The 72,089-nt window shown below is 32.6% G+C and overlaps 1 protein-coding gene, 1 non-coding gene and 1 pseudogene across 2 annotated transcripts; all 3 read left to right on the top strand.

The window, feature by feature from the left end:
* Nucleotides 1-18,155: 18,155 nt before the first annotated feature.
* Nucleotides 18,156-22,381, top strand: LOC130974728 (exopolygalacturonase-like). The gene is made up of 5 exons (XM_057899583.1): nt 18,156-18,368; nt 20,051-20,374; nt 21,210-21,499; nt 21,832-22,060; nt 22,157-22,381. Exons 1-5 carry the CDS (start codon nt 18,156-18,158, stop codon nt 22,379-22,381), a joined length of 1,281 nt encoding a protein of 426 aa, XP_057755566.1.
* A 7,693-nt stretch (nt 22,382-30,074) lies between these two features.
* Nucleotides 30,075-50,655, top strand: LOC130974727 (uncharacterized; annotated as a pseudogene).
* LOC130977790 (small nucleolar RNA R71) lies at nt 39,042-39,149 on the top strand. The gene has a single exon (XR_009085466.1). It is a non-coding gene; the product is annotated as a small nucleolar RNA R71 (small nucleolar RNA).
* Nucleotides 50,656-72,089: the final 21,434 nt, after the last annotated feature.

Raw genomic sequence — 72,089 nt, 5'->3', positions numbered from 1 at the left:
TGAAACAAATTCATTGAAAGTTTCTAACAAATCATTGTATTCAATATAAGTAGTCTATCAAACGAAATATCTAAACAAAATGCTAAAATAAATCTAATTAGCAAAATAAGTCTAATTAACAATATAATTAACTTAGGAAGAAAGAAAAAAAATCAATTAAACAACTTTAGTATTTCCATCAAATCAAAGTAAAGGATAGTCTTTTTTATCATTTCTGCCCTTATGGTATACTAGTGGCTATTTTCTTGTATAAATCCCAGAATCTTAAAGCATAATCAATTCACTACACACAACAAAAGTTATGTAAGTTTAATTTAAATTTTAATATATACAGCTCACCTCCCATTCTATATAAATATATATATATAAAGCATTCACTAAGAGTATATGGTGCATGTACGATTCAATTAGTTATTGTTAATTAATTTTTCTACATGTGTCTTGATCGTTCATTTTTAACTTCTTGTCCAAACCAACTCATCTACTCTCCCCAGAAACCGAACCGAAAGGGGAAGAAAACATTGTCTATATTAATCATTAGTCATCATCTATATATATATCTTAGATAGAATGACTTTGGAATATATTCATCATTCCATTTGATAATTAACTAAGCTTCAGAACCTAATTAATCTTAGGTATATTGAGTGTGTATGCCTAGAGAAAATAATTTTCTTCTATGTGGAGGGCGGGTCCGATCCAATATTAAAGTCTAGGGGGCAGCAATTCTATTGAATTTTGGCCAGCATGTAACCAACAGAGAAATATGAGCCATTAGATAAAATCTCACACCAATCTCACACCATCAAATTATCATTGATGGCTAGTTAATGGCTAATAATCACAAAAGTTACTGTCCCCGCTCTTCCTACAAATCTGAATGCTTTCCAAACTAAACTAAAGCAATTAATTAGCTAAATGTATGTAATTAATTAAGTACGTATCACATCAATAAATTCCAATTGTTTTTTGTTTGAGTTTTCAAAATAGTAAAAATATATTTTTTATAAATTATATAATAAAAAATATTTTAAAAAAAAGAAATTTGTGTACCAAATTTTTCTATATCCTCGATTTTTATATATCTTAATAGATATAATAGATTAAGTAAACCAAAAGAAAAAAAGTGCATATCTTTTGCTTTATGCCTTCGTGAATTCTCATCAAAAGTCACGTTATACAAATTATATAAGCTAAAGACACTGTATCAAAAATATCAATCTCTTAATCAATACATATATAACTCAATTATATTAGCCATATCATGCATTTAAGAATATTTTATCCTGTGACCATTTATATATATATATATATATATATATATATATGGTTACGCCGAATACGAATATGCATCTATCATGTACCTCAAATCTAATAGATATTAATTATAATGTTAGGTACAAAACCATATTACTGAGTGTATATATATAAATGAGACTCAAGCAGTTGCTACTTAATTTCAACCAAGAAACCGCAAAACCAAAATATTGATTTGCTTAATATTATTTAGTGTGTGACACAAAAATTTCCATGGCACATCATCATCAACAAGATCTTGTTCAAATAGGGTTAGAAGGGTTTGATATCATAGACACATACTATCCCCCAAATAAGGTTAGAAGGTCCTCCCCGAACGGTAGATTCATGGCTACCTCGACACGGCAGAGGCCGCCGGCGGGGCGTTGGCTGGTTCAGGCCACTCATGAACATATACACCATCACAACAAGGAAGAGCGAGTGATTAATAGCAAAGATGCAGCTTCTAAATATGGTGGAATTATGGTTGTGAATTATCCCAATAATAAGACTAAATCAAAGAGCTTTTGGGGTAAGATCTTCAACCTTTGAAGATAATAAGTGCAAAAGAAGAGCTATTTATTTTGATAATATAAGTTTAGAATAATCTATGAGCTTTTGTGTTTAGAGTTAAAATACCTCATTATTGAGGTCTATATATTAAGATATATATGTATCTAATTAGAATCTACTTAACATCAAAATATATAGGTGATGGAGTGATATCAATAATAGTGTTTGTACTGCTAAAATGCATACTTATGTATAACAGTTATCTATACTATATACTGTGTTTTGTGGCTAAATTACGTGCATATGTACTTTAATATTTCCCCCCTTCTGTTTGTGGCTTTATTCACTTGGTAAGTGTGCCCAAGGGTGCAGCTCTCCTAACAGAATGCTGAATCAGCAATAACTGAAACAGAAATTAGAGTCTAACTAACTAACGGAATGGTTAATTAACTAGCTATAGTGCTCTAATATGGATCAATATTTTATTTGTGTAAGGTTTAGTATATAATTGTATATAGTGCATGGGTTTCGTGCGAAAACTGTTCCTACTTCCTACAGTAGCTTCTATGTTATAATGTAGTGCGAGCACCGCACGTTAAAAATAATAATGCTTGAGATAGAATAAAAAATCAGTTTAAATAATTTAAAATTATTTTATTTAATATATTAATTATTATTAGAATAATTATATAATTTTAGATATAATAAATATATAATTATAAATATTATATTATATAAAATAACTTTAAATATTGTCTTTTTAGTATTATTGCAATAAAAGCTAGTGTGCGCTATATAAATTCTAGCTATTGGTAAAGCAACTATCAAAAGCTTTTCATTAAATCAAAATACCATTAATTAAAATACTTATTGGACAGACCTTTATAACTAAACTCATGAACATAAAACTACACAATTTTACGTGTGTACGTGTTATTTGGGCAATTAGAATCAAATAGATCTGTAAAACATTTAAGCAATATTATCATCTAAATTTAATTAAATAGATTCAATACTAACAAAAACTACTATCATTAAAAAGAGCATGATTATACGTGCACATATCATTCTTTCAACCAAGTCATTTACATTGACAAAGCTTTACGTTATTATCGTTGTTGTTGTCTTCTTCTTCTTCGTGTTCCTCCTCTAGCTCCTCCTCCTCCTCCTCCTCATCCTCCTTTGTGTATTTTTTTCCTATCGTTATTCTTTTGTTGTTGTTGTTATATATTGCTGTCATTGCAGTAGAACGTGAGGAAAAAGAGTTTTGGATTGAGTAGGACAACGAGTCTAAATACAACTTAATTCACTCAAAAATGAATTGAAATCACATAATTGATTGCGACACAATTAACTCAAAAATGAACCAAAATTACATAACAATAATGAACCGAAATTATATAATAATTGCGACGCAATTAACTCAGAAAGAAAGAGAAGCAGGGAACAATGGTAAAGAATCTGCAGAGCTCAGAAAATGTGTTAAATTTGAGTAAATCAAGAAGAATTTTGAAAAAATAAAATAAGAAGGAGAAGATGAAGATGAAAATGAAGAAGAAGAAGCATTAGAAAATGAGGAGGAAGAGAAGAAAGATTTTTGAATTGTGCACGACGAGTCTAAATGTAGCTTAATTCACTCATAAATGAATCGAAATTATATAACAATATACAATTAACTCAGAAATAAACCAAAATTACATAATGATTGCGACACAATTAACTTAGAAAGAAAGAGAAGTAGAGAACAATGGTAAAGAATCTGCAGAACTCAGAAATTGTGTTAAATTTGAGTAAATTATGAAGAATTTTAAAAAAATAAAATAAGAACGAGAAGATGAAGAAGAAGAAGAAAAAGATGAAAAAAAAGAAGAAGCAGCAGAAGATGAGGAGAAAGAGGAGGAAGAGTTTTGAATTGTGCAAGACAACGAGCCCAAATGCACCTTAATTCGCTCAAAATGAACTGAAATTATGTAATAATTGCGACAAAATTAACTCAGAAATGAACCAAAATTACATAATAGATTGCGACACAATTAACTCAGAAATGAACCAAAATTTACCATAATGATTGTGACATATAAACTCAATTCGAAAACAAGCACACAAACAAGATTGAATCATGAATAAAAACACATCCAAAATCAATTTTGGATCAGACAACGTCAATAATATGTTTCTTCGTCTTTTTTGTTTGATATTTTCTTCTCTTTTTCTTGGTTTTATTCCTTTCAAGAGAGTAAATCAAAAAGAATTTTGAGAAAATAAAATAAGAAAGTGAAGGTGAAGATGAAGAAGAAAAAGATGATGAAGAAGAAGAAGAAGAAGAAGTAGTAGAAGAAGATGAGGAGAAAGAGAAGAAAGAGTTTTGAATTGTGAAGGACAATGAGTCCAAATGCACCTCAATTTACTCAAAAATGAACTAAAATTATATAATGATTGTGACATAATTAACTCAGAAATGAATCGAAATTACATAACAATTGCGACATAATTAACTCAATTTGAAAACAATCACACAAACAAGACTGAATCATGAACAAAAACACATCGAAAATCAATTTTGGATCAGGCAACATCATCAACATGGCAAAAATTCAACAATAACAATAACAATATTGACGATAACAATAATGACGATATGTATAAGAAGAAGAAAATGATAACAATAACGATGATGATGATGATGATGATGATGATGATGATGATGATGATGATGATGAAAAGGGAGGAGAAAGAGAAATTCAAATGAGAAAAGAAGGAGGATGAGGTGGTGGTGGTGTTGGTGATGACAACAAAAAAAGAAAACGAAGAAAAGAAGTGCGTGACTCTAAATCACTTGGATGTTGAAATTGCTTAGATGTGAAAAATAATTCAGAATCAAAAAGTGCTGTGAGAGGAGAAATAAGCGAAGAAAAGAAACGCGTGAATCACTTAGATGTTGAAATTGCTTGGATGTGGAGAATAATTCAAAATCAAAACCATCTCTAATAATTTTTTACTCTCCTTAATATCTTGATTCTTCACCAGTATACTTTTCAATTTTAGGTGATAAATACATGTATGTTTACACATTATTTATTATTATTATTATTATAACGAAAATTATAGAAAACTAACATTTTTAGTTGAAAAAACGAATCATTAATATTAACTCAAATACTGGCCACGGATGTAATGTAATAGAATTATGGAAGAGTAGATGGCAAAATAATGGTCATCAAAATTTTTATGACTTGGGCGAGGTACATACTGAGGCCCAAAGGGTAAAGCCCAAGGAAATATTTAGGTTTTTTATATCAAACTTTAAAACATTTCCACAATCCTAGTCCGAAAAAAATTTATTTTTCCACAATCAAGCCACAAAAATATTAACCAAATCAAAACGGGTTTCGACTAAATAGTAAAATGAACTCGTCCATCGAATAACCAATTCACTTATAAACCAAGAAAAAGAAAACCAATTCACTTATATTAATACCCCAAAAAATGATATATATTAGTAGAAACTTTTATGTAAACCATCACCCGGCAAAAAACAATTTTTTTTTTAATGTAAAGACCTCCTAAGATTGGAGTGTCTCTCTGTAGTACAATACCTCTTTTTTTTTTTTTTTTGAGAGCCGCTGTATACTCAATGCATATGAAGTCATTTAGATTTGTGACCAAATTCTAAATAATGTTTAAGTTAGTCCTCACGACCAAAAAAAGTTGATTTAATAATATAAAAGTACAATATTGATTAACATTAATAAAAAAGTACTAATCATCCAATATTTTTTAATGTTAAAGTATTAATTTGATTTAATAGAAATTTCATATAGCTAATACTTATCTGTTTAAAAAAATATATAAAAGGCCAATCACACTCATGACCCAATAAGAGGGAGGATTGAACTCATTCCATTAGATATTATTGAACTTTTTTGACAATCCATAAATAATAAGAAAAAATTGTTTGGACTTCAATCAAATTTTAAGTGCAAAAATTATTGCTTTTCGATCAAGTTTCAAGTAGATTGAAATTAACTTTAAAAACAATTACAGTTCTGCACTCTCTCATTAAACTTATAATTGTCCAACGTGTCTATGGGACTATGTCTTTAACAAAAAGGCTAACAAAGAAAATTTCACGTACTCTCTCATTGAAATTGTAATTGTCCAAGGTGTCTACGGGATAGATCTTCAACAAAAAGCCTAATAAAAAAAATTCAACAAGGGGAACTTAGTAAGTTATTAGATATAAAAATTATAATTTCTTAATTATTAAATTTTTTATAAATAAGAGTTTTAAAATTAGTATAAAAAATTAAAATTGTTTGACAAAGCATTTTAAACATCCTAATAACATATAAATAAATTTATAGAAAAAAACTAAATATTTCTTTTCCGCTTTCTTTCAATTTTATTTACGTCTTTCACCTTTTCTTATATTATAACCCTTTAAATTTCAAAATTTTATGAAGTTTATTATTTATTTATATTTTAATTTCTTCTTCTTCTTTTTTTAGTCATTTTTAATTTTCTATTGATATATTCTTTCACTTAACAATTCATAACGTTGATGATAGTCATCAAAATAAACAGATATACTTAAAAGGTGAAGATGAAACAGGTATTTTAGCCAAAACGATATGGTTACTCAAGAACATAATCTTAAGAAATGAGTTTGTGTAAATATTTTTTCTTTTGATAATTGTGTGGCTCAAGACATTCTAGTAAATTATAGAAAATGAAATCACCCATTTATCATATATATTTCTCCTATTAACACACAGTACCACTTGATGATGAGGAATATATAGCTGTAAAGAAATAAATAAAGTAAATAGGGACAGATTCCCCAATGGAAAGTAACTGAATCTCACACACACATATATATATATATATATATATATATATATATATATATATATATATATATATATTCTTCATCTTTATCATCTGATTCCTTTCAACACTTTGGAAATAAAAAGAGAATAACCCAAAAGAAAAAAAAAAAAAAGAAAAATACAATGATGAAACTAGTTAGAGACTAAGGAGAAAGAACCTGAATAAATACAAACCGGTCAACAGTTTTTGGTGGGTAAGGATAAGTAGTCAACAGTTAGTTTTTTTAAATGTTCACAGAAAATATCTTATTCTTAATTATGAGGAATGAAGAGATAGATATATATGATATGATATTATGATTGATGGGTAGGCATAAAATTAAAGTTAGAGATAAAAAGATTATTCTACCACATGAAAGTGCAAAGTTATTAAAAATTTTGGTGACTCACGCATTCTACATGGCATGATTGTTATTGTGAAGTTGTGAACCTCCAATGAACTTTGTGGCCGGTCATGGCACTAAATTTGTAACTTTATTTTATTTTTGCATATCCTTTCAAATGTATATTTTGATCCTAATTAATTAAAGTAGTTTAATTCCATTTTATGCTGACACTAGTTTCAATAATGGTGGAAACTCAGGTGAAAATTTAGTCAAATCAGTCAAATCATCTAACAGCTTTCAGGTAGCAACTTCACGTGAAGTCGACTTCATCTGAGTTTTCACTTGAAACAATATACTGCCACACTTGGTTTAATTCCAATTATTTCGATTCGGATTCTAATTTTGATTATATGATTTACATTATTAATCTCTAGGTTTATCTCATTAATCTTCAGAAGTAATGTGTCGAATTGGCATATTAAATTATCATAGTGAACTAACTAAATATTGGACTCACGTATTTAATTCAATAATTAATAATTAAATTAGTTACTATTATAATTAGTTAATCAGTTAGTAATTTTTAGAATTAGTTAAAGCTATTCTCTTGTATATAAGCATGTATTTTTTTATACTTTTAATATTTATTCTCAATTGAATTTTTTTTTTCATCACCAAAATCTCTAAACTAATTATAAACAACACTATTTTGTAAGGAAATAAATGACATTGCAATGAAAAGTGTGGTCTCGGTTTGGCATTGCATGTATCTATGAGGTTTTTTTTTATTAGATAGTAATGACAGTTAGGGCTTAAGGTTATTTCTTCGGTGCTTTATGAGTAGATGATAATGTGGGTTGATTGATTAAATGGATGTGTTGTTAACATTGCTTATTTGTGGTTGTATATGTTGTTGAGATTTTTTCTTTTTTTTCCAATTTTACATGTTTAGATAGCATTTGTCCAGTTATATATATCAATATATTAACTTGTCACGAATGATAAATTAACAGAAAGTACATTAAAGATTAATGTAAATCATAAATTAAAATTTAATAATACAGATAGATCAGATTAATTGAAATTTTAAAGTTCATCTTAAAATGTGTAAACAATAGAGCTCATTCACCAGTAATAGAAGAGATAGAATGATACACTACATAACTCACTAATGTACATATACAGAGATAGTTATGCTACAACTGATATTGAAGTACTGAATAACTTAACTAGAGTTAGATGTTAATCTGAGTTTGTTAGCTATAGTTAGAAGCTAGTTATATTTTTAGTTGTGTATATAAATACCACTGTACAGCTGAATTGGGTGTGATTCATCATTAATTCCATTCTTTCATTTCTGATTCTGCATGTTCTAAGTACTCGCTCTCAACTCTTCTCACTCACCTTCACAAACTCTGCACTCAGAGTATGAGTTTTCACATGGTGCGGTGAGCGTAGAGAGTGTGAGGATCGAAAATTTCAGAACTTCTCAACTGTGCAAGAATCGTGAGAGTTGGCTCTCTAATGTGAAGGTTCATCAATAGCAACCATGGCATAGGAAGAAGTGATGGATCCAAGTTCGAACCATTATTTTACAGCTAGCAATTTTCAGAATTTTGCTCAGATAATGAAACAATTTTGCGCATTTCAAGCACGGATGAACAAATCAAACATGAATTTGATTCAAGATCCTTCATGCCATTTCTTCTTACATGCAAGCAAGAATTCAGGTATATCTCTGGCACCATCTCTTCTTACTACCTATAACTACTATACTTGGGGACGATCTGTTTGGCTTTCACTCGAGTCCAAGAATAAAATCAAATTTGTTTATGGAACCCTACCTAGACCTAATGAGACTGATCCAACCTTTGTTGGAAAAAAAAAACAACACAATTGTCCTGTCTTGATTGCATACTTCAATTAGTCCTGAGATATTATAAAGTGTGTTGTGGTGCAATGATGCATGTGAATTGTGGAAAGACCTTAGGCATAGGTTCTATGAAGGGGATTTATTCAGAACTAGAGAATTAGAGGAAGAAATGTTTAAATTGCGGCAAGGGGAGCTTACAATTACAGCTTATTTCACCAAAATCAAAGTGATTTGGGAGGAATTAGATGAGTTTAGTCATATTCCAGTATGTTCTTGTGGAGAGACTTGTTCTTGTGGTGTTGTTGTGATGAGGAGGTACAAACTTGAATCCTATGGTGTTAAGCTCCTCCGAGAACTCAATGATCAATATGCCATTGTGCGATCTCAAGTAATGCTGATGAAGCCTCTCCCTGACATCAATACAATCTATTCCTTGCTTCTCCAGCAAGAATGTCAGATGCATTATAGTGACTCTGACCCGAGAACGCTGATCAATGCAGTGAAAATGACTACATAGAAAGGGATGGCGGAACAAACTCGAATTATCAAGGGAGATGGCGCTCAGGCTGTGGCAGAGGCAGAGGAGCCTCAAAAATCTGTTCTTATTGTGACAAGTACGGACACACGGTGGATACCTGCTATGCTGAACATGTGGATATCCCCTAAATATGCAACGCAATATAGTCAATGATGTTAGTGTGAATAGCTCAATTGTTAAAGGAAATGTAGAACTCAGCAACACTACCACTCCTAAGGGTGAGAATGGAATCAATATTGATGGTTTATTTTCAGACAAACAAAAGGAGGCCTTAATAGCTCTTTTTCAACATGACCAACAACCTGCTCATAGTGGAAACTTGGCATCACCTGTATTTGCTCCATCCACAAGTATATTCTAAATACTCTCAACTACGAATTATAAACTAAAAACCCATGATTGGATCTTAGACTTAGGTGCTACTGTGCATGTGTCTTCTTCACTGACACTTTTTCAATCATATCATCACATTAATCCAGCAACAATTAAGATGTCAAATGGTTCAAAGACTATTGCAACCATCTATTGAACAGTCTTCTTTTTAGTTAATTTGTATTTGACAAATGTGCTTTATGTTCCTACCTTCTCTTTCAATCTGATTTTTGTTTCCCGTGCCACTAAATCCTTGCTTTGTATTTTTTCATTTGGTAAAAATGCATGTAAAATTCAGGAACTCCTTTTCTCGAGGATGATTGGAGCTGCTAAACAGTTAGGAGGTTTACAACATGACATCAACTCAAGTCTACAACATTCAGACTATACATGAATCTCAGCACAACACAAACAGCATCACACATTTCATTGGAGACAATAGCATTTGGCATCAAAGATTAGGGCACTTAGCTTTAGATAGGCTTAGTTCTATTAAAAAGAAATATCCCTTTCTGATTTGTCCTGATGCTGGTGTGCCTTGTGACTCTTGTCACTTTACCAAACAAAAGAAAATTCCATTTGGCACTAGCATCACTCAATCAGAGAGAAAATTTTCTCTCATTCATGTAGACATTTAGGGCCTATTAACATTCCTTCAATTGTCGGTCACAAGTATTTTTTTTACTATTGTTGAGGACAAAACAAAATTTACTTGGTTGTACTTCATACAAAATAAATCTGAGACATCCTCTTATTTGAAACAATTTGTTCAATTCATAAAAATGCAATTCAATTGTGGTATACAATGCATAAGATCAGACAATGGCAAGAAATTTATCTTAGGTGATTTCTTTAAAAAAGAAGGCATTATTCACCATACCTCTTGTGTTGAAACACCTCAACAAAACAATGTGGTGGAACGTAACCACCAAGAAATTCTAAATATGACAAGAGCATTGTTTTTTCACGTGAATTACCTAAAACTTTTTGGCATTATGCAGTTGCATATGCTGTACACATTATGAACCGGTACCAAGCTCCGTTCTTAATGATTGCAGTTCATATGAAAAACTCTTCAATAAACTGCCTTACATTAGTCATTTTAGAATTCTTGGGTGCTTAGCATATGCCTCCACTTTAGTTGCCCATCGAAAGAAACTAGATAAGCGAGCTCAAAAATGTATTTTTTTTGGGTTTAAGAACTGGTACCAAGGGCTATATACTTATGGATGTTCAAACCAGAGAGGTTTTAATCACAAGACATGTCCAATTCTATGAGCATTGCTTTCCCTTTTATAACACTGAACCTTCACCATCATCCAATAAAAAGGTTGATTTTACTATAAACAACACTGCTTTTTTGTACTTCATGGATGATGTTGATGATTCCACTCAGCTTCCCTCTGATGGCATAATGCATACTTCTTCACATTTTCATACTCATTCATATTTTTTCTCTAATTCAACTCATGCATCCTTAGGCAGGACTAATACCATTATCTCACCTGCATCTCATAATTTTAGTATCCTATGTACTTCTCCTATAGTACCATATGCACCTATATACAGTACATACACTAGCACCGCATGCATTAAGAAGATTCACTAGGGATAAACACAAACCTTCTTATCTCTACGACTGTTATTATTTTCAAACTTCTTCTAATTCTGCTCCTGCACCCTCACCTAAATACCCTCTTTTCAATTATTTAGACTATGCATCTTTATCACTTGAGCACAAAGCATTTTCTATAGCACTCACTAACACTATAGAACCTACAAGCTATGAGCAAGATGTTCTTGATGACTGTTGGAAACAAGCTATTAAAGCTGAACTTGATGCTTTAAATGAAAATAAGACATGGATTCTGACCAAACTACCCAAGGAAAAGAAGGCCATTATGTGCAAGTGGGTGTTCAAAGTGAAGCTCAAGCAAGATGGTTCCATCAAAAGGTATAAGGCTCATTTAGTGGCCAAGGATTTCACCCAAACTCTTGGTTTTGATTATTTTGACACATTTAGCCCGATGATAAAGATGACTAGATTTCGTTTGTTACTTGTCATTGTTGCCTCTAAAAATTGGTGTGTGCACCAATTGGATGTGAACACGGCATTTCTCCATGGCGATTTGCCAGAAGAAGCCTTTATGAAGCCTCTACTGGGCCTGGCTGCACCTCCAGGGATGGTGTGTAGACCCCAAAAATTTCTCTATTGGTTAAAACAAGTGAGTCGTCAATGGGATACCAAACTTTGCTTTGTTCTGTCAGAATTAGGTTATTTGCAATCCAAGGCTGATCCGTATTTGTTCACAAGGATGTCCCATCAAGGCTTCACTTGTATTCTCATCTATGTTGATGACTTGGTGGTAGTTGGAGACTGTTTGGCAGATATTCAACATATAAAGAAAACTCCTTGATGACCGATTCAAAATTAAGGGCTTGGGTAATCTTAAATTCTTCTTGGGTATGGAGATAGCTACAAACACTCAAGGTTTTGCTCATTATCAATGCATGTATACTTTGGAGCTCTTGAAGGAGTTTCATCTCGAATATACCAAACCCACATCAACTCCGATTGATTACACAGTGAAACTTTCAAGAACTACTGGTTCGAAGTTGGAGGACTTTACTGCCTATCAAAGAATAATTGGAAGACTCATTTACCTCACCAACACTAGGCTAGATATTATCTTTGCGGTAAGCAAACTCAGTCAATATCTTGACTGTGCTACTGATTCTCATTTCAAGGCAGCCTTGCATATCCTTCGTTATCTCAAGCAATCACCCGCCAATGCTGTTCTCTTCCCTCCTTCTTCAGATCTTTCTCTCACAACATTTACAGATTCAGATTGAGGCAGCTGTCCAGACTCAAGGCGTTCTGTTTCTAGTTTTTGTTTCTTCTTTGGAAAGTCCCTAATTTCTTGGAAGAGCAAAAAATAAACCACTGTTGCTAGATCCGCTGCTGAGGTTGATCGAGTATCGCACCGTAGCCTTGGCCACATGTGAAGGTCTTTGGCTCTCTTATGCGCTCATTGACTTCAAACTTCCATTGTCTAAGTCCATTTGTATGTTTTGTGACAATAAATTGGCTTTACATATTGCTACAAAATCCGTCTTCTATGAACGTACCAAACATATAGAAATTGACTGCTATGTTGTGCGTGACCAAGCTCAATGTGGGATGATCAAACTTCTTCCCGTTACTTCAGCTAATCAATTAGTCAACAGCTTTACCAAAGCGCTGGCTCCTGGACCCTTTAGCACCTTTCACCCCAAGCTAGGAACGTTGAATTTTCATGCTCCTAGCCTGTGGGAGGATGTGAATAATGGAGCTCATTCACCAACAATAGAGGAGATAGAGTGATGCACTACATAACTCAGTGATGTACATATATAGAGGCAGTTATGTTGCAACAGTTATTTAAGTACTGAATAACTTAACTAGAGTTAGATGTTAATCTAAATTTGTTAGTTATAGTTAGAAGTTAGTTATATTTTTAATTGTATATATAAACACCATTGTATAGCTGAATTTGATGTGATTCATCATTAATTTCATTCTCTCATTTCTGATTCTTCATGTTCTAAGTATTCTCTCTCAACTCTTCTCACTCACCTTCACAAATTCTGCACTCAAAGAAGAGAATGAGTTTTCACAAAATGTGATGCAAATTTTGTGCATTATAAAGTAGAGTAACAAAATTTTTTGCTTTACTAACAGCCTTATTACATTTTTAAGTCTTAAAAGCATTTTTCCTTATTATAAGATCTCAATGTTTATATAATTATAGTATATAAAAAGGTGAATTTAAATATACCTAAAAATATAGTGGCTATGATGGTTCATGGTATGCAAGTATTTTTAAAATTAAAATCATATTTTATTTTTTGTATTTTGTAACACATTTTTAGTGACACTTTAAAAAGACTTGCTAAATAATAAAAAAAAGTGTTACTTTAATTTTAGCAATATCTTTAAAAATACTGTAATCACAGTAGCATAAACATATTAAAATAACCCATCGAAAAACTATACTATCAAATTCATGTGTATTAGTTTTGGTACATGTAACAATACATAAATGACTAAATAAATGAGCCAAACTTATTATGCTTTTAAAACATAGGATTTATAACACAAGTAATTAAGTATACATATGCGCCGTAATAGTAAGTAAGAAATAAAGGCATGAAGAAGATTTCAATATATCACGAGTATGAATAACTTTGAACATGGAACTTTGAAAAAGTCATGAAGAAGATGAAACCTTCAAAGAATATCCTATGTTTACTATTATTATGCCATCCATATATATTCTACCCTAAATCATCATGTTTAACTTAGCTATTGAAGCCTATCTACTTCAGAATTCCGTCACAAATTCATGTGTGTGTTCTTATCAAATTTATTTGGATAGGCACATAACACACACCACCAATAACGTGAACACATAGATATACACACACTTTTATTCTAAATTACCTTATTGCATTCGATACTATACCAGAAAATATCCCCTGGCCTTATCCTGAGAAATTGTGGAGCCCAATTTGTTCTCCTTTTTCTAAAAGAAAGAATTAATTAAAGAGAACAATTCCTTTGTAGGAAGATCAAATCATCAAAGATTACAACCTTGTAAATCAAGCTTGGTCTACCACAACACTTGCGTGTTTTTGTGAATTATATATGATCAGATGAACCTAAGATAATAAGGTCTTCTTCCATCAACACATTTGATTATATTCCCATAACCATTGAACTCAAACATTAAGTAATTGTTTTCCATCTTTATAGAATGTAATTAGTATTAGATCCTCGAATTGATGATGAATATAATTGAGATTATTGCTATATGAATTGAGATTTCACAAGTATACAAGGGACACAAGTGATTCAATTTCCCAATTGATACACTAAAATCGCGGTCACAAAAATGTTATGTGCAAGTAAAATATATCAGTCATTAATTAGTCATCATTAATTATTATTTATATATAAATATATGTATTATTTAATTATTTTTCAGTATATTAAGTATTAACAAATAGTAATAAGTATTTGAATATTACTAAGTAAAACTAATAATACAAGAATACAAGATGATAAAAGTATAACAGACTCCAAAATTTGAATGGCGATTGCAAATGTGGGTAGATATTGCAAACTATAACTATTTGAGATATGACATTTTACATGCAGCAAATTAAAACATAACAAACACACTATAAGACAAAACGTGACGACAAATTGATGAAGAACATAACCAACATCAACAAATAATAGTAATAAGGAAAATGCTAGGGATTATTAGTACTACTTTTACTAAAAAAATTAATTAATCTTAATCATAATAATTAAAATTTTGACCGATTTAATTATTGATAAATTTTTGCTAGGTTAGACAATTTATATTTTACATATTAATTTATTCTTCTAATTTTATATAAAATCTCAATGTTTTCTATTTTAACATTAACTTAAATATAAAATAAATATAGAAAATGTTAATCATATGTAATAGGTAATTGTTATAGTACCTAAAAGTATTTATCTAATTTATCAAAAAAAAAATAAAAATTAATATTTATTTTTAAAAATATAAAAATAAATAATTATTAAATATTTAAAAATTACCATAAAAAATAAATTAAACAAAAATTACACCAAATTATAAATAGCATAAAATTCATCTATGTAATAATACTCGGCATATATAAGACAGTAGTCCATCACAAATCATTTCTGTTGCTGGAGTAGCCACGTCAGCTCTATTTGCCGACCTTATTCAGTGCTCTAACAATTATTTCTAAAAGATTCGGTCCCACACAAAGATGAACATTAATAATGAGATCAGGTCATACCTTATGTGGACCTATATATATCCCTTTTGCATTCAATTTTTCTACCAAGTAAACAAAAAACAACACACACAAAAGAAAAAGAAAAAGGCAATATTATTCCTCAATCATTTTGAGAAATAATACTAATGGCACCCCATGCAGAACTTGCAAAGATTGGTTATGAAATAGAGAAACTCTTTGGAAGGCAGAAGAGTTTTGGAAGCAGCAACAACAACAACCTTAATACTTCTCCATCAGCAACTCATCAAAATCTATGCCAATACAAATTCTACCCAGCATACGGAAGCAAAGTTGTGCACATGCATGTTGAAGACATCACGTGCAATGAAGCTGCTTCAAGATTTATTGCTGATAATAGAACAGAACTTCACAGGAAAGGTTTGGTTGGCCAGTAACACATTAAATATATTTTAACAACATACAAGTTTTTCGGCCGATCTGCTGTAGAACTAGTCCTTTTTGTTTTCTCTTTTGTTTTTTAAAATTTAGCCTGAAGTTTTAGAAGCCTAGTAGTTCATGAATCATGTAGCTAGCTTATATATATGTATGTGACTAGAAATGTTCATGTGCTATATATGTGTATATGAATCGGTTGTAGCTCAAAGTCAAAGGTCAAAACACAAGAAAAAGTGTGTTCTGCTTTCTTCTGTAGCTCTTCTTCAAGGGGTTCAAGGTTCATCATGTTATTAGGCTTCTCTTATTTAGTTCCCTTAAAGCTATATATGTACAGAGCAAACATGTTACTATCTATCAACCAGTTTTGCTCTCATTATCATATTACTGGCTATATGCCTCTTTTATGTCGTTTTTTGCTTCTTTGGCATAGGAAAAACAGTTTTGAAATCATTGATTAACTGTGCTATGAACTAGTTAATTTTGTTTGTCAGAACATGTTAGGGCTTGAGGTAAGCTACTAATTCTTATATATTTTTTGAACATATCATTCTAACACATGTTTTAGAAATATATGAAATTTATAATCTTTAGAAATTTTGTAAAGAGGAATGGTACAGAGAGTTGTCGAAATTTATTGTTTTTGGTCATCAGTTAACTATTAGTGTTTAAAAGTATGAGATAAAGTATGTTATTGAATTATTAGATTAAAGAAACTATACTAAAGAAATTGATGATCAAAAAATAAATAATAAATTTTGAGGATTTCTTAGTATATTTTTCTTCTGTAAAAACATAAAGAAAAAGCTTAAATGAGTGTTATTTGTGTTTCTAGAGCACTTTGTGCTTGTTTTCTATATATTTAATTAATTGATTTACCCAGGCAATCATATATATAGAGAAAAAAGTGTAGCTGCTAGAAATTACAAAATAGATAAACAAATTTTATATAGTAGATCAAATTCCAGAATTTAATTATTTTTTAATTAAAATATAAAATGGTTTTGTTACGTAAATAATGATTTCTCTAAATAATGTGAACAATCTGATATATAATGGATTCAATAAAGTAAAAAAATACTCCATCTCCAAATTATCTTCTAAACCTTAACATTAGATTAATCATCTGCACATCCAATGAATTAAGCATCCGGCTATTGTTAACTGTGAATGTGAATGAGTAAATCGAATAAAAAAAATAACCATTCAATTAAAAATGATCAACATAATCATCTACATACCTATTAAATTGAACATCCCACATATCTATTATTCACATTATTTAATATTCTCGTTGTCTACCTATATTTTTCCAACGTAAAACTCATGTTATAAATTCAATAATGATTTTTTTTCTGATCAATGGGTTGTGAATTTGAATATATAAAGATAAAGAATATGAGAATCAAAGAGACGGATAAAATATGGAAAGGAAAAGTCTAAGGGGCCAACAGTTTTATTGAATTTTGGCCAGCATGTAACCAGCAGAAAAAAGTGAGCCATTGGATGAAATCTCACACCATCAAATCATCATTGATGGCTAGTTGATAGCTAACAATCACAAAAATTGCTGCCCCTAACATTGCTCATATGGAAATATTCTTTGTTAGTTTGAGTGGCCGCTGAAAGCATATTTTAAGGGATTGTGGTGGCAGCATAAGCATATATATATTTTCCCACGCAAACAGTGAATGAATGGACTAAAGTTATATTTTATTTTAGTGTGGGGTTCTATAAGAATCTAATATGTATAGTTAGAGAAAATATATAGCCAACTTTGGAACGGAAATCCAGAATTCAATCTAGGAGCTCAATGCCCATGAAGCACAAAATTTTTATTTAGATTAACCAATTTAAGAAGAAAATCTAACATTCCCCGTTGATATAGATGCTACAAAATAGAAATAAAATAGTAACCATATATTCTCTGTGAAATACTGAGGCAAAAGAAAAAGGGATAAATTTTTTTCACATTTTCTTCTCCTATAGCCTCCCTTGGAGGCCTCTATCTGGAAAATCTAAAAAAAAATTAAAAAATTCATTTTTTTAAAAAACATCTTTAGAATTAGTTGTGATTAGTGAATTGAGGCACAATGGTGATTGCAAAGAGAGTTGGTGTTGGTGTTATTTTGTGGTTGGCAGTGGCTTGTTTTGTGGTAGAAGGTGATGAAAGAGTAAGGCCAATTGCTGGGCCTGATATCTATGAGGGTCGCAATGTAGCTAAGGATGTTCTTGCTCCTGGTGAGATTATTAATAATGTCATGAGCTTTGGTGCCAAACCTGATGGGAAGTTTGATTGCACTCAGGTATATATATGTTTTTTTTGTTATAATATTTGACCATTTTGCTGAAAATTTCTTCAATATAATGAAAATAAGCATATGTTTTAAGCATGTGGTAATAGATTATAAAAGTGTAACGTTTAGGAATTTGTGTTAAATAGCACACAGCATTATTTCCAACGTCTTGTTAAACGCAACAAGAATGTCGCATAATTCGCATTTTACAACAAACAAAATTTTATAGAACATGATAGGAAATATGTAGTGTTCCAATTCATAAAAGTGAATACAAAATAAAGAGTAAAACACACTATTCACACGGAATCTAAAGCTAGGAATAGGAGTGTCACTAAAAAAATATAGATACTAGAATAACAATTCATGAGGCTAACTTTTTTATCAACACACTACTGTATTTTTAATTAGGGTTATACTCATATTTATCCACTTTTTTGGCACGAAAAAATATTAGCGTAATTTTAATATACTGAAAGTTTACGATATTAAATTTATAAATTTAAATAACTTTTTAAATATTTAACTTTAATAATGTACTAAAATTTAAAACGATTATTCAATTAAATTTATGTTTTAAATAAATTTTTAGATAACAAATTTGAAAATTAGTTGTATTTAATGATATAATAATACATGATTACATATTTTCGTAAAACTATTTTGTATTATTATATTTTTTATTTTTTATTGTATTTTTCAACCTAAAAGACTAAAGATTAGTCCATTATAAATTTAAGAATAGATAAAATTTGAACTTATATATTTAATTAAGTGAACGAACGAGTTAATTATTAGATCAATCCAATTTAAATGACACATATAAATTAATATATTTTACACATACAAAAATCTTTAAAAAATCATTTTCCAAACCATATCATAATTTTCATGTATATGTACTATTATTTGCCCTATCTATACATGTATGGCTGCATGCCTTAAAGATTCTATCCTAAAAATCTCAATATAATTTCTGACGCATTTGACAAAATAATTTTGGAATAACACATGCTATAGGAACAGGTGGCATCCTATTTTAGAGGTACCAATTCCACTTTTTTGCATTGAAACTCCACTAAATTTCCAGCAAGTGTCATATATTCCACTAATAGCATTAGTACGTGATGTGACGTAAAGAAATTAGAATAAATTAGTTTAATAATAGTTATTAATTTACCTATTAATCTATTTTTTACAAATTAAATATGAATAATAATAATAATAATAATAATAAATTGATATTTGCTAAGATAGTAAATATATTTTACTAAAATAAAAAAATCATAAATTTAATTCTTAAACAAAAAAAATTTATATAATATTTTGATAATATTATATAATCAAATTATTTTAATAACTAAATTCAATTAAATTATTCTAATATTTATTAGTATAATAAAAATTAACTAAAAATAAAAAAAATATATAAAAAATTAATTAAATAAAATTACAAAAAAAATATTTCTTTTTAGCAATTATATTTTATATTTTTATTACATATAAAATAAAAAAATCATATATAATTATCTTAATTTATTAATTAATAATTATTAAATAATTTAATTAAATTATTATTTGACGATTTTTATCCATCAATTTTACTTACGTAAAAACAATACAACTACATGAAAAATAAATCCATGACGATTGCATGCACATTTGATAAAGATTGTATTGTAATAATGAAGGCGTTCATGGACGCATGGAGAGCAACATGCAAGTCGAAAGTGCAAGCAAGGGTTCTGGTCCCTCTAGGAAGGTTCGTGGTTTCGGCAATGTACTTCGCCGGGCCGTGCACGACTCCGGGGCCCGTCACGGTCCAAGTTGAAGGCACCGTGGTTGCAACAACGGACATCAGCGAGTATGTTGACGGCGAATGGCTCATGTTCCAAGACCTCTCCGGTATCAAACTCATTGGTGGTGGCACCTTTGATGGACAAGGAAAAGATTCATGGTCCCAAACTGAGAATTGTGAAACCGACTCCGATAGCGCCTGTGTTAGAGCTCCTAGTGTAAGTTCATCAATCCACTTATCTTAATCCTTACTACTTTTTTTTTTAAATATATAAAAAAATAAATATGTTATTTGTACACTAAAATTAATTACTAAAATCAGCCACCAATGTATTTATGTATAAATACACTTATAGTTTAATTTATTTTCAATATATATATTTATATTTCAATATATATTTTATACTAGTGACGAACTTTAGTAGCTGATTTTGGTATGCACTTAGCATAATTTTAAAAAAATAACTAATCCTCGATATCTGTATATGTTATACCAACATATGATTTAATTTAAAATAATAATATAAATTATTTTATTTAATTTAATATCTATAATTATCTATATATATATATAATATTTATAATTATATATTTATTATATTTAAAATTACTTGTTTATTTTAACAACAATTAAAAAATATAAAGTAAAAAACAAATACATTAAAAAAAAAAAGCAAAAGAAAAACAAGCTATAGCTCCCTATGGTTCCTAAACAATCTTCATTTAAAGTGCTGACATTAACATGAAAAATATGCTTATATATATTTTAAAGGTTGACTAATGCTAAATTATAAGGACAAGTAATATTTTTTATAGAGGAGTGTTAGGGACTAGTAACTTTTGTGATTTGTAGTCATTAAGTAGCCATCAATGATGTTTTTAATGATGTGAGATTTCATCCAATGATATGGGATTACTCATTTTTGTTTTACTGGTTATATGCTGACCAGAATTTAATAAAGTTGTCGACCCCTAAATTTTTCTTTTTTATATATTTTTAGCATTGGGCAATAATTAATGTTTGAGGTTTTATGCATGTGTTTGGCGATGCAGAGCATTTTCTTCAGCAGGGTGAACAATGGAATCATACAGAACATAAAAACCTTGAACCCCAAAGGCTTTCACATATTTGTCACAAACTGTGCCAACATTAGACTTAGGTTGCTTAAGCTCACAGCACCAGGTACCAGCCCCAATACTGATGGAATCCACATTAGCCACTCCATCAATGTCAAAATATCAAAATCCAACATTGAAACCGGTGATGATTGTGTCTCTATGATTCAAGGGGTCAACAATGTTACCATTAAGAGACTAAAGTGTGGCCCTGGACATGGTATTAGGTAATAACATAACTACTTATTATTCATTCTGTTTATTCAAAAGTGTCATGATACTGTTTTTCACAAAAGTTTAAACTTCTAAAAGTCTAAAGTTTAATCTTTATTATTTTTTAAAAGAAAAAAAAAACATAATACAAATAAAAAAAAGAAAAAAAATTATGCAAAAATTTATGTAAATTCAAAAAAATTTTGTATAAGCATACATTTTAGAGATATAATCATTCATTCATGTATTTCCTTCTATGTGCTTAAATATTTGAAAAAAGTGATTTCATAACAAAAAAATTATATAAATTTTTGTATCGATTGAATAACAATATAAAATATGACAGTATTGGTAGTCTTGGAAAATATCAAGATGAGCTAGAGGTGAGAGGAATTAGGGTGGAGAATTGCACATTGGTTGGCACAACCAATGGCCTAAGAATAAAGTCATGGCCAGAGAAGTATTCAGGTTTAGCAACAGATATAAGCTATAGTGATATTACCATGGAAAATGTTAAAAACCCTATCATCATTGATCAAGAATATCAATGTTCTCCAGGCATCTGCAAAAAGAAGGTTCGCTACTTGTTTCTTTATTATTATACATTTCCTTTCTCTCTTTTATGATTAATTGATCCAAGTAATTAGCTCATATTATACATTTCCATGCAGCCATCACTTGTAAAGATAGCAAATGTTGGTTTTATAAATGTAAAAGGAACAACAATTTCACCAATTGCAGTGGATTTAAGGTGTAGTAAGCAATTCCCATGCGAAAATGTTCAACTTCACAACATAGACCTCAAGCTTCTTGGACCTATCCTTCCTTCTGGCGCAAGATGTGCCAACGTTAAACCTATCTATGGAGGCATTCAAATGCCACCAGCATGTCCATAGAACAAAATCATGAACCAATTAGACTCAACTTCTTCGTTAATTGTATATAAATTAAATTAAATTGTACAGAAAGGCAGAAATTAAATTGTACATAAATTAAATTAAGTGAACTAAATTTTTTTTTAGTTTTGAAAGCCTTTAGTATATGGCATATGCATCTTAATTAGGAGTACATCTTAAAGTTATGTCAGTATATACGTACTTCTAAACACGGAATTAAATAGAAATTGTAGTTAATATCGTTCTAAATTATGTCCCATTTTTGTTGTTTTGGGCTTGATATATACAGGTTAATGTCAATTGTTTCCAATAATGTATTTTAATTTTTTTGGTACTTAAGATTCATTTCTGGTTATTATTTAGTCTTTGAAATTGTTTTTCAGGGTTACTATGATTTTATATCTACATCTATAGTTGAATTAAGTCTATTAGTGCCAAATGGCAGTGGCTAAATTATATTTAGTCTTTAATCATGACTGATGTAGTTTGTTCTTCACGATTCTTGCCTCACTACTAATCGAGATTGTTTGGGGTTGTTTGTATGTATTGTCTTTTATGTCACTGAATGTTAATCCATACTAATCAAGAGTGCTATTCATGATAATTCTTGGTTCTTGGCATCTTGAAGTATAAATCAATGGCACCATATGCAATTGAGTGTGCTTTAGTAGCCCTTCCATGGATCATGCGTGCACGATCCAATCCTAGGCCAATTAAGTTTAATCCTCACTTAAAAGACTAAATAATTAAAAAAGATATAAAAAAATATTAAATAAAATTCATGAGTGGGTAATAACTGAAAAACTATTTTTAGATTTCTTTTTTATTTTTTATTTTTTTTGCCATTACCATTTTGAAATTTCAATATTTCTTTTGTCAAATTATACCTTTACACCCTATCACACACCCACTCTCACTACTAGAAAACTTGTTATTACAGATGGAAATTTTCGACAGATTTTATTCGACAAAAATACAGATGGAATTTCAGAAGGATTTTTTGTCGAAAAACAAAAAAAATGGATTAGCATAAATTATAGACGGAAAAGAGAATCCGTCGATAATTCCATCGGAAAAAATAATTTTTTTCCGTGGGAAATGGTTACAGACGGAAAATCCGTCTATAATTAATGAAGAATTACCATGTGTTCATAACACGCAGCGGAAGAAAAGAAAGTAATCCTAAAGATCTATTTTGTGCTTAAATTTTATTCCAATAATGTAATATATAGTATATCAGATCTAAATACCTGAGTACGCTAGTAAAAATCTTTTTCTCCTTCGATGATACGAAGGAGCTATGCGTATCTACACCGAGACCAACATTTGCTATCAACTCCTTGATCAATGGACATCTGATCTAACTTGAGAAACCTCTTGCAACTCTTTACACGCCATAAAATTCTTCTCCAAGAATCAGGCTCACATACGTTTATGTATGTAGAGGTGAAGGAATAAAACCCTTGTGTTTTATTCTCATCTCCGTCACATTCCTCTACTCTTGGCATACATATATATAGTATGAGATTTATTATTGATTTTAAATTTGTTTCTCTATTCAAATTTAAATCATATCTTGAAATTCCAAATCCGAATCCTTCAAATTTTATGAACCATATCATAACAATTTAAAACATAATCGATTTGGATCTCATCCAAATTTATAATTCAAATTTAGAAATAGAATAATTAATTATTCTCAAATCTTATTTAATATTCTCAATTATAATATTATTATTATATTCTTAGTGCTAGCAAAAAATATAATAATATTATATTTGAATTAATATAATTATTTATTTGATCAAATCAAAATAATAATTAAATAATTCTACAGCAAAAATTAGAACACTCGTTAGTCTGTGACCTCATAGGTTCAATACTAAGCGGGTAGTAAATTAGTCATACTAAATTTACTAATCAAGGTTGGTGTCTAGCAACACTCCTCAACGACCCGATAGTATGAAGTAATATATTTTTACTAAGAACCTCAGAAGAACAAAGTAATTCCTTCCATCTTTCCAGCTCCTGGTTAACCCTTAGAGTATGGTTTAATTGTCAAACTCTAACTTGTTACCATTATTATAATAAACTGTGAATGACCTAAAAAACTCATTTCTTCATTCATTCAATCCTCTTGGCCAAGGTTTTATTCATCTCAGTCATTATAATCATAGAGCTCAAACTCTTTACCGAGAGTTGACGGATTCCTTATTGACTAATCATTAATTCTACAAGTATTTAAATCATACCCAATATCCATTCAACTAGCACCCTAGGGTATTAGGTGTCCGGAATCAAAGTATAATAAATACGTTGTTAATTACTTTGACAGTCGCAGATCAAAGAAAACTTTATTACTATGTTCATCTTGAGAATATCCTATTGACAAAAATGTGGTAATTATAACCATTAGGAATTCTCAGAGTGAGTCAGTTCAATGGTCATATCCCTATATGTATCATCTATATATATAATTTAATAAATGAGATCTATTAATCTTCATCCAATGAAGACCATTATATATATATATATATATATATATATATATATATATATATATATATATATATATATATATATATATATATATATTGATCTTTTCGGATTATTAATGTCTTTTTAATAATCTTATGATCAAGAACAATTTAGATTAAATTATAAAAGATTTATCTCTCAATATTATGATCACTATCACAATGATAAATCTCTAAATTTAATCAAGGACGTTATTATATTAGCATTTTAATATAATAACAATAACAAATTATTTGACACATAATTGATTGGATTGTGGTCATACTCCTTATTCCCAACAATCTTCCACTTGCACAAGAGCCAATCATGATATATTGGATCTTGGGCATACTATTATCTCGATAATCTCCTACTTGCACTATAGAGGCAATCAATCACGTGTATAATTTTTAGTGCACATTTGTGTTTATCAAAACTCTTTTGACTTTAAACACCTTTACTCTTGAGCATATGTGCTTGATCTTTTGAAAAATACACCTAGTGCATAATAAATATTACGTTTTCTCCAAACATGAAATCTCCCACTACAATAGTGCATAATATTATTTTTAGGACAATCCTTATTGAACATGATTATAAAAAATCTATGTAACCATTAGATCTATCTTTATAGAATTGTATCATCATACAAATAGGCTACTGTTCAAAAATTTAGTTTGACGATCAAACTTTTTATACTTTTAGGATAGTGAAAGAATATCCTTTATTAAGTGGTAAACAATTCTAATAAAAGTAATTGTACTCCCACTCTTTCTTTAAGATGGAATTCCTTTTCTAAAAAAAGGAGTTTAACCTCTTATCACAGATGCTTTGTCATTAGAAGAGTGATAAAAATAATCTCATTATTTCTTTAGGGTAACCAATAAATCTTATTTATTGGACCTAATATCAATTCTATTGTTGTGCAATCTCTTAACACATATAAGACATCTCCAAACTTTAATGTTCTTGAGTTTTAGCTTATGCCTTTTCCATGTCTTATATGGATAAAAAAAAATTGATTTAATGAAAAATTTGTTAATTTAGCAACATTTCTAAAACGTAGTCCAAATATTTAATAAACAGTGATCATCAACTAAATCAAATTTCATGTTTCTTTAAACATGATGGGATACATAGAGTACTAGTATTTGTGCATTAAGAATCTCATTCTCTATTCAATAGAATATAAATTAGATATGGGAGATTTTACTTTAAGCTCTTATAATAAAAATACTCAATATCTTTATTATTGGTCAAACCAATCCTTAAGAGCAATTTTGATTCAAATCCTCAATACTCATATTGAGTTTTTCCAAAAAGATCACAAACCTTAATCATATTAAAAAAAATTTTGTTTGTAACAAAATAAATCTCTAAAAATTCTTGTAAGAACAATTCTCGCTAAAGCCATTTGGCTAATGGCATTCCAACTTCTAAAGTTGTTTAATTCAAAATATATTGCCCAATACTCCCACTAGTTTAAATAAAATCTTTGATAGTCATACTATCTTACTTTGGACACCATACATCTTCTCAAGATGTTCAATAATAAATAATGGGTATATACTTTTGAAATTAGAACTCATGGTTGTCAAAACAACCTATATTATAGTAAAATAATATTTTAGATACTTCACAAGTATTAAATATTCCATCACCAATTTTATTGGACAATATTATTTCAATAGGATTATCATGTCCATGATACCCTTTCATACATAAGAACAATTCTTAATGTATAGCCAATTTATTACTTTCAAGTATGCCATACGAAAGATAGACATATTTAAAAATTTAAAACATGAAAGTAAATAAAGAAATCTATATTTCTGGCAAAATTATTTAGAATCGTGAATGAGTACCTTGGTTGTCAAGTTGTTACTCATACCTATTCTAAATAAACATGATTAAATTATATCCCATATAATTATAATCCCAAATAATTATCTGGTTGTCAGACAATTATTTAACTGAATTATATTTTATACCTCTAGGTTGTCTAGGTTCAAGTATAAAATTAATTCTCCTTATGCATCATCATATACATGAATAAATTCTATCCGTAATTACAAGTCTTCTGATTATCAGGTCGTTCCTTGTAAACAAGAGATAGATTTATTTTTGACAATATCTTAACTTTTAGGACTTATCGCTATTGTTAGAGAATTTCTACCGGTATTTTTGGATTAAATTTTATACTCCCAGATTGTCTAGGTAAAAATATAAAATTAAATCCCTAATACATCAAATGTATATACTGATTATTATCTTGAAAATAAAACTCTTGGTTGTCATGCTGTTTTTTATAATAAAAAAAATTAAAAAAACTAATTTCTAGAATTATAGTGTTCAAAACACATCAATCAAATCAAAATTTGATTTTTCATGTACTAACATTTAGTCTTAAAAAAAATTATCAAATCAAATTTGACCTTTATATATACATTTATATATATATATATATATATATATATAAGAAACAAATAAGAGATACTTTGCATCTTATTCCTTTTATTGTGATCAAAATCACAATAAAATTTAATAAATAAATAAAATCAAACAAAATATTTGATTATAAATATAACTTTTATATTAAAAGAATGATAATTTAATCACAATTAAATAATTAAAATAAATTAACTATTAATTTATTAAAAAACCATCTCAATGGAAATAAATACATCACATGTTTAAAAATAATTTGAATTAATCCTATTAATTCGGAAACTTTAAGAAAATAGGAATAAAAATTTAAACACAAAAAGCCAAAGCTCTGATACCACTGAAGGATTACCATGTGTTCATAACACGCAGCGAAAGAAAAGAAAGTAACCCTAAAAATCTATTTTGTGCTTAAATTTTATTCCAATAATGTAATATATAGTATATCAGATCTAAATACCTAAGTACGCTAATAAAATTTTTTTTCTCCTTCGATGGTATGAAGGTACTATGCGTATCTACATCGAGACCAACATTTGCTGTCAACTCCTTGACCAATGGACATATGATCTAACTTGAGAAACCTCTTGCAACTCTTTGCACACCATAAAATTCTTCTCCAAGTATCAGGCTCACATACGTTTATGTATGTAGAGGTGAAGGAATAAAATCCTTGTGTTTAATTCTCATCTCCGTCACATTCCTCTACTCTTGGCATACATATATATAGTATAAGATTTATTATTGATTTTAAATTTGATTCTCTATTCAAATTTAAATCATATCTTGAAATTCCAAATCCGAATCCTTCAAATTTTATGAATCATATCATAACAATTTAAAACATAATCGATTTGGATCTCATCCAAATTTATAATTCAAATTTAGAAATAGAATAACTAATTATTCTCAAATCTTATTTAATATTCTCAATTATCATATTATTATTATATTTTTGGTGCTAGCAAAAAATATAATAATATTCTATTTGAATTAATATAATTATTTATTTGATCAAATCAAAATAATAATTAAATAATTCTACAGCAAAAAATAGAACACTCGTTAGTGTGTGACCCCATAAGTTCAATACTAAGCAGGTAGTAAATTAGTCATACTAAATTTACTAATCAAGGTTGGTGTCTAGCAACACTCCTCAACGACCCGATAGTATGAAGTAATATATTTTTACTAAGAACCTCAGAAGAACAAAGTAATTCCTTCCATCTTTCCAGCTCCTGGTTAACCCTTAGAGTATAGTTTAATTGTCAAACTCTAACTTGTTACCATTATTATAATAAACTGTGAATGACCTAAAAAACTCATTTCTTCATTCATTCAATCCTCTTGGCCAAGGTTTTATTCATCTCAGTCATTATAATCATAGAGCTCAAACTATTTACCGAGAGTTGACGGATTCCTTATTGACTAATCATTAATTCTACAAATATTTAAATCATACCCAATATCCATTCAACTAGCACCCTAGGGTATTAGGTGTGTGGAATCAAAGTATAATAAATACGTTGTTAATTACTATGATAGTTGCAGGTCAAAGGAAACTTTATTACTATGTTCATCTTGAAAATATCCTATTGACAAATATGTGGTAATTATAACCATTAGAAATTCTCAGAGTGAGCTAGTTCAATAGTCATATCCCTATATGCACCATTTATATATATAATTTAATGAATGAGATTTATTAATCTTCATCCAATGAAGCCCATTATATATATATATATTGATCTTTCCGGATTATTAATGTCCTTTTTAATAATCCTATGACCAAGAACAATTTAGATTAAATTATAAAAGATTTATCTCTCAATATTATGATCACTATCACAATGATAAATCTCTAAATTTAATTAAGGACCTTATTATATTAGCATTTTAATATAATAATAATAACAAATTATTTGACACATGATTGATTGGATTGTGGTCATACTCCTTATTCCCAACAATTAAATAGGCAAAACGTTGCGTTTTATTAAATTTTTACAGACGAAAAATCTGTCTGTAATTTAAATTTTTTGTCAGAAATATTGAGATAACCGTAATTTTGTCACCACCCATTCACACTCCATTCGAAAGTTGCTATAGAAGGTGCTGTTGAACTCTTCGCCCTCATCCCTCGAACTCTTCTCCTCCGGTAGAAGGTGCTGTCGCCGCCGGCAGGACAGCCCGTGGGTGCCTTCGTCATCTGGGGAAGCTCTACTCGGTCCTCTTCGCATCGTTTCTCCTCTCCTCGCCGTCGCACGAAGTTCTGAGTTGAGCTCGTGGCATCACCGTCGCGAAGGGTTCCTCCCTTCATCGCCGAGCGTTGTTTTTGATTTTCTACTCCTCGCCATTTTTTATTTAGGATTAAGCTAGCGTTTGCCTTTGATTTTGTGATTTCATTTCTGATTTTGTGATTTAATCTCTACGTTTGCCTGTTTCTTCTAAATTTGGATTAACTCATCGAGTTCTTTAATTATTCACCATGAAAGAGCCACTGTGTGTCAAGTTTTGTGATGACTTGATTGTTTATTTGATAGTTCATGAATTGCTTCCCGTGGCATTGTCCTTGCTGATTAAGAGTTTGCTGAGAGTTATGGTGAAAGTGCTACAGGAGCCGTAGTTCACAAGACTCTACAGTTAGTCCGTCAACATCAGGATAATATAGTACAACTCTTTTAAGATTGAAGCAAAAATTGAGTGGTTTTTGGTTGCATGTGGTTCAGCGATGGCCTATGGTATATTTATCCTCAATAATTTTTGTAAAACTGTTACAGTTATATACTGTTTTACTATTTGTTCTACCTTCAAAATTGTATGAGAAGTCAGAACTCACAATTTAAATTATACTTGGTTGATCCTTGTATGAAACCCGATTATTTTCTTCTTTTGTTGGAGCTGTATGTTTGCTTAAGCTTACAAAGTTTGAACTGGCTTTGTCTAAAAGAATATTTTGCTTTTACTGAATAAAGTTGGAGCTAACTTCTAAACCTTCTAATAATTTAATTTTTAATTCTTGTGTTTATTAGGATCTTTATTTTTTATTTTTATTTTGGTGTTAATCATATATATATTTTTATGGTATATCAGTGGCTAATTAAAGAGATGAAGATCTAAGCTATTTCTTGTCTTGATTGTGTATAGTATTTTAATTTTTTGTTATTGAATTTGGGGTTAATGAATATAAAAGGCATGGTCCCCATGTTGAATTTTTAATATAGATATAGGGAATTAGATTGGATACGTTAGAAGGAATGAATAAAATAAAATTGGGCAATATATTATGACATATATTTGCTTGCTGCTCTTGCTTGTTGCCACGTTGTTTTCTTTTAGATGAGTTATATGAATCTCTGACTTTGTTTTCTCTCTTGTTTGGCTAATGTATTACTTCTACTTTTACTACCAGTTGCAATTGGGCCTCAAACTGATCTGCTAAGGACTCAAATATACTTAAATAGCAATCTAGTGAGTTTCTCATCCTCTTGGTTAGTTTGGTTCATTAAAGGTTATCTTTGCATTTTACTTGTGTTTTCAGCTACCTGGATGTTAAGTATATTGGTTAGAAGAACTGGGCCATTTCCAACAATTTTTTGTCTTAGATAACTGATACTTTTAAAATATATTCTTAGAATTTTATGCATGTACTATATTATGTAAAAATTAATATAATTTTTTAATATCTATGAGAAATATGCTATTTGTTTCCATCTCTAAATGGAAGTGATTGTATTATCATGACTTCAATTTTAAATCATTCCTTGCTGTGGACATATGGAGTTTATATATGAATTTTTTTTCTTGAGAAATGCTACTATAGTTACATCATTTTGTTTAGGATGCCATCTAATTAATATGTTTCCTTTTTCCGTTCATTATTTTTGTTTTTCTATTTGTTTGTTTTAAAAATATTATTGATGCTTAAAATTTTATAATGGCACAAATATGCATGTATATGATCAGAAACGGTATGTCTGATTTATATTGAAACTTTTGGCTTTGCATTACAAGAGTTACGTATCTCCTTCAGTTGAAACTACTTATTGGTTGTACTTTTCTCTTTGATCCATGAATCAAGAGTAGTTCATTTGCTCAAATTTGTTGTGAGACTTCTTACGATGCATCAGCTCATATGGTGTCATTCCATTTTTTGTCTTTTTGTCCCTTCTCACATAATGTGTTGCCTTAAAAAATTTTCTGCCATATAAACTTTGTTTTTCTATTGCATGCTCCCTTCAAAGTGTTTTTTCCTCACGAATTTAAGTATTAGTATATAAGCTTATTTTGATTTTCAACTTAAAAAATATTATGCTATTCATTTACTGTTATCCATGGACCACGATAACAGAGAAACGAGAGAAAAATTGACAGAAAGCTAGAATTGAATTTTACTAACGGTGAGATTTAGATTTACATTAGAGATACACACTATGTAAAGGATACTAACTATCAAGAAACTAACACATTGTGGTAACTAATGACAGAAATTACTCACATCTATCTCCAATTAAGTAACTAATATCTCTAAAATTTAATCTGATTGGTTGGTAATTAAATGATCGGACTAATATTTTAATTTACAGCAGGGTCAGGATGCTCATATCACTGGGATTCATGTTGGCACCTTGAAATGAGAGCAGGGAGTGGATGAAGAAAATTGTCTCAGCATCAATGGCAGTGAAACTAATGCTACCATTTCTAGAGCACTCACAAATAACTATGCATAAGCTTAAATCTTTCTACTTTTGACAATTTTTACCCACTACAAATTTAGCATATTAAATTGACTGTAAGTTCGTTCTTTCTTTTTTCTTTTGGCCTTGAACCATCAATTCCATCAAACTATCAGATTTGTTATTGATTAGAATTTAGAATAGAAGCTTCTCTATTCAATTAAGTTACTCAACTTCCCTTGAAATTTGATTATGCAGGGTCCATGCTTAAGCAAAATGGGCACTACTGTTTCTTTTATCTAGTGATGGCACTACTGTTTTTTTTTTTTATCTCTTTTCCGTTCTTATCTTTTCGGTGGGTTTGGTCTGAATGTGAATATGATATTTGCTTCTTTTTTTCTCTCTCTTGGTTCTTCAGAAATCCGACAATATCAGAGGGTGAAAACCAACGAGAGGTACTCTGCAGTTCTAATCTGATCAATTTTAGTAATGCAGAAACCTTAAAAATGTTTTTGTTCTTTTCACGCTAATTTCAATTTATTCCCCTTTAATACCACTTGAGTTTCTCAATATAACCCTAATTTTAACGACCTTTATCTGATTTCGCTCATTGACTTCCTTTGACTTGTCCATTTGCAATTTGGGATTTTTAGCTACTTATATTGTACATTGGTGCACGAAATTGTGATCAATACTTTTTCACAGCTCAAATAATCCCTAGTAATGGCTCCAAAAACTTGGTGCTCAATACCATGGCATAAACACAACTTCGCACAACTAACCAGCAAGTGCACTGGGTCGTCCAAGTAATAAACCTTACGTGAGTAAGGGTCGATCCCACGGAGATTGTTGCTATGAAGCAAGCTATGGTCACCTTGTAAATCTCAGTCAGGCAGACTCAAATGGGTATAATGATGAACGAATAAAGCATAAAGATAAAGATAGAGATACTTATGTATATCATTGGTGAGAGCTTCAGATAAGCGTATGAAGATGCCTTCCCTTCCGTCTCTCTGCTTTCCTACAGTCTTCATCCAATCCTTTCTTACTCCTTTCCATGGCAAGCTCGTGTAGGGTTTCACCGTTGTCAATGGCTACCTCCCATCCTCTCAGTGAAAATGTTCCCATGCTCTGTCACAGCATATGGCTAATCAGCTGTCGGTTCTAGGTCAGGCCGGAATAAAATCCATCGATCCTTTTGCGTCTGTCACTAACGCCCCGCCTGCTAGGAGTTTGAAGCACGTCACAGTCATTCAATCATTGAATCCTACTCAGAATACCACAGACAAGGTTAGACCTTCCGGATTCTCTTGAATGCCGCCATCAGTTCTTGCCTATACCACGAAGACTCTGATCTCACGGAATGGCTGGCTCGTTTGTCAGGCGAGCACTCGGTTGTCAGGCGATCAACCATGCATCGTGTATCAGGAATCCAAGAGATATTCACTAAGCCTCATATGCTTGTAGAACAAGAGTGGTTGTCAGTCACTTTGTTCATAAGTGAGAATGGTGATGATACGTGACAATCATCACCTTCATCAAGTTGAAGAACAAATGATATCTTGGACAAGGAACAAGCGGAATTGAATAGAGGAACAATAGTAATTGCATTAATACTCGAGGTACAGCAGAGCTCCACACCTTAATCTATGGTGTGTAGAAACTCCACCGTTGAAAATACATAAGAACAAGGTCTAGGCATGGCCGTGAGGCCAGCCTCCCAGTGATCTAAGATAGCATAAAACTCAAAGATAGCTACCAAGATTCTTCGATCAAAATACAATAGTAAAAGGTCCTACTTATAGAAAACTAGTAGCCTAGGGTGTACAGAGATGAGTAAATGACATAAAAATCCACTTCCGGGCCCACTTGGTGTGTGCTTGGGCTGAGCAAATGAAGCTTTTTCGTGTAGAGACTCCTCTTGGAGTTAAACGCCAGCTTTTATGCCAGTTTGGGCGTTTAACTCCCATTTGGGTGCCAGTTCCGGCGTTTAACGCTGGAATTTCTTGAGGTGACTTTGAATGCCGGTTTGGGCCATCAAATCTTGGGCAAAGTATGGACTATCATATATTGCTGAAAAGCCCAGGATGTCTACTTTCCAACGCCGTTGAGAGCGCGCCAATTGGGCTTCTGTAGCTCCAGAAAATCCACTTCGAGTGCAGGGAGGTCAGAATCCAACAGCATCTGCAGTCCTTTTGAGTCTCTGGATCAGATTTTTGCTCAGATCCCTCAATTTCAGCCAGAAAATACCTGAAATCACAGAAAAACACACAAACTCATAGTAAAGTCCAGAAAAGTGAATTTTAATTAAAAACTAATAAAATATACTAAAAACTAACTAGATCACACTAAAACATACTAAAAACAATGCCAAAAAGCGTACAAATTATCCGCTCATCACAACACCAAACTTAAATTGTTGCTTGTCCCCAAGCAACTGAAGATCAAATAGGATAAAAAGAAGAGAATATGCAATGAACTCCAAAAACATCTATGAAGATCAGTATTAATTAGATGAGCGGGGCTTTTAGCTTTTTGCCTCTGAATAGTTTTGGCATCTCACTTTATCCTTTGGAACTCAGAATGATTGGCTTCTTTAGGAACTCAGAATCCAGATAGTGTTATTGATTCTCCTAGTTAAGTATGATGATTCTTGAACACAGCTACTTATTGAGTCTTGGCTGTGGCCCAAAGCACTCTGTCTTCCAGTATTACCACCGGATACATACATGCCACAGACACATAATTGGGTGAACCTTTTCAGATTGTGACTCAGCTTTGCTAAAGTCCCCAATTAGAGGTGTCCAGGGTTCTTAAGCACACTCTTATTGCCTTGGATCACAACTTAATTTCTTTCTTTTTCTTTCTCTTTTCTTTCTTTTTTTTTCTTTTCGTTTTTTTTTTTCGCTTGCTCCCCTTTTTCTCTTTTTTTTTTATTCACTGCTTTTTCTTGCTTCAAGAATCATTTTTATGATTTTTCAGATCCTCAGTAACATGTCTCCTTTTTCATCATTCTTTCAAGAGCCAACATTCATGAACCACAAATTCAAAAGACATATGCACTGTTCAAGCATACATTCAGAGAACAAAAGTGTTGCCACCACATCAAAATAATTAAACTGTTATAAAATTCAAAATTCATGCAATTCTCATCTTTTTCAATTAAGAACAATCTCTAAGAAAGGTGAAGGATTCATAGGACATTCATAACTTTAAGGCATAGACACTAAGACACTAATGATCATAAGACACAAACATGGATAACATAAGCATGAAAATTTCGAAAAACAAGAAAATAAAGAACAAGGAGATTAAAGAACGGGTCCACCTTAGTGATGGCGGCTTGTTCTTCCTCTTGAAGGTCTTATGGAGTGCTTGAGCTCCTCAATGTCTCTTCCTTGTCTTTGTTGCTCCTCTCTCATGATTCTTTGATCTTCTCTAATTTCATGGAGGAGGATGGAATGTTCTTGGTGCTCCACCCTTAGTTGTCCCATGTTGGAACTCAATTCTCCTAGGGAGGTGTTTACTTGCTCCCAATAGTTTTGTGGAGGAAAGTGCATCCCTTGAGGTATCTCAGGGATCTCATGATGAGAGGGGTCTCTTGTTTGCTCCATCCTTTTCTTGGTGATGGGCTTGTCCTCATCAATGGGGATATCTCCTTCTATGTCAACTCCTACTGAATAACAGAGGTGACAAATGAGATGAGGAAAGGCTAGCCTTGCCAAGGTGGAAGACTTGTCCGCCACTTTGTAGAGTTCTTGGGCTATGACCTCATGAACTTCCACTTCTTCCCCAATCATGATGCTATGAATCATGATGGCCCGGTCTAGAGTAACTTCGGACCGGTTGCTAGTGGGAATGATTGAGCGTTGGATAAACTCCAACCATCCTCTAGCCATGGGCTTGAGGTCATGCCTTCTCAATTGAACCGGCTTGCCTCTTGAATCTCTCTTCCATTGTGCGCCCTCTTCACATATGACTGTGAGGACTTGGTCCAACCTTTGATCAAAGTTGACCCTTCTAGTGTAAGGATGTTCATCTCCTTGCATCATGGGCAAGTTGAATGCTAACCTTACATTTTCCGGACTAAAATCCAAGTATTTCCCCCGAACCATAGTAAGATAATTCTTTGGATCCGGGTTCACACTTTGATCATGGTTCTTGGTGATCCATGCATTGGCATAGAACTCTTGAACCATCAAGATTCTGACTTGTTGGATGGGGTTGGTAAGCACTTCCCAACCTCTTCTTCGGATCTCATGGCGGATCTCCGGATATTCACCCTTTTTGAGTGAAAAGGGGACCTCGGGGATCACCTTCTTCAAGGCCACAACATCATAGAAGTGATCTTGATGCACCCTTGAGATGAATCTATCCATCTCCCATGACTCGGAGGTGGAAGCTTTTGCCTTCCCTTTCCTCTTTCTAGAGGTTTCTCTGGCCTTGGATGCCATAAATGGTTATGGAAAAACGAAAAAGCAACGCTTTTACCACACCAAACTTAAAAGGTTTGCTCGTCCTCGAGCAAAAGAAGAAAGAAGAGAGTAGAAGAAGAAGAAATGAGGAAGAAGGAGATGGCTTATGTTTTCGGCCAAGGAGGGGGGAAGTGGTGTTTAGGTTGTGTGAAAATGAAGGAGTGAAGAAGGGTATTTATAGGAGAGAGGGGAGATGGGGTTCGGCCATTATGGGTGGGTTTGGGAGGGAAAGTGGTTTGAATTTGAAGGGTGAGGTTGGTGGGGTTTTATGAAGGATGGATGTGAGTGGTGAAGAGAAAGATGGGAGTTGATAGGTGAGGGGTTTTGGGGAAGAGGTATTGAGGTGATTGGTGAATGGGGGAAGAAGAGAGAGAGTGGTGGTGGGGTTGGTGGGGATCCTGTGGGGTCCACAGATCCTGTGGTGTCAAGGAAAAGTCATCCCTGCACCAAATGTTGCTCAAAATCATGTTTGAGCCATTTCTGGCGTTAAACGCCGGGCTGGTGCCCATTCCTGGCATTTAACGCCAGATTCTTGCCCTTTTCTGGCGTTTAACGCCAGTCTGGTGCCCCTTTCTGGCGTTAAACGCCCAGAATGGTGCCAGACTGGGCGTTAAACGCCCAACTGCTAGGTTTACTGGCGTTTGAACGCCAGCAACATCTTCCTCCAGGGTGTGCTGCTTTTCTTCCTGTTTTTCATTTTGTTTTTGCTTTTTCAATGGATTTTGTGACTTCTTATGATCATCAACCTACAAAAAACATAAAATAACAAAAGAAACTATATAAAATATAATCATTGGGTTGCCTCCCAACAAGCGCTTCTTTAATGTCAGTAGCTTGACAGAGGGCTCTCATGGAGCCTCACAGATACTCAGAGCAATGTTGGAACCTTCCAACACCAAACTTAGAGTTTGAATGTGGGGGTTCAACACCAAACTTAGAGTTTGGTTGTGGCCTCCCAACACCAAACTTAGAGTTTGACTGTGGGGGCTCTGTTTGTCTCTGATTTGAGAGAAGCTCTTCATGCTTCTTCTCCATGGTGACAGAGGGATATCCTTGAGCCTTAAACACATAGGATTCTTTATTCACTTGAATGATCAGTTCACCTCCATCAACATCAATCACAGCCTTTGCTGTGGCTAGGTAGGGTCTGCCAAGGATGATGGATTCATCCATGCACTTCCCAGTCTCTAGGACTATGAAATCAGTAGGGATGTAATGGTCTTCTACTTTCACCAAAACATTCTCTACAAGTCCATGAGCTTGTTTTCTTGAGTTGTCTGCCATCTCTAGTGAGATTCTTGCAGCTTGTACCTCAAAGATCCCTAGCTTCTCTATTACAGAGAGAGGCATGAGGTTTACACTTGACCCTAAGTCACACAGAGCCTTCTTGAAGGTCATGGTGCCTATGGTACAAGGTATTGAAATTTTCCCAGGATCTTGTTTCTTTTGAGGTAATCTCTGTCTAGACAAGTCATCCATTTCTTTGGTGAGCAAAGGAGGTTCATCCTCCCAGGTCTCATTTCCAAATAACTTGTCATTTAGCTTCATGATTGCTCCAAGGTATTTAGCAACTTGCTCTTTAGTGACATACTCATCCTCTTCAGAGGAAGAATACTCATCAGAGCTCATGAAAGGCAGAAGTAAGTCCAATGGAATCTCTATGGTCTCATTTTGAGCCTCAGATTCCCATGGTTCCTCATTGGGGAACTCATTGGAGGTTGGTGCACGCCCATTGAGGCCTTCCTCAGTGGCGTTCACTTTCTCCCCTTCCTCTCCAAATTCGGCCATATTGATGGCCTTGTACTCTCGTTTTGGATTTTCTTCTGTATTACTTGGGAGAGTACTAGGAGGGAGTTCAGTAACTTTCTTGCTCAGCTGTCCCACTTGTGCTTCCAAATTCCTAATGGAAGACCTTGTTTCAGTCATGAAACTTTGAGTGGTTTTGATTAGATCAGAGACCATGGTTGCTAAGTCAGAGGAGTTCTGTTTAGCATTCTCTGTCTGTTGCTGAGAAGATGATGGAAAAGGCTTGCCATTGCTAAACCTGTTTCTTCCACCATTGTTGTTGTTGAAACCTTGTTGAGGTTTCTCTTGATTCTTCCATGAGAAATTTGGGTGATTTCTCCATGAAGAATTATAGGTGTTTCCATAGGGTTCTCCTAGGTAATTCACCTCTTCCATTGAAGGGTTCTCAGGATCATAAGCTTCTTCCTCAGATGAAGCATCCTTAGTACTGCCAGGTGCATTTTGCATTCCAGACAGACTTTGAGAAATCAAATTGACTTGTTGAGTCAATATCTTGTTCTGAGCCAAAATGGCGTTCAGAGCATCAATCTCAAGAACTCCTTTCTTCTGACTTGGCCCATTGTTCACAGGATTTCTTTCAGAAGTGTACATGAATTGGTTATTTGCAACCATTTCAATGAGCTCTTGAGCCTCTGTAGGCATCTTCTTCAGATGAAGAGATCCTCCAGCAGAGCTATCCAAAGACATCTTGGATAGTTCAGAGAGACCATCATAGAAAATACCTATGATGCTCCATTCAGAAAGCATGTCTGAGGGGCATTTTTTGATCAGTTGTTTGTATCTTTCCCAAGCTTCATAGAGGGATTCTCCATCCTTCTGTCTGAAGGTTTGGACTTCCACTCTAAGCTTACTCCATTTTTGAGGTGGAAAGAACTTTGCCAAGAAGGCATTGACTAGCTTTTCCCAAGAGTCCAGGCTATCTTTAGGTTGTGAGTCCAACCATATTCTAGCTCTGTCTCTTACAGCAAAAGGGAATAGCATCAGTCTGTAGACCTCAGGGTCAACCCCATTAGTCTTGACTGTGTCACAGATTTGCAAGAATTCAGCTAAAAACTGATGAGGATCTTCCATTGGAAGTCCATGGAACTTGCAATTCTGTTGCAGTAGAGAAACCAACTGAGGCTTAAGCTCAAAGTTGTTTGCTCCAATGGCAGGGATAGAGATGCTTCTCCCATAGAAGTCGGGAGTAGGTGCAGTAAAGTCACCCAGCACCTTCCTTGCATTGTTGGCATTGTTGTTATTTTCGGCTACCATGGGTTCTTCTTCTTTGAAGAATTCGGTTAGGTCCTCTACAGAGAGTTGTGCCTTAGCTTCTCTTAGCTTTCGCTTTAAGGTCCTTTCAGGTTCAGGGTCAGCTTCAACAAGAATGCCTTTGTCTCTGCTCCTGCTCATATGAAAGAGAAGAGAACAAGAAAATGTGGAATCCTCTATGTCACAGTATAGAGATTCCTTGAGGTGTCAGAGGAAAAGAAAAATAAAAGAAGGAGGTAGAAGAATTCGAACTTGATTAGATAGAGTTCGAATTGTGCATTAAGAAGGAGTAGTACTCCATAAATAGAAGGATGTGGGAGGAAGGAAGAAGATTTTCGAAAATTCAACTAAAAAGATTTTGAAAACATTTTGAAAAACACTTAATTGATTTTCGAAAATAAAAGTGAGAAAGAAATCAAGTGATTTTTGAAAAAAGATTTTGAAATTAGAAATTTAAAAAGATTTGATTGAAAACTTATTTTGAAAAAGATGTGATTAGGAAGATATGATTGGTTTTAGAAAATGTGATTGAGAAGATATGATTTGAAAAACATTTTAAAAAGATTTGATTTGAAAACAATTTTAAAAGATTTGATTTTAAAAATTAATGACTTGCCTAACAAGAAAAGATATGATTCAAACATTAAACCTTTCTCAACAGAAAAGGCAACAAACTTGAGATGTTCAATCAAATCATTAATTGTTAGTAAGTATCTTTTAAAAAAAGAAAGAAATTGATTTTGAAAACATTTGATTGAAAAGATATGATTTGAAAAAGATTTGATTTTGAAAAACTTTGAAAACTTGAAAAAAAATTGATTTTGAAAACAAAATCTTCCCCCTTTGCCATCCTGGCGTTAAACGCCCAGAATGGTATCCATTCTGGCGTTTAACGCCCAAAATGCACCCTTTTTGGGCGTTAAACGCCCAACCAGGTACCCTGGCTGGCGTTTAAACGCCAGTCTGTCCTTCTTCACTGGGCGTTTTGAACGCCCAGCTTTTTCTGTATAATTCCTCTGCAGTATGTTCTGAATCTTCAATTCTTTGTATTTATTGACTTGAAAAGACACAAATTAAAAAATATTTTTGGATTTTTAATAATCAAAATTCAACAAGAATCAAATAACAATGCATGCAAGACACCAAACTTAGCAGTTTGTATACTACTGACACTACATGAGACACATAAACACTCAAGTCAAAAGAATTCAAAGATCAGAGTAAGAAATCATCAAGAATTACTTGAAGATCCTTGAGACACATGAATGAATGTATGCAATTGACACCAAACTTAAGATGAGACACTAGACTCAAGCAAGAAACATCAAATATTTTTGGTTTTTATGATTTTGTGAATTTTTTTTTTTGTGCTTTTCGAAAATTAAGTGGAAAAAGATATCAAAATTCTTAATGAGAATTCCAGGAATCAGTGCAATGCTAGTCTAAGACTCCGGTCCAGGAATTAGACATGGCTTCACAGCCAGCCAAGCTTTCAAAGAAAGCTTCGGTCCAAAACACTAGACATGGCCAAAGGCCAGCCAAGCCTTAGCAGATCACTGCTCCAAAAGCAAGATTGATAAAAAAAAATCAACAAGCTTCTGTGATGATAAGTTGAAACCTCGGTCCAATGAGATTAGACATGGCTTCTCAGCCAGCCAGATTTCAACAAATCATCATGAAACTCTAGAATTCATCTTCAAGAATTTCGAAAAAAAATAAATACCTAATCTAAGCAACAAGATGAACCGTCAGTTGTCCATACACGAACAATCCCCGGCAACGGCGCCAAAAACTTGGTGCACGAAATTGTGATCAATACTTTTTCACAGCTCAAATAATCCCTAGTAATGGCTCCAAAAACTTGGTGCTCAATACCATGGCATAAACACAACTTCGCACAACTAACCAGCAAGTGCACTGGGTCGTCCAAGTAATAAACCTTACGTGAGTAAGGGTCGATCCCACGGAGATTGTTGCTATGAAGCAAGCTATGGTCACCTTGTAAATCTCAGTCAGGCAGACTCAAATGGGTATAATGATGAACGAATAAAGCATAAAGATAAAGATAGAGATACTTATGTATATCATTGGTGAGAGCTTCAGATAAGTGTATGAAGATGCCTTCCCTTCCGTCTCTCTGCTTTCCTACAGTCTTCATCCAATCCTTTCTTACTCCTTTCCATGGCAAGCTCGTGTAGGGTTTCACCGTTGTCAATGGCTACCTCCCATCCTCTCAGTGAAAATGTTCCCATGCTCTGTCACAGCATATGGCTAATCAGCTGTCGGTTCTAGGTCAGGCCGGAATAAAATCCATCGATCCTTTTGCGTCTGTCACTAACGCCCCGCCTGCTAGGAGTTTGAAGCACGTCACAGTCATTCAATCATTGAATCCTACTCAGAATACCACAGACAAGGTTAGACCTTCCGAATTCTCTTGAATGCCGCCATCAGTTCTTGCCTATACCACGAAGACTCTGATCTCACGGAATGGCTGGCTCGTTTGTCAGGCGAGCACTCGGTTGTCAGGCGATCAACCATGCATCGTGTATCAGGAATCCAAGAGATATTCACTAAGCCTCATATGCTTGTAGAACAAGAGTGGTTGTCAGTCACTTTGTTCATAAGTGAGAATGGTGATGATCCGTGACAATCATCACCTTCATCAAGTTGAAGAACAAATGATATCTTGGACAAGGAACAAGCGGAATTGAATAGAGGAACAATAGTAATTGCATTAATACTCGAGGTACAGCAGAGCTCCACACCTTAATCTATGGTGTGTAGAAACTCCACCGTTGAAAATACATAAGAACAAGGTCTAGACATGGCCGTGAGGCCAGCCTCCCAGTGATCTAAGATAGCATAAAACTCAAAGATAGCTACCAAGATTCTTCGATCAAAATACAATAGTAAAAGGTCCTACTTATAGAAAACTAGTAGCCTAGGGTGTACAGAGATGAGTAAATGACATAAAAATCCACTTCCGGGCCCACTTGGTGTGTGCTTGGGCTGAGCAAATGAAGCTTTTTCGTGTAGAGACTCCTCTTGGAGTTAAACGCCAGCTTTTATGCCAGTTTGGGCGTTTAACTCCCATTTGGGTGCCAGTTCCGGCGTTTAACGCTGGAATTTCTTGAGGTGACTTTGAATGCCGGTTTGGGCCATCAAATCTTGGGCAAAGTATGGACTATCATATATTGCTGGAAAGCCCAGGATGTCTACTTTCCAACGCCGTTGAGAGCGCGCCAATTGGGCTTCTGTAGCTCCAGAAAATCCACTTCGAGTGCAGGGAGGTCAGAATCCAACAGCATCTGCAGTCCTTTTGAGTCTCTGGATCAGATTTTTGCTCAGATCCCTCAATTTCAGCCAGAAAATACCTGAAATCACAGAAAAACACACAAACTCATAGTAAAGTCCAGAAAAGTGAATTTTAATTAAAAACTAATAAAAATATACTAAAAACTAACTAGATCACACTAAAAACATACTAAAAACAATGCCAAAAAGCGTACAAATTATCCGCTCATCATACATAAGCATAACTATGTAAGAATTCCCAAATTTTTCATTCTAATTTCAAGAAGAAGCAACTGAAGTAACCACTATTGTTTTGGTGTTTCTTTATTTAATGTTAAGCAAGTGTTTAGCGTGTAATTAGCTAATTGGGATTAAGCTAGAGTTTGCCTTTGATTTAATCTTTTCTGAGGAAGAAAACACTATATTGGTTAGTCTCTTCTTGAAGGTGAGGATATAAATATGAGCATTTCACATGCTGCTGATTCTATTGGTTTGAAAGAGATACCAAGATATGAAGTTAAAATTATTGAGGAGGATGACTGAATGAAAGGAGCTCAGGTCAGTTTGCTTCTTTTCTAGATCAATATATATCATGAAGTTGTTCTTGTGTTGCTTTAGAAGATTGATCTAATATCTACCCAACTTTCTTGCTATTGAAGTTCTGCACTATTATGCTATATTCACATTTCTTCAGCCATCTAGTCTCTGTTCTATGATATTTGGCAAAGTTTTTCATGAGAAAAATGTCTTGGTATGCCTTTCACTCGAAGGCAGAGTAGCTGAAATTTTTGGGTGTATCTTCTAGTGTTTCTGTTCAAATCAATTTTGGAAGGGCATGAGTGAAAATCAGAAGGTTCATCTTTTATGAACTAGAAATCGAGTCAATGAGGCAATGATGGTCTTTATGAAATTGAGTTAGTCCTGTGTTCTAGCTGTTAAATACTAACTGCTAATTGTTTGGTTTCTGTTTAATAGCTATTAAATTTACCGCGTTCTTTACTTAGCATTCTTATTTGGGGAATGATCACTTATTCATATTATGAAAAACTGTCAGCGCGAGAATGTTACTGGAAATAAACTTACAAATTTTTCAATGCTTTCAGGAATCATTTCATCCAGTTGAAGTTACTGAAGGCCTATGGGTGGTGCCCAAGTAGATTACTCTATCTGTACGCATATCTCACACTTATTTTTTTTGTCACAGTTTATCTTCCCTTTTCATTACAAATAATGTGTTGCTAAACTTCCTATAGTTTGTAATTATACATTGCAAATCTATTTAAGTATTGAATTTTTGCATCTTGTTTGAATACCATTTTTATCTTTGACCATTTTTCTTCTTGTTTTCCCCACATCCTTTTTGTCTGAGAACTATTTGTTCATCCTAAATTGAATATTCTGTGAGACTAGTATATTCTAATGAAAAATCTTGAATCTTACACAGGATATTCAAGCAATGGATGTAATTCTTAATCCTGGACTAGCCTTTGGAATTGGAGACCATCCGACTACCAAATTATGTCTATTACTCCTACATGACTGTATAAAAGGAGGAGAATACATCTTGGACTATGGCACTAGCACTGGAATTCTAGCAATTGCAGCTCTAAAGGTATTTTATTAATGATCTGTATATGTTAAGAACTTAAAGTAAAATGAAAAAGCTATTTGGAACTGGGATACCTACTCCAGTTTAAGTTAGCTAGAATGCTTTTGCTGTACAGTAGAGTTCATTTTCATTCTTACTTTATTTCCTTGAACATCTCTGTGTGGAAAGCTAAATATTATAACCGTCACTATCATATTCACATATTTTAACTGTCTTGTTTTGGTTAATTTGTTGTGGTAGCTTTGATGTAAGGAATTTTTTTTCATAGCATTGATTAGAAAATACTTGGGTTATCAAATTAGTGAAAACTTTCAGAAGTTAATTGATAGAACATATGTCAGATATGAATTTTCAGAGACATTTTGATATGACATGTTCTGTACTTATTGGGCCTCATATAGGGTTTAGGGTTTAATTATTAAATTAGTATGAAAGAGCATATTATTGATGTAATAGAATCAGTTGAGAAATTAATCAAATGAGAGTTTAGGAAAGCAATTCTAGACCTTCTGCAGTTTCATATTCACCAATAATAGACCTTTTGCAGTTTGGTGTTGCGCCATTACCGTTGGAGTCGATATAGATTCACAAGCAATTGCATCAGCATCTGAAAATGCTACTCTGAATAACATCAGACCAGACAAGCTGCAACTGCACTTGATTGCAAGCCAAACTTCTTCATCCTGTAGGGATGACTGGCCATTGATACGAGAGGATTGCGTTGGTTAGGAATTTCTCTTATAGAAAGAAGAATTTCGTTGTAAGCATAGCTCCAAACCAATAAACAACTCTCGCATCAAATTAAATTTGGTTGTCACATGTACAAACCCCAAATAAGAATTAACCGGAGTATTTGGACTCCGGGTCGTCTCACGAGGATTGCAATGAAGTGAATGATTATTGGCTATGAAGGAACAAAAGGGGTATGATTGATAAAGGGGCAAGGAAGTAAATGGACAAGAATTTAAATGACAAGAAGAGTAAATCAAGCAAGTAACTAAAGAAAGCAAGTAATAAAGAGAGACATTCATGGCAAGAATTGAGATCATAGGCTTTCTATCCTAGTCATACAATGATTAATTCATCTTATTTAGTCAACTCCAACAAACGGAAGAAGGTATCATGTCATCTTCACATAGGGAGAATGTCAAACAAGACTAGTTAATCATGTCGCAAATATAAACAAGAATTTATCTTATTTCATCATCTCCAACATTGGAAGAAGGTGTAAGTTATCTTCCATGAGAGAAAGTCAAACAAGACTAGCTAATATCAATCCAAATGTCCTAATCACCCACTAATTGAATTAGCAAGAGATTAGAGTCAATGGAAATCATACTAGCTAACAACTCTAGATCACCAACATAAGTTGGGTTTTCGTGACTCAAGATTGCCTAATTACTCTTTCCAAGCCAAGAATGCTCAAAATCTACTCTAACATCCAACCAAGCATTTTGTCAAACACTTGGAAGACATAAAAGGAAAGCATAATAAATGACAAGAAATAGTAAAATCTAACAACTACCAATTGCAAGGAAAATGAGATCACAACTCAAATCAACAATGAAAGAACATCAAACATTAAATTGCACTAAAAGTAAATCAAATCCAACAAGAGCATCCATGAACATAAAAGAGAAATTAACATGAAAACTAAGAAAATCAAGTAGTAGGAACAAGAAATCATAAAAGAAACAAGATGAAAACATGTAATTGAACCTAGATCTAAGATGGAAATATCCCAAACCTAACCTAATTCTAGAGAGAAGAGGGAGCTTCTCTCTCTAGAAACTAAACTACATTATGCTAATCCTACAAACAATTGCTCCCCCTTTGTCCAAGATTAAACTCTTCATGAAATAGCATTAGAAATGAGTTGGATTGGGCCCAAAATACTCTAGAAATTGCTGGCCACGAGTTGCTTTTAGTAAATCACGTGCACCAATCTGCACGCACACGTACAGTGCACGTGCACGTCCCTAGACGTCAGGAAACTATGACAAATTTTATATCATTTTGAAGCCCCAGATGTTAGCTTTCTAACACAACTAGAACCGCCTCATTTGGACCTCTGTAGCTCAAGTTATGGTCGATTGAGTGCAAAGAGGTCAGGCTTGACAGCTTTACGGTTCCTTCATTTCTTCATGAGTTCTCCCACTTTGCATGCTTTTTCTTCATTCCTTCAATCCAATCTTTGCCTTTTAAACCTGAAACCACATAACAAACATATCAAGGCATTGAATGGAATTAAAGTGAATTAAAATCACCAATTTAAGGGCCTAAAAAGCATGTTTTTACATTTAAGCATAAATTAAGGGAGAATTACAAAACCATACTATTTCATTGAATAAATGTGGGAAAAGGTGATAAAATCCCCTAAAATAAGCACAAGATAAACCACAAAATTGGGGTTTATCAGCCATCTAGAGTTGTCGAGGGAGAAAATGCTTTCGAGATAAACAGAGTCACTCACAAGGATAAATATGATGTGGTCATCGCAAACATACTTTTAAATCCTCTGTTAAATCTTGCTGATCAAATTATCTTTTCTGCAAAGCCTAGAACAATTATTGGTCTCTCTGGAATCTTAAGTGAACATATAGTTTAAATGTTCAATTAATTCTCATTATCAATTTTCTTTATTCGGAATGCAGCTATCTCTTTGCTGCCAAGTGCATATTCTTGTTGGTGGAACTGCTTCGAATCACATTCTCCTCCTAAATTCATCTCCTTTGTTCCTTATGCAGGTCCAGAACTTTTACAAAAATATTCACTATTCTTAGAAGGCATAGAAGTTTCAAAAATGGATGACTGGGTCTGTGTGAGTGGCAGAAAAAGAAAGAATATCGAGTTGATGATATACTAGGAATTATAGTTGATGATCAATACATTTTGTTTATGTTTTGAATTATATTGAGTTGCTTGTTTATAGTACTTTTCTTTTAGTTTGATAATACGATGAATTTGTTTATTTTTTGAAATATTATAAATATTTGAATACAAATTAGATAAAAATTGTACTAAATTTATATTTATTTTGTATGAAAACAAGTTTATTTTGTAATTAGAAAAATAAAAAAAATTCTATTTTACCTTACTCACGAATTTACAGACGGATTTTCTGTCTGTAATCAGAGTGTGAGATGATTTTCCAAAGTTCAAATTATAGACGAAAAATCTATCGGAAAATTCGTCTGTAATTATAGGTAGAAAATTCGTCTGAAAATCCGCCTGTAATTATAGACGGAAAATTTGTCGAAAAATCCGTCTGTAATTACAGACGAAAAAATCCGTCTGTAATTACAAACGAAAAATCCGTCGGAAAGTTCGTCATCTCAGGAAAATGGATGGAGAATTTACAGAGGAAAAATTCGTCGGTAACTGGTAAAAATCCGTCTGTAATTTTCCGACGGAAAAAAAATCCGTCGGTAAATAATTTCCGACGGGGCTTTTACAGAGGGACAAAATTCGTCGATAATTTCGTCGGTAACCAAATATTTGTCTATAATAAAGACTAAATCCGTCTGTAAATCTGTCTGTATTAATCCATTTTCTAGTTGTGCACTACTAGAAAACAGCAAATTACAGACAGATTTTTCCAACGGAATTTTTCTGTTGAAAATACCGACGGATTTTCGACAGATTTTCCGTCGGAAAAAATAAAAAAAATTCACAAAATTTACCGACAAATACTAATATGCCTCGGTAATTTTGTCGATAAAATTAAAATTAAAATTTGAAACTATCGATAACAAAAAATCACTCTGTAATCTTCTAATAAATCCCTCGAAAATTTTAATTAGGTCCAGTCCTGATGAAATACACCATATTCGATGATGAAACTTCATTCAACGCAAAATCATCATTCATCTTCTCTGATCCTTCGTTTAAGCTCGCTCTCCTCCTCCTCCTTCTCCCCCCCCTCTCTCTCTCTCTCTCTCTCTCTCTCTCTCTCTCTCTCTCTCTCTTTGATTCGAGTTGAAAATAGGAAAAAACTGTGACTTTTCGGTTGCTTCTGCTTTGTCGCTACTTGTGTCGCACGAGCTCCCTTCGTCACTACTCGCTTGCACGAGCTCCTTCCGCTGCCGCTCGCTTGCATGAGCTCCCTCCTCTGCTGCTCGCATTGCACGAGCTCCCTCTGCCACTTATCAGTTTATGTCTCTCTTTGTCTCGCGCCATCCATCCTCGCCGTTCACAGCCTCATCGAGTCATCGTGTCACCAGATCTAAAACCTACATGTACATTTTTATCTATTTTAGATTCTGGAATTTCTATTGTTCTATATTTTTTTGTTGAATTCAAATGTTCATACATTATGGTTGCATCTAAAACTCGATCTGTTCCACTTTCATTTTGTTCATACGTTGTTTGTATTTTGCATTTGAAGGAACTATAAATACCAGTTTATGAAATGCAATGTGCTAATTACATAGATTGAAATTACTCTGTGACTAATTAGAATGAGATTATCAACAATAATTTCATGCCCTATCAATATCGTAAACCATCTCATAAATCTAAGTACTTTGACAAATATCAGTTGATGTTAATAAACTATGTTTTTTGTTTCAGCTTGCTCTAGGTGCTGTAAATTCAGAGGTTCTTCTTGAAAGGTATGAGCTTTAAATTATTTACATGACTTTCATATGCAATATTGAAGGAATAAGCAAAATTTTATGCATCTATTTGTTTGTTATCTATAGGTTTATTAAGGAACGAAAAAAAAGGATCCAGATGTTGAGATTGCAGTTGCTTATTGAATTCTACTTTCTATTAAGAAATTGACCATAAAGGGGATATTTGTATTTCTTATTGAGTTCTACTTTCTATTAAGAAATTGACCATAAGATTGAAAATAGGATAAGAGAAACTAATATACTGAAATGTCAAATGTGTTTCCTTTGATCCTATTTGTGTACCTAGATAATTCAAATATTTATATTTATTTATTTTATTATCATAAAAGCTAGCATGAAAGTCCTCGAGAACTCCATCTGGACTAGTTACGAACGAGTCAAAGAGAGTGGAACCAGGACAAGCACCGGATTTCGCTAAGACTTTTGGACATAGACCAGGAAACCAAGAAAGATTGAATCTCCTAAACCCGGTGTCAAGCAGACGAATGAGAAATTGTGAATGGTTGGAGAGAGTGAAGCTTCACTTTCCTAGCTCCTAAGTCCCTGACGGTAGGTACGTTCCGCCACCGCCCTAACCTAGTTCATTGGAAAGGTTATAGCAGCGATGCCAACTCCTTCCTCATAGTCTTTCTAGCGGGACTAACTTTACGTTGATAGAGGACGATTTGGCACATCTTCCATTTCCTGGTATGAAAGTCCTTAGGCTTGGTTTTCTGTGAGTCGGCATAAGCCATCAAAGCTTTTGCTCTTATCGATGTGATCCTTGTCTTTAGCTTGGCACCAGGGCGGCTTGCTTACTTGATTGACAGACAGACCCGAACCCCACTCCCGTCGATCTTCGACCTTTCTGCGCTTTTCAGTCCTTAATTATATATGCTTTTTTTTGTTTTGTAATTATTTAGTCTTTATTGATTGGAATTATGTCTTATGTTCTTGTGAATTATATATTTCTAAAACATAGGGGGCACATCCACACAGACAAGGAGTCCCATCTTCACCTGCTGTAAGCTATGATGTTTTCTGAGATCAGTTCTTAATTTAGGCATAGAATGATATTAATTTTTGTTTCATTTCTATTGATGCAATGCTGAAGACTGGGACACCTCTAAGTATGGAGATGCCACCAAAATCTGCAAATTATGATCGGGGTTTGATGAAGAAACTGAAAGCTTTTGAGGGACTTGCAATGTCAATTGGAAATGGCCATACTGATAGTACAGAGCTTAGAACTGAAAACAAGCTGTCACAGAGGTTTGTTAGTCTGTTTTCTTTCTATATAAATTTCTGTAGATTCTTTTTTATTTTTTATTTTTTTGAATTCTTACGTTGTGGGGTCATGGAGGGGAAATCAGATACTCTTTAGTGGGATTAAACTCAAATTTTATCCCTCTATTTAGAAGACTAGTCTATGAGTTAGTTATTCTATTAGGTGCTTGTGGATAACTAAGTTTTTGATGATATGAACAGTGTGGATACTGGGGGTTCTAGTGATGGAAGTGATGGCAACACTGTAGGGATGAGAACTTGCTTGCAATTAGCAATTTTTTTTCATGCATTTGTTTGACCATGTTGCCAATGGTTTATTTTTCTTTTTAAATTGATTTCACAAAATTAAAGATTAAATTATGATATTTTCCGTCTTATGTTCAGGCTAATCAAACACCAAGGAAAAGAAGCTGTGAGAGAACACCAGCCACTAGTATGACTCTGTTCTTCATCAAGTGTCATATCTTGATGAACAATAGAGTTGTCCTGGGATCACAATTATCTTTCTGATACCATCATTGCACTAATTTTCTCGACCGGTTAATTGAGTAGAGTCTTTATTAGTCTGATGTCAGATTATTTTAATCTTTAAGTTAAGATGAAAATTTACCCAAAAGTTTGTGATTAGTTCAATAAATGCAGTTCACTTTAACATGAGATTTTGCCAGATCAAATTGAACTCAAGTTTCCTTTGCTGACAAGGCTTGTATTTTGCTGTGCCGGATTCTAGCTTCAATAAAGATGATTTGTATCCTTCTCCAATTTTTGGCTGCTGAACAATTTTTAACATAGAACTGAAAAAAATGAAAATAAAAAATTCTATAGATGAAATAGTGAAATTATGTTGATCTGCCACCCTGAATGATACCAAAATCAATTCATATATGATTGTGTTTTACATTTTTCATCCATTTGATTTATTTCTGTACTTTGTTTTCAGAAATTCTATATTGAAGCTATGAAAAATGAAAAGATTATATGACGATATGATATTTTCATTCCGTTTGGTTTTATTGGTATTTGTTCCTTAATCTAATTCTCTTCAGATTTGATGAATCTATGAGTTTGAAATAACTTGGACTCTCAGATGCTTGTCTGGCCACGTTAGCATCTGGAGGTTAGTGATACTGATATGCCACTTGCCTCCATTGGCATTCTTGTTGGTTGTGAGAATTTCATGCATATGTTTTGGTTCTAATATTCTTCAGTTAATGAGTTATAACTAAATAAGTTCGCTCACTTATAATTCTTTTCTTTATAACCAAATTAGTTACAGCTCATTGTTCCCTGTATCTAAAGCAATATAATTAAAGGATAAGTTACAGAAAGAAAATAGTAGCATAAGTAGTTATTCTTAGAAGGGTGTCTATGTATAAGAAATTTTAATCTTTTATTTTTTGTTAAAAACTATGCTCAATCCTCATCATAACACAAGTTTTGGATTCTACTAATTTTCTGTTGTTGCAGTGAATAAGCAGTTAAATGATAAAGAGAGAGTTGCTGCTGCCTTGGAGAATCCTTTTATTTTTGCATATTATGCAAAACAAGTAACTTCAAATGTTATCATTCATGCCAAAATTAAGAGTAAACTTGCACCAAGAGATTTCTAGTAAAAATATTTCTTGGTCAAGAATAACCCAAACAATGATTGTGGTGTCGACTGATTAGAATTAGAAATGTTATAGTTAGAACAACATAATTCGTGTGTTCAAATTTTAAACTGTTTGAATGTAGTGGATTTTATGCAATTTTTTTTTATGATGAATGATTCCTCTATTTGTTAACCCAGCTGACTTATGTAGGGATTAAAATCAGAATTGGAGAAAGCTTCTCTGTTTTGGGCTGTAGTGCTATCTACTTGAATGAATCACGCATCAATGCCTTGCCAAGGTTGGCATTCAGTTTTGGATATGATATTTCTTAGATTTTGGTTTTTTGTTTACTTTAGTCTACACCACATGAATGTGATCTCAAAATGAGTACATTTTAATGTAGCATGATGTAGCCTCTATTGTATTAGGGTGTAGTTGTATTTTCCCTTGGTATATGATAGTGCATCTCTTGGTTGAGCTTCATTTCTTCATTGTTAATTGCTATTTGCTCAGCCAGCTAATCTTGATATGGTTTGTTATTTTGCATATTATTAATTTAAAGATATCAATTTTCATTTTGTTGATCACTTATCTGAGTTTATTAATGATAGGGTCTATGTTCTCACTCTGGGAATTTTTATTGAGGAACAAAAAGGCAAAGTTTTTTGTGAGGAAAGCAGTGATGAAGAAGAAGAAGCAGCAGCAGAAAGAGCAAGTGAAGTGAATTTTGCAAATAAGATAAGTGAAATTAATACAGGACCTCCTTCACCAACTTCATCTATTAATTATTAGAGCAGCGAAAATTGTTCAAATAAGTTAGAAAATTGAATAAGAGTTGCTTGCAATATAGGTCTTTTAATTTACTAGTATGAGGAAAATCATTTAGAGCCCTTTGGATACCCATTAACAACTTTTAATTTACTCAATAGACTTTGTTTATGTATGTTTGTTACTTATTATTATAGTTGATGTATTAATATACTTTGTTTATATTTTGAATTATATTGACTTGCTTGTTTATAGTATTTTTCTTTTAGTTTGATAATACGATGAATTTGTTTATTTTTTGAAATATTATAAATATTTGAATACAAATTAGATAAAAATTTGTATTACATTTATATTTATTTTGTATGAAAATAAGTTTATTTTGTAATTGGAAAAATAAAAAAATTCTATTTTACCTTACTGACAGATTTACAGACGGATTATCTGTCTGTAATCAGAGTGTGAGATGATTTTCCAAAGTTCAAATTACAGACGGAAAATCTGTCGAAAAATTTGTCTGTAATTACAGACGGAAAATTTGTCTGAAATCCGTCTGTAATTACAGACGAAAAATTCGTCTGTAATTACAGATGAAAAATTCGTTGGAAAGTTCGTCGTCTTCGGGAAATGGATGGAGAATTTACAGAGGGAAAATCCGTCGGTAACTGGTAAAAATTTGTCTGTAATTTTCTGACGAAAAAAATCCATCGGTAAATAATTTTCGACGAAGCTTTTACAGAGGAACAAAACCCATCAGTAATTTCATCGGTAACCAAAAATTTGTTTGTAATAAAGACTAAATCTGTCTGTAAATCTATCTGTATTAATCCATTTCTAGTTGTGGATCATACTATAAATATAGTTTTATGTCATCATCAGTGTAAACGAGATATTAATACACATATTTCATTGTCACTACTAACAAGACAAATTGAATCTAGTTTTTAAACATACCTCGTTTGCAAATAAAATAAATGTAATATTTTTTTATGGTGATGCTACTATATGACCAAGTTATTTTAGTAACCAAATTGACCTAATGGAGAAGAAAGAAATGACATATAAAAAAAATACTTAATTACAAAAATAATTTGTTCATCTAATATTTTTTATATTTTATTACTATTTCGTTGGTAATGGTAATAATATAAATAATAAAAAATATAAATATGTTTTTAAAAATATATATCCTAATAATTTATTTATTTAAAATGTTTAAAATAAAAAAAGTTTGAATCCAGTGAAAATAAAAATTGAAAAAAACACATGACAAATTTGCAAGTGTTCTATGCTAAATTTTATATTTGCGATTTCACCCCCCAATTTATCTAAATTCTTCTAAGCAAGGTTATGCAAAATCAAACCGGACTGACCAGTTCGATCGAGTTAATCGGAAAGCGATTATTTAGGTGGTTTGGTTGATCTTGAAAACCGTCTTGTAAAAAATTGATTAAAAAATCGACTGAACCGACAGTTAACCTGTGAATCAGATGAACCAGTTGGGTTTTCTGAAGGTCCGATTCGTTGCCCCCACCTCTTAAAACAGTGTCACTTTCTTGAAAAAAAAAATATACCTGAAGTAGAACACATATATTTCTTGTAACGCCTAACCACACAGAACTTTACGCTATAATCATAAATCAGAGGTGGTGAGATATTACGACTTCTAAATGAAAAAGTACATACATATAATCGAAGGAAATATAGTTTAACTAGGAGCTTTGAAGAAAAGGATAAGCAAAAACAAAATAAAAATCATGTCACACTCAAAATGATAAAGGTAGAAAGCATAGATAACAGAAAACGGAAGATACAATATATATATATATATATATATATATATATATATATATATATATATATATATCCAGGAATCCAAAAGAGATACATATCAAGTACTAGTCTCGACCTGTGAAGCAGAGGCCGGCTAGAGTACATCCATAACCTAAAAGACAACCGAAACATAAATCTTGTTTCTCCAAAAATCAACCTCACTCTAAGCAGGATATACAAGATAACATACAAAAGTGGAGAACATATAACTAGGTACAAAATATATAACTCCCAAGATGAAATCTTTGCTTCCTGGAGAGAATCTAGCACGCTCAATGAGGTACATCACGTTCTGTATCTGAAAACAGAAAATTCCCAAAACGAGTGAGAACAAAAAGGTTTTCAGCAGGGTAATAGTTCCAAATAGAAATGACGTAAAATTACATGAACTCACTAGGCAATTCTAAACTCCAACAAATCAGATCTAAGCCTAGGGTCATATTAATCCAAAACTGGGTAAACACACTACATACTTCATTATGTCCAATGTCCAAATGTCAATTTTTCTCCCACACTCATGTCAGCTAGTCTCTTTTCAATTCAATACCACAGAATTTCAGTATTGATTTTAGTAAATATATTCAACAGAAGCACACAGAATTTTGGTATTAATTTCAGTAAATATATTCAGCAGAATCAAACACAATCAAGATTAATTATAACATATACAACAATTAGCAATTAAACATAGATATACACATAGGCAATCCAAGTACAAGATATACACTCAATCAATTTTATATAAATACATATGATGCATGCCTGTTCTATTGGCCATGAGCTCACGTGTCAATTAAACTGCCAAAACCCGACACATCTGATAGCTAACCTGGACATTATCTCTCTTCTACGAATCTCTAAGAGGCACATAATTAGGAGATTAGTGCCCTGCCACCTTCTCTTGGAGGCAGGCATAGAGCGGCATAAATCAGAGGATGAATTCCCTACCACCTTCCCTAGGTAAGGCAATGCCTTACAAATTGGGGGATTAGTGCCCTACCACCTTGCAGACAGAGAGAACCACGAACAAGCAGGACGAATCTACCGCCGTCCTTGTTCTGACATATCTCAGCTCAGTGCACAAACAGGATTCACCACGTCCTTGCCAAGGGTAAACAACCGTCAACATGCAAGCGGGTTATACCACTGACCTTGATAGAACAGTGAATCAGATCACAGTCATCCTTATTATTCATGTCTTGAGTCAATATAGTATTTAGTAAGTTTATTAATTATAAGCTTTCATCAACTCATCATTAATCTTGACATTTCAATCCACAATCTTATTCAAACTTATCATTTTCATCCATCAATTATGCTCACACTCATTCCCAAGCCTAAATACTTATTAGCGGACTTTAAACAAGGGTTACAAAGGTTGAAAAACATATTGGATAGGCAAAAATAGTTAAAATCAATATTTTCTGAAAAACAGAATAGTCGTGCGTATGCATGCCTCGTGCGTATGCACGAGTCCCATTACAAGAAAAAGCAATATTTGTAACAAAAAAATTGTTACAAAAAATTGAAATTTTGAAACAAAAAAAGGGGCCGTTGCAGTATGTCCCGTTACAAAAAATTTTTGTAATAAAAAATGGAATTGTTACAATTCAAATTAATATTTTGTAACAAATTTTTCTGATACAAAAAACTAAAAATTGTTACAAAAGTGATAACAAATTTTATCCAATGAGATGTTTTTTGTAACAATATAATTTTTCCTATCACAAAATTTTGTTGCAAAATATAACTTGATTTTGTAACATTTTTCATTCCTTTAGTTACAAAAGCACAATATTTATTTTATAAAAATTTTTTTAATACAAATTACACACATAATTTGTCAAATTGTATTTTATTAAATTAATTGATATATTACTACAAAAAATTACAAAGATAGCGACCGATTTAGTAATCGATTTTTCTTGAAAATCGGAGAAAAATCGGTTACTAAACCCTTATTCCATTTACATGAAGAGGAAAAAAAATCTATGTACATTCGGAATCCAAAGACGGAAATATATTTAAACAAGGACTCATAATGTCACTGAGTCTACAAATACTATAACAAAAACAAGATTCTTGTATTCTACTTTTCATTTTAACTCTTGGGGTTCAATTGAAGGCAAATAAACTCACTTTAACTGAGAAAATTTATGATCACCAGATGGTGAACCAAATTGCAAAGAACAGCATCAGCAAAGACACCTTCAGGAGCAAGATCCTGCAATAGCACAAATAAACAAAATTTTATAAGAAGATGTCAAATGAAGAAAGAAAACATAGAATAACTATGCTTGCTGTTTTAGTATCAATACCAAATAATTCCTCTAGCATATTTTCATTTAGCAAGAAGTACATTACTTATGCAATGCAAGCATGTTTATAAGTTATAACTTATTATAAAAGTCTAGCACCATCTCCTATAATCTCAAAGAATAGGAGTGGCATATTTAATTCAAGCATATAGGTTCACTATGATTTTCACTAACTATAAAAGTCTAGCACCATCCCCCACAAAAAAATATAAAATAATATATAACATTTTTAAAAATTCATAATTTAATCTTTAATTTTTTATAAAAAATAATTAATTAATACAAATAATATTTTAAAAATTAAATTTTTAAAACAAAATAAAATTATCTTAAAGATTTAATATTTTAAAATAATTTTTTTAGTTACAAAAAATCTTGTATTTTGTGACAAACAAATAATTTGTTACAAACAATATTGAATTTTGTGACAAATTAATTTTTTGTTACAAAATAATTAGAGTTTTTGAAACAAATGAATATTTTGTTACAAAATATTTTAAAATTTTGCAACAACTTCATCTTTTGTTACAAAATATTATAAAATTTTAATAAAATACCGGTTCGTTACAAAAAACCAATATAATTTGTAAGAAAAAAATTAAATCGTTACAAAATAATAAAACATTTTATAACAAATTATATTGTTGTTACAAAATATTATTATTATGTGACAATCACTAATTTTTGTTACAAAAAAAATAATTTTTTGTAATAATTTTAAATTTGTTACAAAGTTTTTATTACAAATGTTTTATTTTCTTGTAGTGTCCCCTTTGGCGCATATGCGCAAAAACACGCACGAAAAATATTCAATTCTGTAATACAAGTTGTGCGTACATATAGGTCATGTGTACGCATGACTTGGCTTTGATGCGTACGCATGGTATGCGCACGAAACTCTTTCAATTCTGTAATACCCTTTTTGCATACGCATGGGTCGTGCATATGCATGATCTCAGTTTTCTGCAACTTCTGCAGAATTCAGTTTTTAACCATAAACTTCAAACATGCATAACTTTTTCGTTAAAAAATATTTTTCGTCCACTAAACAAACCCAATTTATATTTAAAATAATTTTCACAAAATTTAAGGGTCCAAAAACCAAGTTATATCCATTTGAAATTGATTAAAAATCTGTTTTTACCAAACTTACACAATTGCTCAATTTCATCAATTTTTAATCCAACTCAATTCCAAACTATACAAAAACCTTTACTAAGCATACTCAACGTGCATTTATCAATTCTCTATCCATTTTTAGCCATTTCAATACCTAATCAACCAATCAAACCTTTAGCATATACACTCATATAACTATCATTCCATTTACATCAACAACACATAACACTCATATGTCCAAGTTTACAATCAACCAAAAATCAATCATCTCATACCACTTACGTCCACTTACTAAATATGGGATTCTTCACCCTATCACGATCTCCAGTCTAATTTTACACCAATTATATTTATAATCAATCATACAACAACAATTAAAAATCATGCATACTCATACATATACCTACTCAGCTAATCACAACAACAACCAATTTTATTCAATCCTATCCTAGGGACAATTAACCCTAATCATTCATATAATTTTACATAATGCCCAAAACCAAAACCCATACCTCTAGATGGCGGTTCCTCCAAAACTTTGCTTTCCTCTGGGCAACTCCAACATCCACCAAAACCTTACCACTTCGATCTGCAACTCAATTTCATACAAAATCGACGCTAAAACCAATTCCAAACAAGCCAAGCTAATCCATATAATCTAATCACAACAATAACTCAATATTCACATGGGAGTTTTTATTCAAAATTAGGGATAACAAAGAGATTAAGTTTTCTTACCTTGTACCACTCAATCTTGGGTCAAAATCCTACTTGGGATTATGTTTGAACTTTTCCTAAAGCATCAAAATCACAATTCTCTCACACAACTTATCCCAAAAATGCAAATTGGAAGAGAATAGAAAACTGGGTAAGAAGTACAAAGTTTCTTACCACAATACTTAGATAGATTTAAAGAGAAATCCGAGACAAACGCGTGGCTATAAATGGCTCGTCAATCGAAACTACGGTTAGAAAGTTATGAGCAATTAAAGGAGATGGTGAATAGTGCACAAGCTAGGGCATTCTCTTCCTCTCTTATTCGTTAGTTTCTCTTTCTCAATAAAGAGGCGAATGTTGTGTGTTGAAATGGCTAAGGGTGAGGGAGTGTTTTAGTGTATTGGCTTGGGCTTTGGCCCAACATGGGTCTGTTTGGTATTTTTGGTCTGTTTGGCCCTATCTTAGGCCAAAACATTTAGAGTAAGTGGTTGTTTTGTATCCTAATTATTTTTATTTCTTCAAATTATAAATTCTAATTTCTTAACCTTCTTTACTCATAATTAATTTATTAATTATAATTTAACCAGATTTTACACTTCCGTCTTTTTTTCTCTCTCAAAATCAAATGCCCCTTCCTGAAGAACCCTAACCCTAACAAAGTCTCAGAGAAAATTACCAAAGCAAAGCAGTCACCATCAGCACCCATCACTATCGGCACTGGCGGTAGCAACAGTGGTTGCCTTTCTCGCCTCTCGAAGGTATGCTCTTCTCGTCGCATCACCAGAAGGTTGGTTCAGAGTTGCTGTCGTCGTCTCTGTCCTCGTCATCGAGCTCGAACCTGTCTTTATCGTCGTCGATCTCCCATCGCGTCTCTCTCTCTCTCCCCCCCTCTCCCCCCCGAAGTATGAACATCCCTCTTCTGCGATCGTAAAATTATACAAATTGATTATGTTATTCTGATATTTCTTCTTTTTTGTGTCTACTTACTTGAGTTCTTCTATAATTTAATTTATTTTTTCAATTGTTAATTCAATTTAATTTTACTATGGGTGAGCGACGCTGGTGGCGGCTCGTGGCAAGTCAAGCAGCAACTGTAAAGTGGAATGATTATTGATGAAAGTGGCGGTGACAGCCGGTTGGAAAAGAAGATATTAGAGTGAAATATTTTGATGAATTAGGGTTTGAGATGGTTATTTTTTTAAAATAACTGAGTGGATTTTTTTATTTAGGTAATTTGTAGAATTTTTTTATTTTTTATATGTATTTGGGCTAAATTTGCAGCCCATTGTTTATATTGTTTACATTTTTTATTGTCTTTCGAGTGGAGTTATTGTTTGAGTATATTAACAGGTGAGCTTCACATAGTATTTTTGTATTTTTTATTGTATGAAATGAAAAAAGAATGGAATTTGTAATGCCACTTAGAGAAATTTTTGTAAATTCGTTGATGCGAGAAATTCTTTTTTGTTTTTATCCAAGTGCTTGTTTGAGAATTCATTTTAAGTTAAAAAATTTTATGTTTGAAGTTGATTATGAATTTTTAATGATAAATTATGGATAATTTATTATGTGAAAGAGGAGTGTTAGGGGATAGGAAATTTTGTAATTTGTAATCATCAATTATATATTATTAGTATTTTTAATGGTTTGAGATTATATCTAATAGTATGGAATTATTCATATTTTTTTATTGGTTAAATATGAACTAAATTTTAATAAAAGTACTCACCTCCTAGATTTTTTTTCTATAAAATTTTAAATTTTATTAACTTAAAAATTATTGAATTTAAATATTTAAAATTATGTATTAAATTTTTAATAATTTTATTGTATATTTAATTAAATCGGTTTAACCAAAACTCTACTCCAATTAAACCATTAAACTAGTCATTCTATCATTTTATTGACTGATTTAATTCTCGCAACCTTATTTTTAAATATCTTAGTCCTTTAAAGACTATTAAGACACTTTCACCACCTAAAACTCCCCTCAAAACATATTTTGTAGTTCAATATTGCTAATTATTTTTTTTTTTAGCATTAAAACGAGGAATATTCCTAATTTTGAATATAGCAAAATAATTGCAAACGCCTTTAGGTAGCGTTTGTTTTGAGGTATTGAGACAGAGACTGAGAGACTGAGACTCAGTATCGTGTTTGTTAGTTCAGGGACTGGTACTAAAATTTCTGTCTCTGTCTCTAAAATTTCAGTATTTCAGTACCTCCAAAAAGTAGGGACACATAGGACTGAAATTTTTAGAGATGGAGACTGAAACTTTAATAACATTTTATACCTAAAATACTTTCATTTCAATTAATTAATTCCAATTTTACCCTTTGTGCAAATTAAATTAGAGTTTCATTCTTGTTTTAATTCCTGTCTCCCATTTTGCACCAAACGAAATACTAAGATTTATTTCAATCCTTGTCTCTTAGTCTCTGTCTCTCAATCTCAGTCTTTCCGTCTCTGTCTCTTCACCAAACGCTACCTTACAGATTTTTAGTATCCAATAAAACAAATTTGGAAACAAACCAACAACAATCAATGGTTGTGTGGATTACAAAAACAGGGGGCCTAAATACCGGATGAACAAAAACTGGGCCCACGAAAGTAAAATATTCATTTGTTTATATGATAAGCCCGTAACCGTTGATCTCACATACTTCTTCCTCGTTTGACCCGCGGAGCACCACCCTTCCATCTCCTCGGTTTCCTCGTCGGGCTGCTCTCCACTAGAATAGCAACACTGAGAAGTAAGAAAGGGAAGAAAATGGGGCATGAACTTTTAAAATTGAGTCGTTTCTTTAATTTCAATTAATTTAAAGGGACAGGCAAAATCTTCTTTTCATCACCAATATATATATAGACTACGTGCATTATTGCTAATTACGAAAATACGTAACTATTAGTTGTTAAAATTACTTTTTGTTGTTGAAATAACATTACCCCAATAAAACAAATAAGTATTAACTTTTCTTGATTAGGTTAGTGATCCTAATTATAGAATGAGAAACCTCCTATCCATTTCATAATACTAAACCGGATCAAATCAAATTAGGAGAGCTCAAGCTAAGTGGCCATCATTTATGTTTTGTAATAGGTTCCCCTAGAATTAAAGGCTAAAAACACTAAATAGAATCGTTAAGTGTTATATAAGTGAGTGTTATGTGGTTAAATTTGTAACGTTTAGAGTTAGAGATTATCCAATTTATCTCAAAAAAAAATAATAAATAAATATTTCAGGAAAATTTTAGAATTTATTTTATGACATTAATTTTGGTTTCTCACTGTATTTTTAATTTGAAATATCAAATATTATTTCATTGTGAATTTGATCTACATTTAAAATTTTATTGTTAGTCATTGAGTTATTATATGTAGGATGGCAAATAGATTTAAATTCGTTGGACGGCTCGCATAACTTGCCAAAAAAAATGGGTCAAGTTAGAAAATTAAGACCGTCATACTTTAAAAATTCGTCTAATCTGCACCGCTTAAACCGCGAGTTTTGACAGGATGGGGGCAGACCTCCTTGGTGGGCCCAACGTTTGTTTTTACTAGGAACATTTTTTGAAAATGTTCTAATTTAGTGTTTTGGATTATGTTTTACGTTTGATTGATTATGTTTTAAACTTGTAGATGTTTAATTATATGTTTTGGACAATATTTATTTTGCTTTGAATAATATTGGTTTTATTATTTTGTTTCAAAAAACTTGGTTTATGATTATGTTTATTAGATATTTATAATTTTAAAGATTTTAATTTTTATGAATTTAAAAAATATATTTTTTATATCTTTAAAAATTATAAATATATTAAAATAGTTATAAACTTATATATATTATTCAATATTTAATAAAAAAAAATTAGTAGGTTTGTCTTGCTAACCTGTCATTAAGCGAGACAGTAAAATTTTAGAACTATCTCATTAGACGGAACGAACTTTTTTATTTGTCAATTCTAACTATATGAATAAGACAAAATTTAAATCTCTTTATTTAGGTGGACAAAAAAACTAATCACTGAACCAATTAAGTTGGTTAATTTATGACATGAGTTTATTATTGCTACATCACATATGATATTAACTTCTAAGAGTATAATCAAAACAATTTTAAAGCATTAAGGACATTAAAATTAAAAGATATTTGAAACATTAGTTACGAATAAAATTAATATCAGATGTAAACGTTAATTACAATACAAAAAACATGTTTATCACTAAGAAATTAAAACCTTCGTAAAATTAAACTACTTTCACATTATGGTAATTAATTACAAATGAAACTTACAACGAGTGAATGAACAAATAAGTTAAGGCTAGCTTACTCGTCAACTTTATTGATATTATTTTTAATTAAACTATTTATTTTAAAAATTTATAATTGTTAACATACAATAAGAATATATATATTTTTTTCTATTTTTACCTAATCTTTGTGTATTCTTTTTCATCCATAACAATTCTATTCTTTTATCTTTATTAAAATAAATTTTAATATATGATTAGATCATTATTATTTTATAAACAATTACAATAGTGAAATTAATTTTTGACGCACGAAAATAACAAATGTGATATTTTAATTATAGGAACAACGCATCAAATCTAACTATATATAATTTTTCTTTTGAAAGTAATCTAACCATATATGATTAAATAAGTATACGAATGGTTAAGAGAGCATAGTCAAAGTAAATGTGTGTAGCGTTAACCAAAAAAAAAAAAAAAAGTAAATGTGTGTAGTGAAATAAATGTAATAAAAATAAAAAAAATAATTGTGAAAAATATTGTTAAATCAAGTAACTTTAGTTATATACGTTTTATCAAACGTACACATGGTAACGTTACTATAAAAGATTTAATTTCAGCATATATAGTTCAAGAAACTAAGGGTTATAAATAAAAGAAAGAAAGAAGTGTATATATGTTAGCCGCAAAACTCAATGTGATGTTGTGCCAAAGGGCTAATAATCGATCACAAGAATCAACAAAATGAAGATCCTATTTTTGGCACTGAGTTTGAGTATAGCAGCCTCTTATATGATAAATATTGTTGCATTTGCTAGGGTTTTAGTTGAAGAACCTCCTCTTGCTGCTGATTCACCTGATTACACCTTTCAAGATTATAACATTTTTGATGATGAGAACTCATCATCACCTGAATCAGGATCAGAGCCAGCGTTGATTGTTATTGGGAAGAAAGATAGTAGTAATAGCAGTGTAAGTGCATTAGCTAAAAGGTTTCCTGCTAACCAAGGAGAAAAACTATACACACTTTTCTGCAGTTACAATTCGGGGAATATAATTATCACTGAACTCTTTTGCCGGAAGAAGCTAAGGGAAAAGGTTAATATTGTAACTTACTCATCGAATAGTTATTAGAAAGTTTAATTTCTACTCGGGAAAAAAGTTAAATGAAAGAATAACTTTGTAATCTATTGAATATTGAATAAGGTGGGGTTTGTTTATTATTTTCTTTATCTTTCCGTTTATAAATACTGGCGGTACCAATATTGTAAAGACTAGCTAGTTACACTTTTTTTTTAATGAGATAAAATATAAAATTCTATTATAACACTACAAAAAAATTGGATTAAAATGGCAATGGTTTTATGGCGGTTACACAAAATTGCCATTTTTTATGCTAATTCCTGCGTTTTTGGTCTCAGCCAAAATTTTTATATTTTTGTGGCGGTTTTAGTTGATTTCGGCGGTTTAAAACCGCCCCTATCATTTTTCGATTCTCTTTTAATTCGGATGATGTGTTCCTGCATATATGAGAAGTTTGTGGGTAATGTAAATGACGAACTCTAATCTTTTTTCACCATTCATCTCACGCCATTGTCCTTCACCTCACATCGCTGCCAATTATTTCCTCTCTAGCATTCATCCTCTCATCGCTTCTCATCTCCTCACCGCTGTAAGAAACGCTATTGTTGCTGCCTTCATCGAGCTTCTATCTGGTTCTTGATTTGGTTTCGATCTGAATATTTGTTGCTGTCGCTTAATTCTCCGCCATCGTTCATCTCCCTGCCGCTGCTTTCAATGAGCTTCTACGATCTTGTTCTGACTTCGATCTGAAGGTTAGTCATCGCCTATCATCTCCTTGCTGCTTTGTTTATCACCTCGCCACCGCAGGCAACATTGTTACTGCCATTAGCGAGCTTTTGCAATTTGGTGCCACCTTTTCTGTCACTTCCGCGATTACGTTCTCGCTCTCACTGTCGAGAACTTCCTTGAGCACTGCCTCCAGACTCTCGTCTTCAAGTTCGGCGTGGCCAAGTCAATCCACCGGACCATGGTCCTCATTCGCTAGCACCACATTAGGTCTTTCTTTTTTTCACTTTTTATCTGAAATTTAGAATTTTTAAATTCTTAATTTTCTATCAATGGTTGTTTGTTTTTGCTCACTGTCGAATTAAGAATATAATTTCCTTGGTTTCTAGGCTTTTGATAAAGTATTATTAAGTTTTGTGATAATAGAAGATTTGTTGATTTCAGATGTGCTACTCCAGCTTCATCAAGATTTGCCAATAATAACAATAATAATGATGCACTAGTTCCAGTAACTAAGAATATCAATAGGCTTAGCATGGTGGTGAATGTGAAGGTCTTGAAAAAACTCTTCTCTGTTAACAACTATCAAAAGAAACCAAGGAGAGTAAGATAATTATCCTTTTCCTTTGGTGATTTATGTCAATCAAGTATAAAATTGATCTTTTATTCAGGTATAAAATTAGAAAGGCTTTTATCAGTCTTTGGTGAGGGGATTAATCCTTATCACTAGAAAGCTATGTGGTATGCAAAATCGTGATTCACACTTTCACAATTCCGCATAGCTGACCAGCAAGTGCACTGGGTCGTCCAAGTAATACCTTACGTGAGTAAGGGTCAATCCCACGGAGATTGTCGGCTTGAAGCAAGGTATGGTCATCTTGTAAATTTCAGTCAGGCGGATTCAAATGGTTATGAGGTGTTGATAATTAAAAGATAAATAAAACAAAAAAACACAGGGAGGTCAGAATCCAACAGCATCTACAGTCCTTTCTCAGCCTCTGAATCAGATTTTTGCTCAGGTCCATCAATTTTAGCTAGAAAATACCTGAAATCACAGAAAAACACACAAACTCATAGTAAAATTCGGAAATATGATTTTTGCATAAAAACTAATAAAAATATACTAAAAAGTAACTAAAACATACTAGAAACTACCTAAAAACAATGCCAAAAAGCGTATAAATTATCCGCTCATCACTATGCCTCTTCAAATGCAATGTAAATATAAATTATAGGAAGAATTTTTCTTTGATTCATTGTTACATGTCACATATGTTCTTATTGGTTCTGTATGTTCTAATCACTTTTAGCCAAGCCAATTAGATGAAGTTTGAGACTTTTAAAGTGGCACTATAATCTTTTTGTTTTGGTAAGGGAAAGAAAATAAGCACAATAATGTAATTTTCATTATTCATTTTTTGTTCACTTGTAAGCGTTGATTTCTTTATCAGTTATTTGTGGATAGTTTCTCAGTAGCTAGTTGTGCTTTCATTCATTCTCTCTTTTCATTTTGCACTCAATTACATCTTGATTTTCATCTTGAACCATAGCAACTTAGAAACAAAGAAGATAGCAACTGAATGGCAAATAAGAAATCTTGTTTACCAATTTTTACAAATCAAACTAATAGGTTGAGTCTGCTATTAACATATGGATAGAGCCTCTGTGGTGGATGATGCCATTGAATATAATAAGGGAGCTGCTCAGAACGGTCAATAAACTTAAATTACTGGTGGAGAAGAAAAGATATTGAAAGGAGAGATGCAAAAGGCAGAAAGCGAAAGATGCTTCTGCAGAGAGCTGCAACATAAATCCTTTCAGCAATCTAGATGGATGCATAAGGATCTCATGGCTTCAAAGGAAATCAAAAGATATCTAACCTGAAATTTGGCTTATTCTTTTTGCATGTCTTAACCAGAATTCGACACTGCAGCTATCACGTGGCTTTCATGTGAGGAAATATCCTGATTCTAAGCCTGACGTTGCTGTGGTTATCAAAAGAGTTAGGATACGCAGACTATCAAGGTTTAGAAACCTAAGTAAATTTGCGTAGATAGGATTAATTAGACGAGCAGAAAATAGTGTTGGAAGCTCAAAGAGCATTAAATAGTAAATTAAGAATTTCAGAAGGCAAGCAGCGATTAGTTGGGAATAAAATATGGAGAAACAGTTAAGATTTCAGAGTTATCTATTTTCCGGATTAACTTTTATTACTAATTAATTTAATCATGCAAAATTTAATTTCATGGCAAACTATATGTGACTAGACCCTAATTCCTTAGACCTTCCTAGTTTCCTCTAAAATTCATTAACTGCCAATTCCTTGGTCGATTAATTCCAATTAGAGGGTGATGATCAATTTCTAGTTTATATGCCAAAAGAATCCTAATTATCCAAAAATAAGGGGATTATATGTCACGTATCCCGTTAAATACAAACAATTAGAAATTCAGTATAATATGTTTTCAAGCTGTTGTTCAAGTAAAGAGCTTTTCCAAGTTTTACAAGAACTCAATTAGAATATGGGTCATACTTCCGTTCCACCCATATTCATAAAATAAAGAGCGAAAATAATTATTGAAAAATAAATCAAAACATGGATTAAATTAGAAAGATCAAACAAATCAATCCATACAAATAGAGAGAGCTCCTAACCTTAACAATGGAGGATTAGTTGCTCATGCAATGTGGAATGTAAATTTGTATAAAATTCCCTAATGGAATCCCCCTCATAGAATCTCCTAATAGAAGAGAAGTCTCTCCTTTTTATAACTAATCCTAATTAATTTAAAATCTAATATTTTAAATTAAGATAATATCTTTTCCTAAAGATAAGATTTAAAATCAAATTTGAATTTAAATCAGAATTAACTAACTACTCCGCGTCTTGTAACGTGGGGACCACTTGGCTTCACTGGATCTGCGCCTAATTTGAGTGCTAAAATGGGGCCCAAAAATCACCCCCAACGGTTTCTGCATTTTCTGCACGTGGCGCATGTCACGCGTACGCGTCAGTCATGCGTACGCGTCGATAGTCTTTTCCGCAAGTCACACGGACGCATCGATCCTGCGTCCGCGTAGCTGAGTAAATCTTCAAATCACGCATACGCGTCACGCCATGGAAAGCTCCAAATCACGCGTACGCGTCAATCACGCGTACGCATCGCTTCTCGCTGAAATCTCTTTTGATTCTTGAGCTGCAGAAACTCCATCAAATCCAGTCGAATGCTACCTAAAATAAACAAAATTGCGAAAGACTTAAAGTAGCATCCATATTGGCTAAAAGATAATTAATTCTTTATTAAACTCAACAATTTAGATGCAAATTCACTAGGAAAAGATAGGAAAGATGCTCACGCATCACAACACCAAATTTAAACTGTTGCTTGTCCTCAAGCAACCAAAACTAATATAAGCTTAGGATGTGAATTTGCATGAGAATGAGAGTTCAATTTTGCTCATGTCTCTTTTTATAGTGGGGTTTATAATTGTAATCCTGAATAGGTTTGGCATCTCACTCTCCTTTGAATCAGGAGGATGTCATTGCCATTCAGAATTAGAATCCGGATAATATTATGAATTCTCTGATCTTTTATATTTCAGTTTAATCCTTGAACACAACAAAATTTAGTTTAATTTATTTTTCTTTGGTGCTTTGCACCTTGAGCCTAGCCGTGACTTTAAATATTTTGTCTCAAGGATTACTTGATATAGAAACACCACAAGCACTTAACTGGGAAACTCTCTTTGAGTTCTGATTTTTCTTTCAGTTAATCCCAGACAGTGGTGCTCAAAGCCTTTGGCATACTCTGTTAAACGCACTTGGTCTCGACTCTAAGTGTTCTATCTCAAGGATTACTTGACACAATTGCACCACAAGCATATGACTAGGAAAACAACTCTTTGAGCTTTTAATCATGTCTGACCTCCCTAGTCATTGGTGCTCAGAGCCTTGGACTTTGCTTTTATTATTATTTTTTTATTTATATATATTTTTTTCTTTTGTTGTTTCTTTTCCTTCAAGGATTAAATTTTTGTTTATTTCAGAGAAGTCATAATAATTCTCTAAATTCCTGTTCCTTATACATCAACATCCCTTGATTCAAATTCAAATATGCACTGCTCATATCATGCATTCAGAATTACAATTAATACCACCACATTTAAGTAAATAAGAGTATTCTTAGAATTAACTCAATTTCTCATGCAATATATTACTTTTAAAAAAAATTTGATTTCAAGCTCAGTGGGTAATACATGAGACATCTTTCAGAATTAAAGCACTTAAGGGAAAATTAAACTAGACCTAGGATTCTCACTAATAAAGGATCATGCAACAAACAACGCAAAATAGCAGAAAAACCGGAACATAACATAGAAAAAGAGGGGAAGAATAAAAAATATGAAAGGAACTCAACCACCTTAGTTATCCTAGCGGTCGTTTTATTCTTTAGGTTGTGCTCCTTTGTGAAGATGATTCACCTTCCTTAGTGCCATAAAAATAAACAGAAAACCCTTAAGCGAAGCGACAACACCAAACTCAAAGATTTGCTTGTCCTCAAACAAAGAAAATCTGAAAAATAAAGAGACAAATATTATGATAAAAGAACAAGAGAGAATTAGGATTGGGAGAGGGGGAAAGAAAATTAACACTGGGCGGCGAACTAGTGTAATTGTGCGGCGTAGGCAACGCGTACGCATGGGTAGTGAAATTTTCTTCATGATGCGTCAGCGTCCGGCACGCATCCGCGTGCCCTGGGTTTTGCGCAATTCACGCGAAGTCAGCCATGTGCACGCACAACTCTCTGCTGAAACATATATTTACGCCGTTTTTTCCAGGTCACGCGTACGCATCTGACGCGTTCGCGTGGAGTGCCAAAATCACGAATGACGCGCACGCGTGGTGTACGCATACGCGTGGGCTTGTTTGTGCAAAAGGCATCGTTCTTGCGCCACTCCGCACAACTCTCTGTTCAATTTTTTTTTCACGCACATGCATATGACGCGTACGCATTAGCGACGCTTGCGCGTCATATGCTCCTCTTCTCTTTTTTTTTTTTATCCAGTTCTTGTTCTAAAATAGCTGCATGATCAGAAAATTAGTAAGAACTCAATAAAAATCAAATAAGCAAGAAAACTACTACTATGAAAAATAATTAAGAATGAAAAGGAATGATCATACCACGGTGGGTTGTCTCCCACCAAGCACTTTTAGTTAAAGTCCTTAAGTTGGACATGTGGTGAGCTCCTTGTTATGGTGGCTTATGCTTGTACTGATCCAGAAATTCCCACCAATGTTTGTGATTCCAATGGCTATCGGGATCCCAAACTAGGTGCATAACGCCTTTGAACAAGTTGAAGTAAGTGACAAGGCCCCAAGAGTGTTGATTGTGGGAATTAATTCCAGGGTCCCAAACCTTGCTTTTACATCTGTCTTCTTGTGGATCACCATTGTTCCCACCGGGTGGCAAGTGATCTGAATTCTCATAGAGACATCCAAACAACCTTCTAGACCCATTCAATTTAGCTCTACACCAATCCTTGCACTTTAATTTGGAGCATGCAACCGTATTGAACCTTGCTTGACAACTCTTGCCACTAACCATCTTTCTCTTACTCTTAATGCCACAAATAGCTCTAAGTTGACCATCCGTCTCTAGTAGCCCATATTTAAGTGGGAAGGTAAGGATTAAGGATAGGAATTTTACCCACTTGAATGTTGTATTAGATGGTGATGGCTTTGTATGTATATAAATATGCAGACTCAATAGGATGACTGATACATTCATTTTTCACAATAACAAATACACTTCTAGCATTCCAAGTTTTCTTTCTTTTTGGTTCTTCACACTGTTTCTTTCAGCAAAGCTTATTAATGATCACCTACCAAAATCACTTCATGGTATCAAGAGCCTAACCTTCCCTTTTTTTTCTTTCTTTTTCTTTTTGATCCATGGCTGCTGTCACAAACAATACTTTAGTTCTTTCTTCTACCTTCAATCCAAAATTCTTTCAAAACCTATTTTCAACAAGCTTGGGGAGAACAATCACAAAATTTGGCAACAACAAGCTCTTGTTGCCATTAGAGGGCAAGATCTCGAAAGCCATTTATCAAAAGATTCAATTTCAACTGAATTTAATGCCATTTATAAAAAGATTCAATTCCAACTGAATTGAACTCAGAGGCTGATAAACTTGCAAGAAATCAATCCATTACCTACAAGCAATGGCACCAATAAGACTACAACACCATCTCTTTCCTTCTAGCTTCCATGGAACAAGATTTTGCAAGCAAAATTGTTGGAATTGAATTCTGTCATAAGATCTGGGCAAAAATTGAGGATTAATTCTCTCAATCTACTAAGCACAAAGTTAAGCAGTTGAAGATACAGCTCAAGAAAATCAAGAAACAAGGTTTAAACGCTGCCACCTATCTTTCAAAAATTAAGCTCCTCACTGATTCTTTGGCTGCACTAGGTAGCCCAATTACATATGAAAAACAGATTAAGATCATTCTTAAAGGTCTTAATGAAAATTACCAAGTGTTACTCCTAACCGTCAACTCCAAACCTGAAGTCTCTAAGTGAAGTCGAAACCCTCCTTCTTACTCATGAAGACATGCTGGAAAATTTTTGCAAACCAGAATCCCTTGTGGCTCAGACCAATCTCACACAATCTCAATCTGGTGGTAGAAGAGGTAGAGGAGTGATGAGCGGATAATTTGTACACTTTTTGGCATTGTTTTTAGTATGTTTTTAGTATCTTTTAGTTAGTTTTTAGTATATTTTTATTAGTTTTTAGTTAAAATTCACTTTTCTGGACTTTACTATGAGTTTGTGTGTTTTTCTGTGATTTCAGGTATTTTTTGACTGAAATTGAAGGTTCTGAGCAAAAATCTGATTCAGAGACTGAAAAGGACTGCAGATGCTGTTGGATTCTGACCTCCCTGCACTCGAAGTGGATTTTTTAGAGCTACAGAAGCCCAATTGGCGCGCTCTCAACGGCGTTGGAAAGTAGACATCCTGGGCTTTCCAGCAATATATGATAGTCCATACTTTGCCCAAGATTTGATGGCCCAAACCGGCGTGGCAAATCACCCTCAAAAATTCCAGCGTTTAACGCTGGAACTGGCATAAAACTTGGAGTTAAACGCCCAAACTGGCATGAAAGCTGGCGTTTAACTCCAGAAAAGGTCTCTACACGAAAATGCTTCATTGCTCAGCCCAAGCACACACCAAGTGGGCCCGGAAGTGGATTTTTCTGTCATTTACTCAATTCTGTAAACCTTAGGATACTAGTTTACTATTAATAGGACCTTTTG

The sequence above is a fragment of the Arachis stenosperma genome, chromosome 4 (genome assembly GCF_014773155.1).
Source record: "Arachis stenosperma cultivar V10309 chromosome 4, arast.V10309.gnm1.PFL2, whole genome shotgun sequence".
Lineage (NCBI taxonomy): Eukaryota > Viridiplantae > Streptophyta > Magnoliopsida > Fabales > Fabaceae > Arachis > Arachis stenosperma.
This window is presented reverse-complemented; position numbering and strand designations above follow the sequence as displayed.

Excerpts from the sequence above, each read along its gene's own strand:
- LOC130974728 (XM_057899583.1), top strand. The coding sequence starts at position 18,156 with ATGGTGATTGCAAAGAGAGTTGGTGTTGGTGTTATTTTGTGGTTGGCA. Across the intron at positions 20,375-21,209 it reads CCTGTGTTAGAGCTCCTAGT|AGCATTTTCTTCAGCAGGGT; the intron begins GTAAGTTCATCA and ends TTGGCGATGCAG. Across the intron at positions 22,061-22,156 it reads CAGGCATCTGCAAAAAGAAG|CCATCACTTGTAAAGATAGC; the intron begins GTTCGCTACTTG and ends ATTTCCATGCAG.